Below are 72,089 nucleotides of genomic sequence, written 5' to 3'. Positions count from 1 at the left end.
TTACTTTAAATACAATTTGGAAATTTATTTAGCATGGTAAGGCTCAAAACAGGGTTCGCACAAAGGTACTCCACATGCTTGGCATTTAAATCTAGTTTCGTCTCGCTTACGGGTGTTGTCATTAGCTCGCTTTGGGCAGCGCCTACAAACTCTATATTTAGCTTGTTTACCTTTTCCTGGACTATTTAGCACTAATCGATGAGCGGAAGAAGTTGAAGCGCGGGGAACAGTGTTTTTGCGGCAAGATCCAGTGTATTCAAATATTTGTTCAATTAATTTCTGTCGAAACTCTAAGTCAGTTATTTTACAACCGCTACGGATTCTATAAACAATGGCTGCATTGTACACACAAATATCTAATAAATGGAAAAACAGTTTTTTGTACCATTTCATGGTTTTACGCGCAGCATTATAATAATGCAAATTTTGATCAGATTTGTCAACTCCTCCCATGTATCGGTTGTAATCCAAAATAGCAGCTGGTTTGCAAACTTTATCCCCTTTATAGTTTACTTTGCCTGTATCTACGACATCCAAGTTTTTATGCATAGTTGAAATTACAGAAATATATTTCTTATCTCTCCAACAGCCAATCATACTTTCTCCATTAGAAAAGCTTGTTGTTTCACCTTTTTTAATAGCTTTTCCATTGCAAACTTTCAAATCTTTAGGAACACCTTTTCTGTTTGCACGCAGAGTTCCGCAAACATGAGTGTTATTTTTAATAAGTTCAGCTGCTAACTCTGGCGAATTATAATAATTATCCATATATAAACAACGACCCGAATTAAGCAAACCATTCATTAATTTCATCACTATGTTGTGAGTGATTCTTCTACCAGTTCCTTCGGCTTGTTCTCGCTCATCACCAATGTACACAGACAGCTTGTGCACATAGCCAGAGACAGCATCGCAGAGAGCAAATAGCTTTATTCCAAATCTAGATTTTTTAGATGGAATATACTGCCTGAAGCTGAGCCGTCCTTTCCAAGCCAGCAAGCTTTCATCTATAGATATAAATTTACCAGGCAGCAAAACAGAAGATAACCGGTCAGATATCATGGTTAAAACATTTCCTAGCTTGAATAACTTATTGCCATCAGGGTTTTCCGAATTGTCAGTGAAATGCAAACTGTTCAAAACCATTAAAAACTTATTCCTCGAAATCATTTTACTAAACATTGGCGTTGATAATAACGGATTGGTAGACCAATACAACAACAAAGTAGGCTTCTTGACAATACCCATGAGCAAAACTAAACCAAAAACTCGCCAAATATCTTTGCCATCGACAGACTCCCATGCATCGCCATGTTTTTGAAGGCCATACCTATTTGTCTCGTTAACTATAACATTCATGATGGCCGATGTAATAAAAAGCTGTAAATAATTGAAAATACTTATCTGTCCAGTAATTCGACTTTGTACACCTGCCAAGCTCTCATCAAAATGCAGTTCTTTCGGTTTTAGATCAGCTCCTCTTTGAAATCCGAAATTACTCCCTGGTTCAACGTCGGTCGTTTCACTCTCACTTTCGTCATCAGATTCACTCTGTCGATCTTCTTTTTCACTCTCATCATCTTCCCCACATTCTTCTGACCTGAAATCCTCTTCCTCACTTTCGAACCAGTCGATATCATCCTCTAAACAAATTTTTTTAGCCGAGCTCAAATTATCACGTCCGTCCATATTGATCAGTTTTCGATAAAGAAAGATCTAATCTTTACAACGTGTTCTTTTTGCACATGCGCATAAAATTTATTATTTATAGTGTCAAAACAGTAGTAAAAAATTTACTGAAACTGCTCAAATTTTTAATTTTAATTTTTAACGTTAATTTTAAAATAAATAAAACGTTTTAAAAAAGGTCTATCGAAAACGGCAAAAATGTCGGGTTTGTCGGTTTTGGTACGCTGAGACATTGCTCGTAAACCGACAAAAGTCGGTCTTGGTACGCATAGGGTTAAGCGCAAACACCAAGCATGAACATGAATGCTCTTATTGGTTGCTTAAAAAGCAGTATCCTTGCATCTCCTGATGCCAATTTGAATGAACAAACTTTCCCACATATGGCATCACACTGAAGCAGATACTTGACTAGTAGTTTGTAATATTACACCAGTAAAACTTTTAAATAAATTGGATTTCACTGGCAGAAAGTGATGAGACTGGAAAAATCTTTACTATAATAAGAGTCACTCAGTTTTCTGTTCAAAACCAATTTTTGAATGTTAGAAAGTGCTTTGCACAAAGCTAGCTCAGATATTCATTCGGCTTCGTGGAAAAGCTCACTACCAACTTTGCCACTGAACCACCTTGTAGTACAATGGAATAATTGTACACATAATAATTACACATAATGATCTCTCTTATGACACAGCAAACTTACTCTTACTGCCTGAAAACTAGTTAACAATGAAAAATTGAAAAAATAAAGTTGTATATATGCTGGGTTAGTTTAATTTTCACCTAGTCTATGTCACAGTAAGTCATGACATGTGTGTCTCTATCAAGGCCTGTACTTCTTTGCCTTTACTCGCTATGTTTCATTACAAAATATTGTTCAGCTGAGTCTGGGCATATCAATTTAATTTTTCAAACATCATTTAGTTTCTAAATTTCTGAGTCCAAGTCCCAGTCTAAGCCCTTATTTGCGTCGGAGTCATATGAGCGGCATATGCCTACTGCGTTTCATTCCTTGATAATGTATTGTTTATTTTTTTCTACAGCGTTTAATAAGATTTATGAAAGCTAGCTTTTCGCAACATAATTATAAAATCAAATTTTAAAATTCAACCGATTTTGCATATGAATTTGCCACATTTGTTCAATAACATAAAGATGAGAACTTGTGTTGTCATTTATAAGCTGACACTAACAATATACATTATTTGCAGGTGAATTACCTCTTCATTTGCCACAAAAACTTGACCAGTGCAAAAATGTCTAAAGGTGTTGAGAATCAAACATATTGGTAACCAAAATGATGACATGGTATGTTACTAAAATAATAAAAATAGATTTAAGGAATAGATTTAGGAAGAAATGAATTTCTAACGGACAAGCAAATATTTGTTACCTTTTATAAAAGTGGTAATAGCATTAAGATGTTGTGGCAACCAAGTCGCCCAGAGTAACTTTGCCTTTAAAAGAAATATACTAGACACTCTTATAACGTATACTTCTTGTTACATAAATTCTATATAACGTAAAATTTTATGTTGGATGATTTCTCAAAATCGATTTAAATGTTTGTTTATCTTGCAGCACTTGAGTAAACAAAAATGCAGTGCGCTTAGCGTTGTATATATTATATACAACTTTTGCATCACTCTAGTTCGTCGTAATTGATTGTTGAATGATAGATACTATATTTAGATCAATAAATTGCCAGATATTTCAGCAAAAATGATAATAGGATAGCTGCACAATTGTTTATAAATACAAAGGTTATTGATTGGTGCAGGTGTTACAGCATCGGTCTACAGTAACTGATCTGAATACCTCTAGTTGAAGTATCGTTGAAAGTTATCTTCTATCCTAAAATTGATCCTTGTAAACAGATAGAAGTCAAACAGGTAGAACTGCTTATTATACTAAAGAAGATATTGTGGTTTTGTTTTATTTTAGACCTACAAATGCATGTAGTTTTTATAAATTTTACTTTGCAGAATTGACTTTGCTGTTTAGTAAAATTACGCAAATTGTTGTAAATGTAAACAACCGCCGAAAATTTGCAGTCTCAATCAACTTGTTATGAAATTACCGCCACCATTTTCTATGAAACCAGTAAGATTATTAATAAAAAGCAGAAACCTTGTCAGTTCAAACCAATATTACTGCAGTTACTGTAGAGCCTACAAGTTAAAAGAGTTAAATCAATTATTTTTGCGTGGCCAAAGGAGTGAGTTTGGAAAGATCTTGGAATGTATTAGGGCATTTAAATGTATTTTACTTTTCTTATAACTTAAACTCCTTACAACATAAAAGCTCCTGGAACGAATTATTTACATGTCAGGAATTTTCAATGTACTTGTGTGTGATTGTGAGTAGGTCTTTCAACACACTTTTAAAAACCATTTACTAAAGCAAGCAATTTGATGCTCCAGTTTAAAACTAACAGGTGTACAGCATTTGGTGGTATAACGCTTATGAAGGATTTCATGAAATATGTCTATGAGGGATATCAAATTGAAGGTACAATAATAAGCTTCATAAGAACAGGATCAGTAGTGAATGTGATTTTTACTAGTGATATTGGCACACTGCCAAGCGCAAGGCTTCAATATTGGAGGTTGTAATCTAGAATGTATGTAAAACCGGTCCGCTAGTTGCCGGTATTTGCCGGTACTTGCCGGTATTTGCCATTTGCGAGTTGCCAATGGCAGGAGAGATAATGAGGAATAGAAGAGAATATTTTATCTTGGAAAAGCGCATTTCCTATCACAACGTTTCTTAGTTGACTCGCTGGTCATCCTAGTTGTTATAGAGACCTGTAAGCGCTATCACCACAAAAACTCTGAATGGAAATTCACTGTTACTAATATCGCCACTGTTACTAATAACTTCTAATTTTAGAAAGGGGTCTTTGATAATTAAACCAAAATTGTGCGCCTGGCTCTATGTACTGAGCTTAACAATAAGTTTAACAGGTTTCTGAAAGTAAAGGAGTTCTCTTTATTTTATAACACAAAACTACTATGTATGTTGTACTTACTGCGGTAGTCGGTAAATTATTACTAAACAGTAGTAAATGTAAAGCAATCCAAAGTATGTGGAAAGGTGATGATATATACTCGAGAGTTATACATCTCCTGTGATATCACTTGTCACAAGTACTGCACTGAACCATAAATATGCTATTCTATGATAGTCATTATCAAGCTGATGATTGTTGTATAGCCAGTGATACACAGTAAACCTACAACAAACCAGGCATAAAATATATGAACCACAATCAATAATCTTTCCATCTAGGTGTTTTCAAATGGATGTCATTGTGAGGTCATTGCATGCAATGAAAAAAAAATAAGCAAAGGCAAACTTGTCACCAGAAATTTAGCCTCTTACAGTAAAGAAATAGTAAGGAAAAATATTGAAAAATAGACAGTCATCTCAGTCTCCAGTTGTGTTCTATGAAATGAGCCATTTTGACCGAGTGCTGTGCTTATGTCCTCAAAAGCGTGCTGTAATTCTCTACTATAATTTATGCAATGACGTCTTACCTTGTCACTGATAGTGTAGGCTCTAATCCGTCTGATTTTTGGCCTATGAACCCCTGAAAGCAAATTCAAAACGAATAACTATAAATTATATCCTCAATAGAAAAATGCATTCCCTTTCACCTCACAACAAACTACTCCATCAAACTATTTGAGAATGCCTCTGAACATTTACAAATGAGCTCAACTAGTATAGGAGAAAATTGTAAGATAACACTGGTTGTCTACATGTTTACTGCCCACTTTCTTTAGGAGATAAGATAATAATTATAGTTCTCACATAAGTCAAACATTTCTTTAAACACTAACACTATCAGCTGATTGACTGTTATATTAGGTTTACCATATCAAACTATATTTTAGACTTTACTGGGTTTATGAAAAATACTGTTCAGGAATTAAATGCCACCCCTTTTGACCTTAAAAGACGCTTCCTATTTAGCTAAGGTAACTGCTTATTTGGCATTTGCTTGCCTATAATGAATATGCGTTAAAGATAAGGCAGCCTGATCTAAAATACTTGATTAACTAGATTATTTGAGAAAAGGTATCACGCGGCTTTTATATCAACATATATAGCTTTAGCAGACTTAATTATATTTCCTTTGAAATTTAAAGTAGCAACTGGTATCCTCTTGAACACAGATAAGGCTGAAAGAAATGCACACCCTCAGTAAAATCCAATCTCAAGATCCTAAAGTTACTATTCATTGGCTCACACAAACCAACTCTCAATATTTTACTAGACGCAACAAAATATGGCATACTATAAATACTAGCACAGTAGACAATTTATCTTAAATCGAAGCAATGAAGTTTCACAATTTATAAAACATTTTTTCTCTGTTTTTCTAAAATTGAACCATTTTATCTACACAAGCTAACCCAGGTCACTGGAGATACCCTTTAGAGTTAGACAAACTTCTATTATCCACAACAGTATTTGCTCACCATCCATTCTTATTGCTTTCTCCTTTGCCTGCCAGGCTTTCTCTATCATCACTCATTCTGATGAAAGATTATACCGGATTCCTATTGTATAGTTTCCAGATACTCCGACAGTAACTTACATGTAGGTTCACTACTCAGGCAAATATCCTATATTGTGTGGCAATCAGCGAGTCAACTAAGGAACCGTTGTAATAAAAAAAGCTTTTTCCAATACAAACTATACTCTTTTATTCCTCATTACCTGCCCTGCAAATGGCAAATCGCAAATGGCAAATACCGGCAAAAGGTGTAACGGTCTTCAACAAAAATGAAAAGTTTTATTGTTGGAGCCTCTCAAGTCATTGTTCTTTAGTATCAGGATTTCTAGATCTGACTTGTTGAGGGAGCCAAAATATTCAAAAGCTCTTATCAACAATAAATTTTATAGTCATTATAGAAATATGTTTTATTCTTATAAATAATTTGACTACACCTGAGAAAACTGAAATGAATATGAGTCAGGCTTCATTCACTTTCTTCTAGTAAATTTAGAACACAACAAGAAGCTAAGTCTCACCTGAATTTTCAAGAGGTACACAGCTGTATAATGTGACAATGTAAGTCAAGATAATATACACTGATGAATAGCTTTTAACTAATGTGTTGATGTTGTAGTCACGTCAAAAAGGTCGATTTGATGAAACTAATACCATTCAAAGGGTAAAACATCAGCCACAATTTGATGTTGTTTTTGCTCTGTAGACTAACCCTGTCCAGACATATATGCGTTTGAATGAGGCCATCTTTTAAAAAGCTCAGATTCCAGCGGGTGCTTCATTCGTGACGTAGCGAGTTATACATGTGAAAAGAGTCCACGAGCGATAAATATAAGATCTCTTCTTTAGCCAATCATCAGGACGAAATTTTTATATAGGTCATATTAAATGTTATCGCTCACAAAACGAGTTGAATGTGATGTCGAAGATTCTTGCTGTTAGGGAATTTACCGTATTACTAGTTAGTTACGCTGATCGACTACTATAGTAGATTCTAGTAGATACATGTACATGAATCGACAGATTTATTTTACATTAATGATCAGACATGCAGACAGGTTATGGTTAGAGCTCACAGGTGTCGGCAGCGTTATGCTGCAGAGGAAAATAGGAGAATGGAGGTCAATTTATCTTCAACTTTGAGTATCCAATACATATATTCTAAGCTAACGGTAGTAATTTTAGTACTCATGAATACATCTACTAGCGAGTAAAATTATAACTTTTTGCTGTCACAAAACATTGTTGCATAACTTTTTTTATTGTTTCACAACTTTTTATCATTTCACCTAGCTACAGAAGTTTCTTTGGCATATTTAGCTAGTAAATTAGATTTATGATTAGAATTTATGTTCAGTGTATTAAAAGTGAGACAAATCGATTGATCAATGCTCATTTTCAACTTTCAGAAACAAAGCTTTAAACTGTTGGCTTGGCATATTTATGCTTTTTTTTAAACATGTATTCGTCTTGAAAGTTACACTCACAATCTATCTAACTCTCAAATTGAAAGCTTTCAGTAGATACACGTTGGAACCAAATATATATAGTAATGACTTTTATTACATTTTTTATATTTTGCAGCTAGCTTATGTTTACAGGTTAACTAGCAGATCAGTTGTGTTGGTCTGGAAACTGCAATAGATGAGAAAGAGAGATACAAATGTGTGTTGCACACACATTCGTATGTTTTCTTTTATTTTGCTGAAGTAGATTAATTTGTCATATTATTTTAACTGAAACTAAATGAATGGCGATGACTTGAGTGGATGCTTTTAATAAAAACTTTGTGCTGTGATCAAAACTTTTTAGCTTGTAAAAATTATATAATAAAATGTTATTGATGAAGACAATGCAAACCATGACTTGCAGAACACATTGAATACATAATAGTTCTGTTATCACCTGTGCTGAAATCTTCTCTGATAGATGGATTTATGAATTGTAATCAGAGCTGTATTGATAGGTACTTTTGAATAGCTCCACTAAATTGCAGCAGACTAAATATTGAGTTCAAAAAGTTTTATGCTCCAACCTACTAAGTGGAAACAGCTGAGTCTACAAACTGCCAACCAGGTTCAAAAAGGGTTTTATCAACCGTGGGTTAATAGATTCAAACGAACTTAATATTGTTTTGCGTTCACTATTTTGGTCAAATCATAAAATCACTTGTTTTGTAATTGAATTAACTAATCGAATTGAACCAGTAAATTTTTCTACAAATTGATACTAATAATGACTAGATATCGTAGATCATACATAGATTTTTGGGATGCAGTTAGTATTGCCATATATTCAAACCATTTACAATGATGGCGGCGTTCCTATTTTATTTAGTAGCTGGTTTCCAGTGTTTGTTTAGCAATCGAGAACTTAGCTGATATGAAGACCATGATAAAATAAGCTAACTCAAAGACCTAATTACCGTAGACCGGTAGAATTGGAAGTCAGTACTCAAATGTTTACACAGCATTTAGAGGAAGTTAATATAAGTTTTTAATTTCCCTTATTTGAGGAGTTTGAAACATTTATGATAATGTATCTGTAGCTGGATTTAAAACTTTATTCTAGCCAACATGAGAAAATGCAAAATAAAATATATGCCAATAGAGTCGTGAAGGACTGGACTGTTATCGCATTAGCAGATTTGAATACAAAATATAGAGACAGGTTGTGTCTTGCGTTACATCATTTTATGCAAGTCTAGCCAGGTTTTTACCGTGATCAAATTTTTTTGATTTTAATCTTCAAATAACTTGACAATGAAATCGTCTAACACAACAAAGAACATATCAACTGATAGACAAAGAAAAAACTTTATTTTAAAATCAACTCAAATTTGACGCAACCACGTCTTCAAGCATTTAAAAATAAAAAGTTAAGAGTTTTTCCATCTTTCTCATTTACTCTAATGCAGCAGACCCTTTCTATATGATTTTACTTTGTTCCAGTGTTGGCATTGTAAGGTGACCATGCCATATAGAGAAGTATAAAAACCCATAATAATTATCTATTTCAAATCCTTCTAGTAATAAACATTAAAATTTTATTTATGATTTTACATATTAAAAAACTTTGTTTTTAGTAAATTTAGTACAAATGAAACAGACCAAAAATTGTGTTCCACTCTGTAAAGCAAAAAAATTACACAACCAGAACATTATAAACCAAGTGCACATTGTATTAAGTTCAATCTTTCAACCAGTAATAAGGATCTAGATTTATTATATATAGAAATGAGGAAATTACATCTTCAATTTTTAAAGTATGAAAATGGCAAGCTTAGAAAAACAAAAAACATGAAGAGATTTTCAATTTTTTAATTGAAATACAGCATATTTTATGACTTGAAATACCAATATCAATAGTATATCAGCTTATTTTAAAGCCTCCAAACCTGACTGATATTTAGTCCATCAACAGGAAACATTATCTTGTAATAATTCTACTGTTAATAATGTTTGATAATTGTTCTTATAGGACAAACAATTAATGAGGATTGATAAGAATGTCAAAACTGTTTACTTTAGCGATTCATAAAAACAAAATCCTATAAAGTTTATTCATGAATCAACTAATCGGAATCACAAACAGCAAGGTTAAAGAGAGAGAGAGACAGCCTTTGATGACAAACCCTTTAATCCTCATTGTGTAGCAATTTACAGACTTTCTATCAAACAGTGGACAACTACATGTTCATTCAAACCATCCTTACAAAACTGATTCATCTCTCTTAGCTTTTATGGAGTAGCTTATAGTTCATAATAAGAATGAGAAGGAAGGAACTCAGACTGATGAAGCAGCAGCTATGGTTGTAGCTGGAAGACTGCTATGTTCTTGCTTTTGAAGTTAGCTACAACTAGTCTTTTTCCAGAGATGTCCATGTCACACACCCGATCACTCTCAATAGCGCTGTCTGTCAGCTCTGAGACTATCTCACCTAAAACATAATAAGTATAATTGACAGTCACAGCAGATTCTTGATTTCAACTCTCGTTAAATGATTTAATTCAATTCGTCTAAAGGCTTTTTCTGTATTCTTCAGTCAATCAGACAAGTAGGTAATGTTACAAGTATTCTCCCCTCACATAGATTCATCCATCACTGAACTGGCATAGAGCTACACAATCACTAGTTAGTAGGATGCGTCTAGGAAGGCTTTGTCTGTATTCTTCAGTCAATCAGACAAGTAGGTAATGTTACAAGTATTCTCCCCTCACATAGATTCATCCATCACTGAACTGGCATAGAGCTACACAATCACTAATTAGTTGGATGCGTCTAGGAAGGCTGCGTAAAACTGTTTGTGATTAAAATATAATTTAAATACTCAGGCTACTACATTATTCCATACTTCAGAAAAAAACTTTGACAAGCTTTTTAATTATTGTTGTGTTGCTTTTTGTGAGAAAGTAATATTAAGTGTTTATTCATATCAAATTTTGTACTTTAACCTTATCACTCTCCCAGCTATGCTTTACCTTATTGAGTGACTAGCTTTATTATCTGCCTACGGGAACAAGTTCACATGCAGCATAAGGTTTATTGAAAGTTGTCTCTCATACTGTAAAATAACTCAAAATATGCAGTCTACTGAAAGTGAGCCCTGATCAGAATATACGTACACATATTAATACATGTCAATAATGTTGGGGAGAACAATGGAAATCTGCAATGTGTTTTACAGATAGATGCATGTAAATTCTAGTAAAGATTCTAGATTCATGTGTCTAGATTCATGCAACCGGTCATACCTGTCTATATTTGCAGTTGACAATCGGGCACTTTTGCCGCCGCGCCCTCACCTCAGCCAACCAGTCTTTACCCCCTCGCAGTTGACAATCGCGCTTTTGCACTCGTCTCACAATCAGTCGCTTTGCACTCGCAATCAAACGCCTCGCAATCAATTGGCCCGCACTCACCTCTCAATCAATCGCCTCGTAACTAATCGCCTCGCACTCGCCTTGCAATCACCTTGCCTCGCAATCACTTCGCAATCAATCGCCTCGCACTCAATCGCCTTGCACTCGCCTCGCAATCAATTGCCTCGCAATCAATCACCTCGCAATCAATCGCCTCGCACTCGCAACCAATTACCTTGCAATCAACCGCCTAGCACTAGATCGCTTCGCAATACATCGCTTTGCACTCGCCAACTCATTCATCCGCAGCGCCGCGCCTGGAAACTCCCACCACACTCGGAGCAAAAAAGTCTCACACACCTTCACTGAGTGACGCCACAGCCCAAACCCGAACCACTAGCAGCATTACCCGTTCATGGAAACATATTCATGTACAGCAGAACGTTTATTGAGAGCTGTCTTTCATACTGTAAAACCACTCCAAATATGCAGCCTACTGAATTGTTTTGCCCTGATCAGACTATGCATACACATATGCAGTCATGCATGTCAATAATGTAGGGGAGAACAATGGAAATATGTAATATGTTTTACAGCTAGTCTACAATGCATCAGTCTCAAACCTCTCACATCGGATTGGCCCTATTTGTGTACAAAACACTGATAATGAATTTGACATTGCTAGGCACACTGAAGTTCTTCAAACTTGCATTGTTAAAAAATTTTGCAACTTTAAAAAAATTATACAAAGTATTTTGCTATCAACAACATTTATTGATTGGATACTTCTACGTGCTTAAAACACTAATCATGGCTCACCAGTTCTGTAGCTTGTGTTTTGATATGGTATAGACAAACAGTAATGAGGTTGTGTTGATAAAATTTATATGTATAACAGCACAACCAGAATGGTGTCAAAGCTGATACTGCATTAGCACCTTACAATAGTAAAACAAAATGCCAACATGTTAGCCTTTTTATGAGATACAATAAGGAAAAATAATACGTGAAAATATATATATACTGAAAAATATGTTAGAAAATGCTGCATGTGGTATAGCAGAACATGAAGAACACAGCATGACGTAACAATAACACAATGTTAACTCATCGCAACACTTGTGGATAGACAACATTTTGAGTTTTTCTGTTGGGTGTATGAACAAACAGTTTTCGGCTTCTGCCTACTTTTGAGCAGGTGACGTACAGCTGGTCATGGCTAAAGCAGGGTGACAGTCGATATCAGCTGCTCTCTTTCTTTTCACAATCGCCTATCGCAACTCTCGGAGTACTCGTGCAAGTAATGTAGAAGTAAGTAATAGTAGGCCTACTCGTAGCTGGAAAAAATTAGTAACTCAGGTGCTGAAAGAAATGAACATGTTTACTATTGCAAACAGTAACAAATCCAATGTTATTAAATAGTAGAGGTGTGGCAATTCATAGACAATATAACATTGAATGAGAAGTAATTACCTTGTTGAAGTCGAAGTTTAGTAGGTAAAACGCAGTAGCAGCACTACTGCAAGTTCTGTAGTTCTGTAGTACTCACATTTGGATAAAAGTAAAAGTGACTGGGCTGCGGAAGGGAATGACATGTGTACTTTTGCAAACAGTGGCAAATCCACTGTTTTAACCCTTTCACTGAAGTAGACTCATTTATGCATTTTCTATAGTCACCCGCCGTACACACATTTTTGCAAATTTTTCAGCAATTGCTAGTGACTGAATTTTATTATTCGTTAATAACATAACCAACAATCTTTAGGACTTTTATGGTAGTGACAGTGTTGTCCTAAGATTTCTCTATACAATTAGCCAAAAGTTTAATTTTAAATCTTTGTTTGGGAATTTCGAACTTAAAAACGAACATTTTTTTGGAAGTTCTGTAAATGGCTCCGAGTTAGAAAACAAATGACTATTTATGTTAATGACATTATAGCTGATTCAGATTTTTGTGATTACACAGATAATTAAAATAGTAATAGCAGCACCGACTATAATGGTGGTGAAAGTAATGATTTTGGAAGAATAAGGAACATCGTAGAAGATCGTTTTAGCTTTGTAGCTTGACATCGCTTTATCAATGCACAAAGTATGGATACAATGAACTTTTTGCATAGTGGTGTTTGTTAACATGTTGGCAAAATAAAATGAATAACTAACACAAATGTTGTAGATGGTGTTTAAAAGTGAAAAAATATTGTATACATATCAAGAAGCAATATCGGCAAAATGGCTGGCAGATAGCTACAGTAAATTTGTAGGTGAATGCAAGTAAAAGTGTTATGAAGTGGAGGTGTAGCAATTCATAGACAATACAACAATGAATAAAAATTACTTACCTTTTTGATGTAGAAATTTAGTATGTGAGAACAGGGTTTATTCCATTGGCCACAAGAAACAAACGTTCACGTGACCTTCTCGGTACACGTTGGCAGTAAGTATTAATTGCATGTAAATTGCTACTCATTAATTTATTTTATTTTATGAGTAGGACATTTGTATAGCTGTATAGGCACCTTTGTATAGGCCGCAGAACTCAGGACTGTGCTTATTAACACAGCAAAAACTTTGCTGTTTAAAACCGAACAGTGCCATTGGGCACTGTGAGAAAGCGCGCTAACCGAATATTTCAGTTAATTTGTCCTAGTGGTGAAAAAAAACCACGGAATTGCCACACCTTTATATAAGCTGCTTGGTTCAAATCATCAGAAAAAAAGTAGCGGCTAAGATTCCGAAAGTCTGGTATTTACTACTCATATTACTTTAGTTGGCCTCGTGCTACCGAATATAAAAAGGAAAGAGTGCTCTATAATTTACTTACTACTCATATTAATTCAGTTCGCTTTGTACGACGGAAATTTATACGACGGAAATAGGAAAGACCGCTCTATAAAGTGGACAAACATCTACACGCAGATTGCTGTTTATATAATAGCTGTTTTCACTAAGCTGAGAGTACAGCACGAGCCTAGTTACTACCAGAGCAAGTCTCTCCTTACTTGACAGGCTGCCCTTCAAAGGACCCCCCTCCCTGTCATGCGTACTAAAATAGACTAACTACCAGCAGACCAGGTTATAAACATCATGCAGACCACCAGTACCTAGTATTATGTTATCTTTCAAGGTACACATAACAAATATTTCGTCCATTTTGACTGAAATCATGAAATATTATGTTATCTCTCACAGTCATAGAAATGTTGGCAAGATGCCAAATACCAACTATAAAAAAGAGTCAAAAGCAGATTAAAGATGACATCCAGATAGAAATTATCTGTGTGGCCTGCAGTTCAAAGTTCACCGTCAAAGGCTAATTAGCGATTATATGAGGTTTGTTCAGAATTAATGTGAAATGGTTTATAAAAAGTATGTATCTTATAAGTAGAAGCTTACACTAATTTTATTTTGACTTCCACTAACTGACGGGCAAAGCGTGTCTCTAAATAGCTGCTCAAATTTTACTAAGACTAAAAGAAACAAGTGGATAAGAATATTTTTAATTTTATTTATATTGTCTATCGAAACATTTGATGACCAGCATCTTCTTTTCTATCATAATATAAATGATAGTAAAATGATCAGAGAATATTTTGCTGAATTCTTTAATTTCATATAAATTTTGTTCACCTCCTTTTTAGTTAATTGTCATCAATAATTATATTAAATTTATCACCCTCAATAGGTCTAGACTATAATGATTGTGCATCTAATTTTCTATCCAATAGCAACAGTGTCTATAGCTGTGTGTACAACTTTGGGATATGGTGCTAACACAGGAAATTATAACAAAAAAATGTATGATATTTGGTTGATCGGTGATAGTCTACTGAGTTTAAAGGCAAATCTAAATTAATTGGCCAGTAAATCTGGAATAGTGAAAATCATACAGCTGCTCTGAAACATAATCTAATACCAAGTCTATAGCAAGTAGACTATCAGAGCTCTCTATTAATATGTAGTGTTTAATTTTACTATGAGAAGTAGTCAGGGTAGCATCACATGTGTTTACATCAACACTATGTATCTACTAGTACATCTATCAATTACTAGATTGTACAGCATATTTGTCACCACAACTGCTCACATATATTCTGTATATCATAAGTAAACCAACCTGTTGAGCTATCCAGGATTCTCACAGTGCTGCTGGCGGATGCTGCCACTAGGACATATTTTTCTCCATAGCATGATACTCCTAGTGGCTCAGGCACATCTTTACATGTTCATAGCAGCTGACCTTGAGAGATGTCTATCAAGCAAACTTGAGATGAACGGTAGTCAGACACAACAACCTTGTCTGATCCTGAAACACAGAGTGAGACCCATCCTTGGCTGAGCTGAGGACAAGAAATGTCTTTGAGTTTGTTCCCTGTCAGTGAGTAGATGATGAGAAGCTTGTTCTTTCTGTCTGGAGCAGCTACTTTATCACAAGTTACTGCTAGCCCTGTGCAGTGGCTGCAAGTATCACTGTGACTCCAGAAAGTGACTTGATTTCCCTGCTGGTCGTGTACATAGATGGTCCGAGGAATATCATACACTATTGTATATAGTCCGTCCTTGTAGACCTCCATTGCTTTAGGCTCGTTGTTGAATGTGATGAATGAACCTCTTAATTGGTGGTTGTTGTCAATAGTAGCTACTGATTTATTATAAATTCCAGTTAATATTTGAGAGTTCCAGACTCTTGCTGAATAAGGATGTGATGGTAAAGAGACTGTATGAAGGAGTTTGAGGGACTTTGGAAGAGGTTTAGAAGGTTGAAGCTTCAGCTGTTTATCAATTATAAACCCACCAGTGGAGACAACTTTCAGCATTATCTCACTACCTCCATCTATGATTAAGTACAAATATATGCACATACAACTTATTCCATTATGTTATGGTATGATATATGCAAGACAATAATGCTCTGGTGAAAAGTAACAGCAGATGTGAAGATAAGAGTTAAGTGAACGCTCTCATTTCACAGTCATTGAGTTTTATAAAAAAAAACGTAGTTCATAGGATTTCAATGAGTAAACAATAAACAGGAAGAATCTAAGGAATGCACAGAAATGCAAAGAAAATATTTTGTTTCAAATATGCTTGAAAAGAAATTGTTCCCTAAAAGGTCTTTTTCGTTTTATGTTTAAATAGATAAAAACATTTGTTAGTTTTTTGCTTTTTATTCATGCACAGTTTAATGCAACAAAAAATTTATTGAGAGGTTTTTGAGTATTGCAATATGTTATAATTAAAATCTCTAGTTTTCATTTCCCATTTACTTTCTCTTCCAAAGTTATTGATACATTTATTAACAAATTTATGCATCAGAGTCTGTCACCACTCGATATGCTAATGATATAATTAACACTCATCGGGAAAGATTTACACTCACCAGGGGGGAATTATCACTTACGGGGAGAGGGGTAGCAATGCTACTATTGTTTCAACCAGTTGCTACATAAAAAACTTATTAAAACGGGAGAAATAAGTTTATCTTATTTTATATTTTTATAATATTATTATGCTGCATGTCCAGATGAAACAATTTTTACCTCAGTCAGCTGTGTGCTTCATGTGAAAGACTATGCATAACTCAGGCACAACAATAATACTCTATATAAAAAATCTAAAATAATAGCTTACAATTTGAATAGATTAAATACAAAACACAGCAATAAAAGCAGGGGCAAGTGTATTCACACGGATGCTTGAGAAAAAATCTCACTAAAAATCTCATATTTTACCTCTTTAAAGATCTAACTCAGATTAGTTTAACTTTCAAATTTCATTTCTCATAACGTAACTTTAACATAGCTCCTTGAAATATGTATATAAAATAATTCTTGAAATAGTTAGTGTAAATGTTAACAATAACATGTGACACTAATAACAAGAATAACTTGACACTTCTAACAGAGTTTGACTAATACAACTAAACAGTAGAAATATAATTCAGCAGCCATATTTTATCTGCAAAAAAGCATGTGTTCTTAAACAATTATTTTAAAAACAATAGCTGAATTTGAACTGACGATAAAAGAATTTTTCTCCAAATGAAAAAATGTTTTTGGGTTTAATTAAAACAACCACCACAGCTGGAGCAAATATTATTTATATTTTCGTCAAAATTTACTTTGACTCATGATAAGGCTGGTGAAAAAAGATAAAGCAATCGTAATTAAACTTATAAATTATTTGTAATATCTAAAGTATTAGGCCGAAAAACTAATTTTATAGGTTTTCGCATAATAGAATGCGACTTTTGATATCAAATTCCAAAAAAATATCTATGGACCCACAAATAGTTTCCAAATCTGATGTGAATAGCATATCACCATTTGATGAATCTATTATCAGAATATAATTTATGTTTTACATAAGGCTCTTGGAATAACTAGGTACCCTTTCTAAAGGTTAAGCTTCCACAAGAAATGACTGAAACCTGTCGTTTTGTTAAAAATTCATTAAAACTATTAGTATATGATTACATGTGGTTTGGAATAAAACTTATTAGTATTAGCATTTTTGGACATGAAAGTCTATTAAATTGGGATTTAAGTAAAGTATTAAAGTATGGTATACTGTGAAAGATTACTTTTGGCGGAGCCTGTCACAACAATCTGTACACTTTACACAGTTGTCTAAATGTGCTGCTGATTGGTGTTTTAACCACTATGATTTTTTTAAATTTTTACAGACATTTAATGGCATTTATTCGCTATGCACTTTTAGGTTGATGTATGAAAGTCATTTTTGTGCACGTTTTCAGCCGCAGGGACAGCAAAATTGTAGTTTAAGGCCTAGTAGTCATATCCAAGCATATCATTTCAATGTTTCTTGAAATACTGAAAGCTTTTGATTTGATTCAAATGATCAAAGTAAACCGCATTGTTTTGAAGTTTTCACTAAGCTTTTTGTAGACAAAATCTAATAAATGCCCTTAGTCGCGCAACTGCGACCATTTTCAATAAATCCAATTCAGACCGTTATTGCCTACCTCTCAGTTTTTCATGTGTAAACTCATAGTAGTCGTTAGTTTCTGTTATTATAAATTATCACAAATTACTATCAGTTTGCGCAGTAGGATGTAGGTGGAGGTTTGCGCAGTAGGATAGTAACTCCATGAATGCAGGACCAGCAGGTGGAGTGAAGTTTGGGGGCAGTGAAAGGAAAAATGTGGAGCGATTGAAGATTAGCACCGTTTAGGTCATTTCATCAACTATTAAAGGCTTAGGTGTTTTAGTTTCCCAGCCACTGTTCCACTAGCAGCTGTGAAAAGTATATTAAAGCTTGTAGCACCGGTATTCTGTCTAAGGAACTTCTACATAGTTGCAGTTGTCTCGCATGCACATCAACAGAACTTATAAATACAACTTTATCAACATCAGAGCTTTTCCTCAGATGATCTTTTCATATCAATAATCATAGATGAATCGATCGATAAATATATTGAGGACTTGACAAAAGTGATATCTGTCTTTTTTACTAGGCTACAGTCTTATCAAAATCTACAAAAAAACTATATAAAATATGTTAGCTGACGAAACCGCGAAAATATATTTATGTCATTTTATAACAGCGGAATAGTTCACAAGGTAGTTATACGCTAAGGAAAATGTTAAAAAAAAAACATTTTCAAAGAATTGTTATAATTGATTATGTAACAATTAAAATATAAGATGTAAAAGATATATAAATTTCTAACATGGTGTTGTGGAAAAAACACGGTGCTAAAATTGTTTTTTTTATTATTAACACGTTCACAGTCAAATCAATTTGTTCACCAGGGCACAATTACGTATTCAGTAAAACTTAACATTTGACAAAGACACGTATAGATCGCCATGACTTTAAACTCCATAGTCTGTAGACCTACTTAGTACTAAAATAGTTGATAGAAGATTTAACATCAGCTTATGCTTTGAAAAATACTATGTCTTGCAGGTTGACTTGAGACACTTTTTTGGCCACTGCAGAAAATACTGACGATGTCCGATTCGGATGGATTTTTCTTATTATTACGGCTTACAACATTATTATTACCGATAAATGTACATGTAGATATAAAATAATCACTTCCAGTTGTACCATTGTTCAATAAGATTCAAATACTCTCTAGTATTCAAGTGAGTATATTGTAAATTGACATGCTTTGAAAAATACTATGTGTTGCAGATTGAATTAAGAAACCTTTTCGGCCATTTTTGAAAAAACTGATAACGCCTGAGTCGGGTGAATTATCATAATTGTTATGGTTTACGACATTATTATTACTGATAGATATGAAATAATTACTTTCAGTTGTACTATTGTTCAATAAAATTCAAATAGTCTGTAGTACTCAGATGAGTATGTTGTAAATTAACATTTTAGTGCATTCCAATTATCTTCCTACTGTCACTATTCCTACTCCCATAAAAGCTTGTCTTGACCACATTATCATAAACTTTGAAGAATTTTTCATACACAGTGGTTTCATTCATAATGACATAATCGACCATTTGCCAACTTTTATTGCTCTGCACCGTACCAACTTCAGACCACATTCCTCAGACAATCATTCGTACCATCGCTCTTTCAAAATCTATGACAAATAAGCTTATACTTCTGATCTTTTTAACACCAACTGGCACTCAATATATGAAACAAACTCTAATGAAACAAATAATAACACATTCTTAGACATTTTTGAAACAATTTGCAACAAGCATGCTCCTTTCATTAATACCCCTTCATCACCCGATCACACAACTAACAAAATATCCAAAATATCAGCTCACTATATATAAGCTTATTTTAAAGTGAGACTACTTCTTCTCTCAAAAACTCAACTCACCACTTAACTTGATGGTAAAATTCATTGTCAAGTTTTAGGAGTCAAATAATCATGAAGCTGCGCAATGCCAAATCAAACTATTTTGAATCACTAATAGAAGTTGCTTATGAGTCTAAACACCTCTGGCAAATCTTAAATAATGGGATTGGTAAAACTGAATCATCATCATCATCAGTCCAAAAATCTATAATAAACAATAGAAAAGAACTGACTACAGAGATTGATATAGCCAAGACCTTTAATAACTATTTCTTTCTATTGATCTGTGCCTGGCACAAGATTTTGAAAATATTAATCAAAATCCAGAAGAGCTAACACAAATGATGTCATCGAAAAGTTAAATTTTCAAATTTTCGCAAGTCGGTGGTAAGGATGTAACCAAGTTTTTGAAAAAAAACCAACCTAACCAGAGCAACCGAATTTGACAACATTCCAACCAAATTTGTTAATGATGTGGCAGAAGCTATTGCTCCAGTAATAACTGAAACTTTTAATTATAGCTTAATAACTTCTTAAGTACCAAGTAAAATGAAAATAGCTAAAGTAAAATTTTGTGTAAAAAAGGCTGAAATAAAATTTTCTTTAATTTTAGACCCATTAGTTTGCTGCCAGTTCTAAGTAAGATAATTGAAAAAGCTGTAAATAAACATATATGGAATACCTTGCGAGTAATTTACTACTTAATGATGGGCAATATGGTTTTAGGAGAAAGCACAGCACCAAAGATGCACTAATTAAATTGACGATGTTTTAAAATAATGGAAAATGTGTTCTTGGCATCTTTCGACATTTTAGTAAAGCCTTTGACACAATAGATTATTACATATTGTAGACAAAATTCCAAATCCTAATATTGACATCACAGCCATTAGCTGAATCAAAAGCTATCTATCCAAACGTAAACAACACACTATTATTGGTAACATTTTATCTTCCATAGTAGATCTAACATTTGTTGTACGTCAAAGTTTCGTCATTGGTCCGACTCTCTTTTTAATTCTCCTAAATGATTTAACGCAAGTCAACAACCTTTTCACACCTTTGCTCTATGCTGACGACACCAATCTCTTTTTCAAATCCTCTAACATCAACGAGCACATATATTGTTCTAATAACAAACTTCTTGATATTCAACTTGTGCACCTCTAACAAACTCACCTTAAATGTTTCTGAAAAATTCAAAATAAATTTAATCTAGCTAAATAAACACTCATCCCCTTTTTAATTTTCAACAAAACAATTTGTCAGGCAGATCATAATGGTTCCTTAGGTATTTTCATTGATTCTAATATCACTTAGAAAAAACACATCAAATATTTACTAAAACAACTGAGACACTTATCAGGCTTATTCTAATGCAAATTTGAATATTTGTCCTATAAACCTCTGCTTTTATTATACAATTCTATAGTTACATGTAATTGCAAACTTTCATATTGCATTGAGGCAAGGGGCAATGCCTCAATGCAATATGGCATTTTACCCATCTTACGAATTTAATAACACTTCAAGAGCGCATGATAAGGACCATTCACAAACAAACCTCTTTTCAAATCATCATTCATACTACCTATCAGTTCGCTATATTCATACTGCATTATACTTTTAACCCATCGTGAATTTTTATTGTAATTACATCCCTCGCGCAATATATCAAACTCGATTCTTAAACTTCTGTCTAAATCTCACACAATATTTTTCCCATGCAGGCAATCGCAATGTGGATTACCGACAGGCCATTTTTTTAACCAACTCTCTAATACTATAAAAACATAAAGAAGGTGGCCAGTTTCAAGGAAAAGTTTAAATAAAACCTTTGAACAAGTGAATAAAATCTAATTACTAGTGCTAAGTGCTAGAAAAGGATTAAGATTTGAGTTACAGGAGTAAAACCTTGTCTACTCTGGTGGATCTTAAACTTTTGGGTTCTGAACCAGGGTGAATTCTTCCCTAGTTAAGAATCACTTGTCTAATCTTACATAAGATTTTAAGAAGTGTCATTAAGTTCAAAGTACAATCATGGACGTTATTAGTAAAGACCTTCAAAGGTGTTTCTATTAACCTTCAGACTTCCAAGAGTTAGAAAGCCTCTAAAATCACTAATATAAACAAATATGAATTATAATTGAAAACCACCTATATCAGAATTTAGTGTAAAGTCTACTCAGCAACAACATGACCAAGACTCATAATGAGCGTACAAAGGAGTATCAACTTGAAATAAAAGCTGACGACAAAACTAAGAGTATTTTTATCAGCACAAGCAACTGCTTCAAAGATATATCGCTGAAAGCAAAAAGAAAACATGTCAGACAAGGATATAGAAAAAAAACTCGAATAGGAGAGAGCCTAACCGTAAGCAAAAAGAAAATAGAAAAAGTGCTAACTAAGAAGTTAGCCAATTGCAAGTACCTTATACAATAGATTTATTTATTAAATCACCATTATACATCAATTTGAAATTTATTTTTTGTATAGAATGTAGATTTTACATTATTTGCAGACATTTTTCTACAATTTATGTATCTGTGATTTATATATTATATGCACAATTTGATACTTGGCAGCTTTTGTTTGCAACTATAAAATGTGAACAAAATGTATTTATCATTATCAGGGTGAAAGTTTAATGTAGCTGGTGCCTTCAGAAACAGACAGCCAGAAGGTAAAGTTGTAAAGAGACTGCATAAAGCTCTACATAACAGTCCTCGTAAATCTAGACAAGCTGTACGCAAGCTGACCCTTCATGTCGGAGTACAGTTAGCTGAAAAGGTAAACACTGATGAGAGTTGTGGCAGGCAACCAATTGCTGATGGTACTGTTTAGAAGGTTCAAATCTTATATTTAAGAAATGATATATTCCAACAAGCTACAGATATAAAAGATTGTAGATGTGTCAATGGAGAAATGGGTTAGAAGCGCCATATCTTCACCATAACACTAGTGAGACTCATAAGCTCTACAAGGCTTAGTACAATGACACAAACCCTATAAGTAGAACCAAGTTTGCTGAGCTTAGACCTGCTCAAATATGTCTTCTACATGTAGATGAGATGCCTCAAAATGTTTGTGCATCTCCAATACATGAGAATATGTTGATGTGTGTTTCTGTGCTAGCTAAAACCCGTAGTTTATCATCTATTGGTCATGAGATAGTCAATACCATTGTTTGTGACTATACTAACAAAAATTGTATGCAATTCTTAATAAATAAAAATTGTATGCAGTTCTCGATACTCAGTGTAGTGAGTGCAAGCCATTAAAGGTTTTCTATCTGGTTATCATAGACAATGTGGACACACAAGTAGTTTGGTTTCAGTAAGAAACAGTTAACAAAAAGGTTCAAAAGGTAAGGCTTGAAGGTTCAGTTAATGAGCCCCTCGATTGTTGGGTGAAACAATTGGGAACTTTTCTGACTCACTGTTCCATTGAAGACACTCAAGCCTCATATGATAAACAATTGAAAAACATTCGGATCAAGTTGTGTAAGTTAAGTTTAGTGAAAACCACCAAAACTTTCATCAGGATGAGACCCAAGCTGCTCACTGGGCATACAACCAGGCGACATTGTTTACTTGTTCCACATTGGCTGTAAATAGAATAAATAGCATTTTTTGTCAGTGACTACCTAAATCATGATAAGTATTCAGTTTATGTGTACAATGAAAAGCTGATATCAATAATAAAATCTGAAAATGAAGGCATAACTTCATTCTGCATGTTTTCAGATGGCTCGGCATAACAGTTCAAAAACCTTTTCATGTTTGCTAACCTTCACTGGTTGAAGGTGGCCCATAAATTTCTGCATTTTGAATGCAACTTTTTTGCTACCTTCCATAGAAAAGGCCGAGTCGTTGGTTTGGGAAATAGTTTGAAAAAAAGGAAAAAAGTTGGTATGTCGCCCTGCGTTGGGGCGTAAAGCTATTGTGACCAATGCAGAGAGCTTTGTCTAATCATGTAAAAACTCGACTGCTACAGTTGTTTCAGTTGAATGTGATAGAATTTTAGAGAAAAAAATCTGAACCAGCCAAGAGAAAATATAACAGCTTTAAAAGGCACACAGCTTATTCACTAACTTGTTTCAACAGAACCTATAAAGTTGCACATGATTGGGTTAGCCGGGATGTAAAATGGGTCATAGCTTTTTAAGATCTGTGTAAGTCTACATAAACGGGAACAGTATATTTTTAAAGAAAAATTGAAGCGTTTTAAATAGTTTTACTGACATTTTTTGCCCAGCAAAGCACCTTGCTTCGTAAATACAAGCCGCATACTTTCCTTTACTAGATAGTTTTAGTAAAACATGTATTTTATTATTTTACCACAAATTGTCACTACAATGTATTACACAATCAATTAAAATAGTTTTATGCTCTTTTTTGTATAATTAAGTGTTTTTTATAGTTACAATAAAAAACAAGGACATATTTATTTAAGTACTTTGATATTTGTGAATCATTTTTAGACATTTTCCATCATTTGGTGTTGTAGTGTCCCATCATTCACATCTTCCAGGTTAGCTGCTTAAGACATTTAATTAGATAAAGCCAAAGTTATTCAAGCCATCTGCATTTGTGGTCAATGGTTTTTGAAAGTCTTATGCTTTAAAACTCAGCCAACTCACAGATATTTTACAAAGTTGAATACAAAGCACAAAAAACAATTTTTTGGTGATGTCCCAACAATTATACAAGTTGCACTTCATAGCTCTGGAACTACTATTTTGAAAGCAGTATACTTTATATTATCTAAAAGCCAATGATATACTGCAACAATTAGTTTAAACAATTGTATAATTGGAGCAAATGTGTATGTGTAGTTGACATCAAGTAACTCTAAAATTTCCATCCTTATTTCTGAACACGCCCATATAAAATAATCCAAGGGGCATTTTTAAGGTACTGATGTATTTACAGATGCGAATAACACTTTTTCAGTGGAAATATTGCTGATGTCTCAAAGCAGTGGCAAACTTTCAATGATGTAAATTGTAATGAACATATAAGTCAGCTGTTCGCGTAGATTTTTGATAAATTTGTGAATAGATATTGTTTTGGAATGGATCTCAGCAAACTTTCTGCAGGTAAAATTATTCGATAAAATTTTTTATCAGGGTGTAAAAATCTAATTTGTAGAAGGTCAGCTATTGGTGTATGATATTTTACTAATTAGAAATTAAACTTATTCTAGTGAATGGTCTAAATTAAGAAAATAATTTTATCTGATCTTAATTGTGGCCCATCTACAAAGCATCCTGACAATTATGGTATTTCTCAGTAGACTTACTTTTCTCTCTCACTTTGCTGAGTGAAGGTACTTCAACAGATGGCATGATTTCATCAATCAACCTTTGTATCTCATTCTTTGTGTTGCTGTAGCTGGAGACTATATCACACTGCAATGACAGTATGAAACAGTTGAAACAGTTTTACTTCAAGTAAAAGGGACTGTGAGGCAACCAAAGTTACTAATTAGATAAAAATTGAATTTAAATTTTCTGCACAGCTTTTATGAATTTTATTAACTGCATCTGAAATGACACGCTTTATCTCTGCATGTGCTGGTGTGCATGCACGCAAGTGTGGGCGTGTGTATGTACGTGTGCGCATGCATGATCAAGTGTGCGTGTGCGAGTGTCTGTGGGTTGACGTGTGTGCATGTGTGCGTGCGCGTGCGCGAGCGCTTGCGCATGCGTGTGCGTGTGTGTGTGTGTGTGTGTGGTTGTGCATGCAATGTATGTGGGTGTGGTTGTGGATGGGTGTGTGGGAGGATAAGTGTGCGTGGGAGTGTGTGTTGCTAAAACTACCAGTATACTGACAGCTCACATTCCACAAGCAACAAAGCACCATGAATCTATCTGGGAAACAGTTGACTGATTCACATTTTAGGTTCATAAATTGTGAAGGTCAGCATTGCACTATTAAATAGACGCTTTCAAAAATTAATAGTTGTAAAGATTACTACATTAAGCCAAGACTAATTGTTGATTAGCTGTGAAAGTTAACCATACTGTGAGATTGATTCAATAGACAAATACACTAATGGCTAGTAAAATGCTGTATAGACTAAAGACTAGTGCTTTGAACACCAATTAACTACAGAACTCGGCTATCACTGAAAGCAAATACCTAACAACACTTAAGAACTACCCTGCTTTCTGTAGTTAAATGTCAAAGTTTGCAACCCTCCATAGAGTTGCACATTGAAAGAGCAGAAAGCTGTGATAATAGTTTCAATGCTGATAGGAGTAGAGCTGAAATAAATTACAGACAGTCTAAAATGTATGGAAGTAAGTGTAATAACAAAAAAATGTATAGAAATGCCAAAACGCTGTGATCCAAATTAGAAACTTTTGTCAAAAGCCTGTTGATTTTCAATGGAAGATCTAAAAGGCCTGTTGGGGCCTAAAAGTTTAAAATGACCATATCTGGGGAAAAAAGGTCATGTCGAAAGTACTTTGAGTTATGAAGTATTCTAAGCTTGCTTCCTTTCAATCTGTTTCTGTCAATAACAGTACATGCTGTGATGCGCAAAACCAGTTTCATTAAAGTCAGGCTCACATAAAGAAAAATGTTGTCAACTGGCACTATTCTTCAAACAATTCAAACCACACACAGCCAAATTTCTTAAACAGTTTTCCAGTATCAACTGGGAGTATCGCAAACATATAGCTCTAAATAAAGCTCTCAGTTGCTATTATCTGTTTTGTCACATAAAGGACGCTCTACGCGAAGATCACTTTTCTACTATGAAAGACACATAGGAAAGCATACACTAGACAACTTCTAACATAATCACATCAGAAAGCAAATAAAGCATTAAAACAAATGTAATAAGATGCAGGAAGCCGGTGTAGAAAATTGAGAAACTGTACAATATTATATGATTCAAATAGAAAATTCTAGATTAAAAAGTGTCTTTACTTATCGAATCATCCTTGTACCTGATGAGCATGCTTGACTCTAGACTCTGTTTTGCGCATAATATTTCTTATTTGGCTCCATTTCTTGAGTATCTCATCTTCGAGAAAGTCAGTCATGAGCGTTTTAGTTGTTAGTCGATGCTCTGTATATTTATCTTCTAGCTGTTTGTACTTAGATTTCAAAGCTTTGATCTTCAACAAGTTAATCAATCATATGACTATGTTGGTCTTAAAAGCACTAGTACTGCTACATGCAAGAACGTTCTACTTACTTTGACAAGGTACTAATTACTATACAATAGCTGGTGATCACCGCCTGCAATTGTGGAAATCGTCTACTGTAAATTACATTGTCAAATACATCGCAATAATTGCGTAACTACACAAATGAAAATTTATTATTATATCACATCATATACGCCACATATGAAAACATTACGTTTATCGTGTATAACCTCACAAGGTAACTATTGTACAGTTTAGTTTTGCGTTGCGAATTATTATGAAAATACTTTGACAACAGCTAATAGAAAAGACTATTTGCGAAAAGGTATAGTATACATCTTAGAAATAAACTTTTGAATGTTTAAACAACAAAAATCAAATAGATATTATGCTGACGCAGAAGCACTTTTGTACAGTTTTTTGGATTTATTTCACTTTAAAAAATATAGTCAAAATACATTTTTATGAATAGAAGTTTATCGTGATCCATCTGACCTCCCATTCAGTCATACATAACATGTTTATAAAAAATTATGCCTTTGCAAAAAATTAACAGAAATAGATTCACAACAAGAGCATTACCATAATTTTAGAGGCTTTTAAAACATGTATTGGTATTCAAGTTGATAATCATTCATGTTAACCTTTGTATATTATAGTATTATTAACATTTTTGTTTATAATATTATTATCTAGCTCTATAGGAATTAGAATGACAAGATATTAAGAATCGCTCAAAATTTTTAGCATTTTAACTAAAACGATCTTGTTAACTAATAACATCTAGAATTAATAAATGCTTTGTTAAACACTTGGCAATGTCATTACAACCTGTGCGTCCCTTTTATCATGAATCTTTTGCACAGTCTCATCTGTTTCCTTGTCATACTCAGCAAGTGTTTGAGAGGTGAACTTGAATATTCGTTCCAAACCTTCTTCCTTCTCAATCATCCCTTTTTTTAACTTGTTAATCTCATCATTAAGTTGATCAACAAGGTCCTCTAAAGACATCAGCTGATGAAACTCTCCTGAAAAAAAATAAAAGTTCCCAATCAAACTTGTACAACTTTTCTAATTACGAGAACATTTAGCTGATTGTCACTCAATAATTTTTATTTAAAATTACAGGTTTTAAAAGAGATAGAGCGGTAAAAAAAGCTAAGCAACATTTAATAAAATTAATTATTTATAAGGTTAACTTTTTCGCTGCCAAAGACACATTTATGCGTATTCTAGGGTTGAGTGCCACAGATGCATAATTTTGACTTTTTCAGCAATTGCGTAGTAACTTCATTTTTGTTGACAACCTAACCCACGGTCTTTGGGATTTTCAGGATATTGACAACGTTGTCCGAAAATATCTTTATAAAACTAGCCTAAAATAATGAACCAATTTTAAACTTTTTTTGAGAGCTACTAATCAAAACTGAAAGGTTTTTGTGTGAGTTCATAAAATGCCGGGCATGAGTCAGAAAACAGGTAATTTATTATGTTGATGACGTTATAGCCAATTCAGATACAGATTTTTGTGATTATACAAATAATTAAAGTAGCAGCAGTGACTCTGATAGTGGTGAAAGTAATAGTTTTTTAAGAGTGAGGAACATTGTGGAGGATTGTCTTAGCTTTGTAGCGATCGCTTCACATAGTTTTATCATTGCACAAAGTATAGATACATTGAATTTTTTGCATAGTAGCGTTAGTTAAATGATGACAAAATAAAATGTGATACAAAATATGTTCTAGATAGAGTTTGAAAATGAAAAAAATGTTGTATGCAAATCATCAAGCAATATCAACAATTTTCGGTAAAATAGCTGGCACTAGGCCAACAGCTAAATTTGTACAGTGATGGCAGTAAAATGGTTGGTGAGTGCTTGCTGCAGTTATTTTGATATATTTAATGTCTAGGTAACAAGGTATATAAAATGGGTGTGTGATATTAAAACAAGAGTTAGTTTTAACAAATTTATTATATATACTAAAAAAGAATATCAAACATTTGAACAAATTTTATCGATGATCCATCACTAAACTACTTATCAAATAGGTATAATAACAGTAGCAAGTCAAGGTTGTCTTGGTAAAACTCCTCATATATATGAAAGTTCTCTGCATTGTATCACCTACAAAAGTTACTTTCAGTATTTTAGTAATCTAACTAGGACAGTTAGTTTATGAGGTGAAATATTTAATTCAAACCAGTAAAAATTATAAAATTTTAATGAAATATTTTGAAGTTACTTTGTAATACAATTAGCCAAGTTTTCCTTATAGTCTAAGTACAATGCTGCTATCAAAGTTACTTCTTACCGTCATTGCAAAATTTGGCTTTGCGAAGGCATTCAATGCAGATCATCTTCAGACATTTATCACATCCCATGCTGACTGGCTTGTCAGTATGATCAGCACAGACTCTGCTTTGCTGTCTTTTCAGTAGTCCGTACTGCTCCATGTTTATGGTTGGATGATGTTTTCCAATCTCTTCATGGTACTCTCAATGGAACTAAAATGCAAATTGGGTCAGAACAAATTTTAAAGTGACTCAAATCTATATGGATGGGGTGTTCAAAAATGATTTGAAGGTGCGATGAGAAATGTATTTAAAAAGTTTGCTAGTTATTTCAGGTGACCAACAACACTTTTCACACAATAAATTTGTCTATAATCAACCCAATTCTAGATATAGCAGACAGCAATTCACAAGGTATTTCAATGTGGTTGCACTATTTTAATTCTCATTACGAAGTTTCAAAAATAGACTGCTGTTGCCAAAAGTACAATTTGTCAGCCAAAATGATATATTTGACCAAATAAGTTCATTTAATAACTTCTTCTAACCTCTTCTTATTTACTGATGTCTACTGAGGTATAGAAATGGAGGAATAATAAAACTTGCTTATCAATAGATAATTGATAACAGATATTAGCAATACCTACATTAAAAAACATCAGCAAAACCTTATTAAAAATTAATAAAACAGTTGCTTACCAATAGAAAATTGATATAATATATCACAGTGTGCACAGTTAGTAACAGTGGTTGTTCATAAATAATCACAAAAAGGTCATTATCCTATAAACAACTTTTTTTCACCAATACATGTCTATTCCAAATATGACAGAAAACATATTACTTCAAAACTACAATTTAAAAGAATATCACAACTTAATAAGCTGGTGCCGGAAATTATTAAAACTGTGATGATAATGAAGTACGTCTTTGTGGTTAGTTGTAGCCAATGTAGCAGCAGTTCTTGTAGCATAAATGAGGAAATTTTGTAAAAGCACTATGTTGCTCAAAACTTGACATTAATAAATGAATGGAAACTGTTAAGCGAATTATTTTCTTGTTTTTCATCACTTGTGAGATGCAGAGAAAATCTGAACTGAAACTTTTACAGATAATTAGCAACCATATTCTCTCAGTTTATACTATAATACACTGGCTTGATCAGAACCTCTGAACAAATGAAATGTAACCAGCAAAATTTTCTAAAGAGCTGCAAAATGAGATTCATTACAAATAACCATATTCAGCAGAAAACTGTTATATAGTGATGCAATTTTGATAACTTTGAAGTTTAACTATTCCTTAATATCTAATGCTAAAATGTCGAATAAAAAATAAGATATCAACTCCTTCATACCTCATGATGTTTTACGCAGTAAATTGTATCACACAGTTGACAATAAGAAAATGCTTGTTAGTTATCCTTTCCTTTTTTTGCGCAGAGATCACATGACTTTGGCTTATTCCTGGTTATATCATACGCTGGCAGGTGGTTGAGTGGTACTTCACATACTCCACTATAACATAATAAACATGAACTATTCATGTTCTCGTGAAAAACAATTCCATACAATAAGTTTGGTACACATATTTTCATTTGGTTTCATTTTCACCATATGGATTCAATTAAATCTTTGGTTGAGTTTACACCAGGCAGTTGTTGTGCTCATTATGTACATGTACATGAAAATTACAAGGATTTCGTTGTTCTGTTCATCCAAAACTTTCTCAAAACATCTGAAATAGATACGTTTTCTTTTAGTTTGCCATTCCTCTAGTAAAAATTGATCGGTAATATTTCCCTTCTAAACTAAATAGAAAGTTGGAGTTGCGATCTCTTTGAAAAAATCAGGGATCAGACAGTTTCTCTCAACTCTTGAAGCCTAACGGCCGGTATTACGGCATTGCGTAGGGTGTGTCACAATCTGTTTACCAAAGCTGCTGCGAAATAACAGAGCAAACCAATAAAGTTAGTTCTTGCACATAATTTTAGGCAAGAAACTTTACTTCTATTTGCAGTAGTTTTCAAATATATTTATATGGTTCCTTTGTTATATTAACCAGTTTGATTGGAATGATATTGCAGAAAAATTGATCTGAGTCATTCTTTTGTAGGTCGTAAATGATTATGATATGTACAAATAATTTTATGTTACTAATTATAACTTTTAAGTAGATTTTGAGTCATGAAACTTTGATGAACATGTGCTTGATAGATTTGATACTACTGTAATTTTTTTAAGTGTTTAAAATTGGAAGAACTTTTATAATTTCACTCGGAATAATGGTGAACTGCTGTTTTTTTCTGTTTGATGACATTTGCTCTGAGTTGCCCTACTAGTTTACCAGTGTTTACCAAATATTATTGTATTATGAGTGCATTTAGATATATTTAGATATATTTATTAAAAGTTCTAAAACTTCAGCTCATTTTAAAATTTCCCAGAGTTACTGACACTTTTCTTGTAAGGAACAGTCAATGTTCTAAACGTTAATCTGCTCACAAAAAAATCGTTTTATTATGAAAACAACATCGTTTGGGTTTTTGGCCAAATTAAGTTGAAAAAGGTTTTAGTGATGTTGCCTACAATTTATAGTGAAAATGAGCCAGTAACGGAGTAATCAAGTTTTAGCAATGATCAATTTTTAGCAATAATAAGATTGAAGTTGAGTAAAATAGTCAAAAACATTTACATACAGCCAATAAAACTCAGTTTGACATGTGGGTTTAAAAGGCTAAATAATATGAGTTAGAACAAAAATGATCTTATATGTCTGTATCGACGGTAATAACTCCCTGTAGTATGAACCGAAAATAGGACATTGCAATGTTACATTGCATTGCAGATCATAACCACTAAATAAACTACAATTATATAAGTAGCTATATTTTCAAATGTTAACATTTTGTTATGCTAATTTTGATATACGCAGTACATGTATTGACCTTGAATTTTATTTACCACCAGGCAGGGGCTTGGGCTAACAGAAGAGCTAGAGAGCAAAGAATTTTAGTTTGTTGTGGCTGTAATTTTACACTAGGTGACAATACGAACTGTGCCTATAAATAATGCTTTTACCCTGATTACTCTAGGTGCTTGACTTCTTGGCATAGCAAATATTTATTTGCTAGACCTTATTTTAGTTTAATCGCTATATCAGCAGTCCTCTCAACAGTTTTAATTTGATGGTCTCCACTTCCATCTGACTGGGTTTGCTGGGATCGCCTTTATTGACAGTTTTCTAACACCTTACAAGTGGAAGCAGCTCATATTTATTTAGGATGATCGGAATTAGTGTGGAGCCCTGCAAGAAGGTTTCTTCTTGCTGGAGGTATTTTGGTAGAGGTGATCTGTTTATTTCTTTTTTGACCTGCAATTATTGTTGGCTTCTGCGTAAACATCGGTTGTGTACCATAAGAGGGTAGACAGAGCCATCTTTAAATCTACGAGACTCCAGAAAACTTGGAGAAAACCATTACGTTGTAGATAGCTCATATGGTACACCCTGTTATTGTATTAGTTGTATTCACAAACCAGGGCATATGCCATATGCTGCAACTTCAAAGAGCACACAAATCAGCAAAGTGTTTAAAGACACTGTGCCACCCCTTAGCAAATTGATGAACCCACATTGATCTTCCCTTTTCTAAGACCATTTGGCAACATGCAACAAGTTTCAAAATTTAGGTAGTTAAAGCTTTAATATAATGGCTCGACATTTTATAGTCCTTGGCTAGTGCTCTATAACAACAAAGTCAGCAGTTGGCATTGTGGTTCCTAAAGTAATGGGAGAGACATCAAAGGCTATGTCTACTCTGCTGACCAGTTACTGTTAAAGCACTTCCAAGTTCATGACAAGCAATGACAACTTGGTCGCTGGAAGTGAGCCAGCTTGATTCATCCCCTGCTCAGTAGGCCAGTGTTGTATGTAGAACATAACAAAAATCAGTCTAGTTTGATAAGAACCCAAAGCCTGGATGTCATCCGACTGTGACTTCTTGACCGAATCACTTGCTTTGTGCATCGCAATAGTGTTGATAATCGTTGAGCCAAACTAGTTGAGCATCTTCTTTTGGTGTTTTCAATTAGGGTCTTGATCGGTCTCTCGATGTTGGACTGGTTCCCTGATAAGTACCCTCTGTATGAATTGCACAAAGTTTTTCAAGTAAGCCTAGGAAGTGATAGTACCTATCTGCACAGGTGATTATGGTCCTAGCTGGCCTAACATGTATATAAAACGGTTTTTTAACTTATATTAAGTTCGATTCATTCTAGCTTAGTCAGTTAATATGTAAATGTGTTTGTTGAAGAGTGTCATGCTGCCAAGTTTCAAAGTGGTTTGTCATGAAAAAGAGTTTCTCCAAATTTGTCATTGGTCAGGCCCTCCCTCTGACATCATAACATAGATCGATCAGTTTGTTAAATAATTAGCTCGCATAATTTTAGGTGTGTCCAATCTCCAAAGCAGTCTGGCTTGCTGGTTGCTTTTGCTGGCTGGAAAAATGTTGTAACAACTCTGAAACTGATTCCTCAATAGTTACTGATTAAGCTGAATTGTCTGGATATTCAATATGTTTTCTTCTTGTTCTGCTGTGGTCAAAATAGCTTTAAAGTTCTCTGTCGTCCACGTGATTGCTTGAGGGAATGTTGCATGGCTGTAAAAGCTGCATTTCCCGGCTCTTCTCCAGGCTTCATAAATTTTTGTTTGTAGTGGCTGGGCTCTTTTCTTATTTAGTCTTCTGTTGACTCAAGTGTAGCTAAGGCCAAGGTTTGATTCTTTCATCCTTTTTGTTCGGTTTGAACTGGTTTTTGTTCTGGAATAATGACTGACCCAAATCCTATCACTGTGGTTAGTAAACGTAGTTTGGTCAAGTGTTGAATAATTTTTATGGCTGCACGTACTCGGCTTGCAGTTTTTTATAGTCTCTCCATCTCCTTCAATTGTCCGTTATCCAAATTCAGTCACCGAGTGGGAATTTGGGTGGGTCTTCTTCATTGTCTTGCCTCATTTTTAGTTGTACTTACCCGACGATCGTTGAAAATTTTTCACATCTATTTGAGGTTTATTTTAATAATGTTCTCTTAGTATGTCAGCAATATTTCATCACTTTCACTTTATAGTTAATCAATGCGATTTTCAGAAAATTGAACTTTTGGGTCGATGTACATATATTGTATAATTTAGTAGCAATGTACTGCATCGCAATGCCTATGAATCAAACTGGTTGAGCTTTAGTGGACATCGATATAACTTTTAGCCTAGTTTTGATCATTTATCATTGTGTAATTGAACAGTGTTGACTGCCCTTTGAGTTAGAACAGATAGTGCACTCTTACACTGATGATCAGGAAAAAGTAGATAGCTTTTGGAGAGCTAATAAATTTTTTTTTTCACAATTGAAACGTGAAACATCGACTTCATTATCAAATTAATAATTATTTAAATAGCTGCCCTGTTGAAACCTGTTAGTTGTTGCCAGTCAATTTGTTTAAAAAGTAAATAGGAGAAGCAGTTTAATAAGATTTTAGTTAATTCAAAAACTGACTTTAAATATAACTGCCCTAAACAGAATAATAAGAGTTTTGCATACAAACACATTTATTTTCTGTCATGAGCGAAAAAACAAGGAATATCTAAGCAGTAAAAAGAAAAAACCTTGTTGGCATCTTCAACTCCAATGTGCGTTGTGTAAAGATTGTAGGGTGACTGTAGCTCTGTAACTTGCATCACATTCCTGATGTTTTATGATATCATATCATTATCATAGGTGGGTGCTACATTATAAGTGTTGTATTATAGTATTATAACATGTAGGTGCACTTTTAGTAAATGATTCACCTAGGTTTGGTTTAAATGGTTTGTATCATGCTTTTTTATTACTTTCATTAGATTTATAGTGCATATTAACATATTAAATGTAAAACCACATTAAACTATTGAACCCTGTCTGGCCTTGTCAATGCCTTGTTGGTAATCCAAGGAAACTTGTCCAAAAGTTTTTAAATTTTTTTAATAAATGTATCTAAAAGTGCTAATAATACAGTTATGGTGGGTAAGCCAGTAGTAATAAACTCAGGCAGCATTTGTCACCAAACCAAACAATAATTAGCACTTGTCAGCCATTTGGGCTGAAACTAATCATTTTTTTCCATATTTAAAAGCTCATAAAATACTTACGTCAGCAACATATTCATTGAGGACAGGTTCATCATTTTTTCATAGCACAAGTAAACTGGCAAACTGTAGTCAGTAACATAGAACTCTCTATTTGTTTTACAATTATCCACCACTTACTAATGAACTAGTCGCATCCATTTTTATGTGATATCGTTTCTATAAAAATTTGGTATGGTAAAGAAGAAAAGAGGTGAAAATATTTTAAAACTTATGAAATTGTAGTAAAATTACCAGTTTAATGCTGCGTTCAAGAATTAGTTTGATTCGCTTAAGCTGTTGTTTAGAGAGAGCAAAACCAAATTATACCTTTCCATCACTAATTTGGTGTTTGTCTGTCTTTCTATCCATCATCATGGTTTGAGACTATTTTAAAAGTTACTTTTAGATGAGACTATAACTTATGAAATTTAGTTTGATTCACATTCTAACACATATATCAATCAATAACTTCGAGTAATTCTGAATACATCGAGTATGTGACTATTTCTTCTCTATGCTCAATCAACAAGTCGGAGATTGTGATTGTGAGCAATGATGAACAAAGTACTATATATATTAATTTATTCTGTGTGGTACTTTCTCTCCCAAATGCTGCACGAGAAAAAGCATTATTTGGAAAACTAACTACAAGATCATTGTTATGCATCTTGATACCGAGAACGTTCACAACTTGCCATTTTACGGTATTTGCAACTCTGAGTTAGATAGATTCAAAAGCTTCACATTTAATATTTATGTTATCCAAAATTTAAATCATATAATTAGGTGCATCTACTGTACTTCAGTCAGTAATTTTGTAATTATGAAGGGCGTTAAGGCTATCCAATTTTCTTAGACTGTAAAAAGTATATTTACATGAAGAAACATATGATGGCAGCATGGCCTCACCACAAGTTACTCTGATTAGGTATTTTTTCAAATGAAAAAATCTATTTTTGTAGATCAAATGGATTATTATTACTAATGATCGATATGTAAGTGTACCCAGTTACTGAAGGGAAGAAAATTAAAAAAATACACAGTATTCACAAATCTACTTGCATAGATAAAATGTGATGAATACCACTGAGCCGCTAGTATTCAAAATGTAGGTTGAATTTTACTGAATGAAAGAAATAGAAAGAATCTTCAGTATTTTCAAAAGGTTTAGAACTTACCACACCATGTGTACACTTTAGTTGAAAACAAGTATGTGACATACTGCAGTGACTAATTAACTCTATTTATTTCCATTCTGCATTTTGTTAGATAATTTACACAATTATTGTTTTATGTATAGATATTGATAACATGAGATTTAGCAAAATAGTGAGACTTTAAAATCTTGGTCCGTCCACTTGCCGCTTGGATTGGTCAATGTAAATCAAGGGAAAGTGATAATCATCAGCAGCTTTCTTTTTATACCTGAAATGCTTATTTTGCCCAGCCGTTGTGTGAAAGCTTTAGTGCTTGCCAATATTAAAAAAACAATGATGCTTGGTTCTCTCCATTTCGAACCAAAAAGTGATTGTATCCTCACTAGGTACTACTAACTATCTATTAATATACAAGTGCTTCAGCCAATCACGAAGTCTCTGTATAAGATTGATTACAGTGACAATATTGAATGTTTTTTAAAGAAAACACACAAAAACTTTTATTTGATCCCATTACTAAAAATGCTGTTTCCTTATTATTTGTAATTGTCTCTGTTTTAAGTATTCTGACTCACGGTTTTTCAAATATCGGTTGGCTGAACATGATCGTGGATAAAGCAACCAGAAGAATAATACTTAAAAATGACAACACTAATTGTTACCATAGCTACAGTTGATATATGTTAGTGTGTTGAAGCTCTTTGGTACTATATACACCATAATTGAATTTCTGCTTGATCTGAGCATTTTAACCGCAGTGAATGGTGTCGGTTTTAATATCAACACATGCTAGCAAACACATCACTTCAAACCTCCATAGTTCAGAACATATGATAAAAATATCAACAGTTTTTCAATCTCTTTTTCCCTATTATTTTTAATTGTCTCTGTTCTAAGTATTCTGACCCAGTATTTTTCAAAAACCAGTTGGCTAAACATAATCATCTAGAAAAACCTCAGAAAAATAATACGTAAAAATGATGACACTAATTGTTATCATTGCTACAGTGTATATATGCTAGTGTGTTGAAGCTCTTTGGTACTATATACACCATAATTGCATTTCTGCTTGATCTGAGCATTTCAACCGCAGTGAATGATGTCAATTTTAATATTGACACATGCTGGCAGTCACATAACCTCAAACATCCATAGTTCAACAAATAGATAACAAATATCAATAGTTTTTATGTTAAATCTACTAATATCATTTACACAAAGCATAGTTTACGCACATCATTAAGCCAACAATGTCAAGCATGGTACAACGACTCTTATTAATCTGTTGACTTAGCAGCTTGCAGCTCTTATCGAACCTGTACAGGAGTTGTATTCAATTGACATCAGACTCAGACATTTCAAGATGGAGTCCAACAGCTTGCGCTGTCAGTTTTTGCGATCAGGATGAATCCCGATCGTGCAACATTTAACTTCACATTTTTACCACACTTTAGCGATTCATAAATTTGTATTGTGACAACGATTGTTTAATGTGAGCCAGCGGAATATCATAAATATTACTATTGGAAATATGTTATCACGCGATATCTTCTAAAGTTTTATTAAAAAATGAGTTACTTGTGCATAAAATGCATGCGCAAGTATTACCCTGTTCCTCTTTCTTTCTGTAAAATCTATTCAAAACGTTCACACATAAAATTTCCAGGTCTGCTAAAAAATGTTGTGATCCATATGCTGGCAATAAGCTGGCCAAGCAAAATATGCATATTCAGGTATGAAGAAGCAATTATAGTGGTTATAGTAATACACTAGTTAGATAATAATAATAAAACATGTGACAAAATACTAATATTTGTGATAAAGCAACATGACACTCAAGTTTTTCTCCGCTTCCTCAACATCTACAATTAATTCATCAAAAGCAAGGGGAGATAACAATTATCAGTTAATTCTGACGACCTGTATATTAATGTTCACTTTTCGGTGCTAAATACTCTATTTCTTGCAAATTTTCATAAAAGTGGAACTTGGTTCCATTTACTTCAGAAAAGAGTGTCACTATACCCCTAATATTACCAAAATGTTTATCAAAACAGGCTGTTTCAGTATTTGATTGACTAAAATAATGATTATGAGGCATTTACTGTAGTTTATTCAAAGGCCCTAAAAATTGCACACAGGCTTCTAGCATGGTGTTTTTAAATAACTTGCAGCTCTTAACTATAAACAATAGGCTTGTATTTAGCTGGTATCAGCTCGACAACTTACATGAAAAATTATCAATAGTTAATTAAAATATTATGAAAATCACTACTGTCTTTCCTCAAATTGTTTTTCATACCACTAGTGCTATATAATAGAAATATGAAATTTGTATACTGTGTTTTAAACAAATAATTAAACTCAGAGTAGTTGTTAACAACTTATGGCAAGCTAAATTGAAAATTGAATGCTTTGGTATTTACAATCGCTGCTTTGACTAATTTGGCTAAACAAAGGTCGGTGGGTTTGAAAAAATAAAACACAAAAAACCTTCTCAAGTTTATGTATTACTGATTTGCTTTTCAAACAGCAAAGATTACCATACGCTGTTCACTAACAATTCATCAATTTTTTTCAAAATTGAGTATAGATTAGTAGTATGTAGAGAGCAGATCTACACAAAAAAGTGACGGATCCAGTGGGGGGATAGAAAAAGGGGGTTGCGAATTAAATTGGCTAGGGGTGTAGATTGAATTGGGTGGAGTTGAATGAGATGTTGGGGTTTGGGGGGAAATTGTGGTGTAGAGTAGGGGGTTGAATTCGAGGGGGTATGGATCCGCTCCCGGCGTAATCGGCGGATTATCTGTGGATGAGTCATCCGATTAGTGGGGGATGAGTCATCCGATTAAACGTGGATTATCGCGGGATTAGTCAGGGGAATCGTTGCGGATTAGTCGGCCGAATCGTCGCGGATTATCGGTGGATTAGGAGGGGTGAATATCTGGGACATCGAGGGCTGGTTGGTTTTCCGGAGTGGATCTCGCGGATTATCGAGGAGAGCGAGAGATTACCGGATGAGTGAGGGGGTTAATATCTGGGACACCGAGGGGTTGATTTTCCGGAGATTGTTATATATTTGAAACATTGAATATATATGAGAAAGTGTTTATGTACAAAGTTATTTTTTGAAGATTTGATGTTTTTTGTAATGTTGAAGCTCTTGAATGGTTAAGAATTTTAAGGAATTTATTTTCGGTTTTTTTTTGTATATATGTAAGATTGAAATTTGTTGGAGAAATTAATATGTTGAATGAAAGATCAGTTTTATTACAAAATTATTCACTTTAAAAGATATATTTATATGTATTATTCATTATTTCCATCTTCATTTTGTTTCAATAAAAATAAAATAGTTTATGTTTAACTTGAAATATATGAAAATGTTCAAGTAGATAGGTCACAATAAAGATAATATAGTATAAATGAAACATTGAATATATATATAAGAAAATGTTCATGTACAATCTTTAAAACGAAGTTTGTATCGAGATGTTTATCAATCACTCATCGTCATCGGAAATATCTATGATAGCAGAATCCTTTTTGCATTGTGCCGAACTCTCGTAAAATCTGCTTGCTTCTTCATGTCCCATGACTACTACATCGTAGTATTCGCGAGTATTGTGAGATGTTACTAGCCCCTTGTATATAATGATATCCGGATAATTTTCCTTCAACGAAAGGGCATATCTCGAAGGCATCATTATATGTATTATTCATTATTTCCATCTTCATTTTGTTTCAATAAAAATAAAATAGTTTATGTTTAACTTCAATTATATGAAGATGTTCAAGTAGATAGGTCGCAATAAAGATAATATAGTATAAATGAAACATTGAATATATATATAAGAAAATCTTCATGTACAATCTTTAAAACGAAGTTTGTATCGAGATGTTTATCAATCACTCATCGTCATCGGAAATATCTATGATAGCAGAATCCTTTTTGCATTGTGCCGAACTCTCATAAAATCTGCTTGCTTCTTCATGTCCCATGACTACTACATCGTAGTATTCGCGAGTATTGTGAGATGTTACTAGTCCCTTGTATATAATGATACCCGGATAATTTTCCTTCAACGAAAGGGCATATCTCGAAGGCATCGTTAAAGTTCCTTGAACTTCCTCTCCATCAACTTTGGTAGAAAATGCTACAGTTGGTACCACATTCACCTTGCCTTCAGCATCTTTGTATTCACTTGTTCCAACATTGTGATAGTAGAAAATAGATGGTGCTTTGAACTCCTTGAGATGACGAGTCTCGAAAAGTTGTATTTTCTGAAAGAATATCCCAATAGGACATACAGACAGACTATGACAAAATAGGACTTATAGTAAAACTAAAACATTCAGACAAATTAGTTCATTCAGTTGAACTAAGGAAATAAATACATGTAATACTTACTGAAGAAGCAAATTCTTCCATCCTTTTCTGACTATGTTTAGGGATATATCCATTTTGCTGGTGAGATATGGGAATCTACAATAGCATTGATTACAGTCAGACTACAATATACATTCAAACCATCTCATTCAATTAACTCAGAAGAACCAAATTCATCTGTTTTAATCTGAGTAGGGATATAACATACACTTTGCTAAGATATTGGAGTTTGCAATTACAATGAATACAATCAGCCTAGAACACATAGTTACTACTCAGAAGAGAAGATACATTGTAACATTCCTACATAACATCTAGATTGAATTTGTAGTACTTACTGTAAACCGTAATCTTTCGTTGAGATCTTGATAGAACTTTTCACGTAAGAGAAATCGACAAGCTTTTCGATTCCGGTCGCTTATTTCCATTCCATGAGAGCAGTAACCCCATCGCTTCACACAATTATCTGCACATTGTAATCGTTCTTGAAATATCCTTTTTCTGTTGTCTCTGGTTCTCATTGTGAAGTTATGAACTGAATTGAAAAGGCATATTCGATCGAAGGTTTTATAACAAGTAGAAGTGTTGACGTGGCTCATTAATTTTGTAACCTAATGATATATATAAACAGATTTCGCGAAATTCAATTTCGCGAAATTCACTTTCGCGAAATTCAATTTCGCGAAAGTTGACTATATAATATATATATAATGTGTAATTTTTGCGAAATTCAATTTCGCGAAAGTTGACTATATAATATATATAATGTGTAATTTCGCGAAATCCAATTTCGCGAAATTCACTTTCGCGAAATTCAATTTCGCGAAAGTTGACTATATAATATATATAATGTGTAATTTCGCTAAATCCAATTTCGCGAAATTCACTTTCGCAAAATTCACTTTCGCGAAAGTTGACTATATAATATATATAATGTGTAATTTCGCGAAATTCACATTCAGCTACAAGTACTCAGAATAAATAGTATATACATTCAGCTACAAGTACTCAGAATAAATAATATATGCATTCAGCTACAGGTATTCAGAATAAATAATGTATGCATTCAGCTACAAGTATTCAGAATAAATAATATATACATTCAGCTACAAGTACTCAGAATAAATAATATATGCATTCAGCTACAAGTATTCAGAATAAATAATATATACATTCAGCTACAAGTATTCAGAATAAATAATATATACATTCAGCTACAAGTATTCAGAATAAATAATATATACATTCAGCTACAAGTATTCGGAATAAATAATATATGCATTCAGCTACAAGTATTCAGAATATATAATACATACATTCAGCTACAAGTATTCAGAATAAATAATGTATGCATTCAGCTACAAGTATTCAGAATAAATAATATATACATTCAGCTACAAGTACTCAGAATAAATAATATATACATTCAGCTACAAGTATTCAGAATAAATAATATATGCATTCAGCTACAAGTACTCAGAATAAATAATACATTCATTCAGCTACAAGAATTCAGAATAAATAATACATACATTCAGCTACAAGTATTCAGAATAAATAATGTATGCATTCAGCTACAAGTATTCAGAATAAATAATACATACCTTCAGCTACAAGTATTCAGAATAAATAATATATACATTCAGCTACAAGTATTCAGAATAAATAATATATGCATTCAGCTACAACTATTCAGAATAAATAGTATATACATTCAGCTACAAGTATTCAGAATAAATAATACATACATTCAACTACAAGTATTCTGAATAAATAATACATACATTCAGCTACAAGTATTCAGAGTAAATAATATATACATTCAGCTACAAGTATTCAGAATAAATAATGTATGCATTCAGCTACAAGTATTCAGAAGAAATAATATATGCATTCAGCTACAAGTACTCAGAATAAATAGTATATACATTCAGCTACAAGTACTCAGAATAAATAATATACACATTCAGCCACAAGTATTCAGAACAAATAATGTATGCATTCAGCTACAAGTATTCAGAATAAATAATATATACATTCAGCTACAAGTATTCAGAGTAAATAATATATACATTCAGCTACAAGTATTCAGAATAAATAATATATGCATTCAGCTACAAGTATTCAGAATAAATAATACATACATTCAGCTACAAGTATTCAGAGTAAATAATATATACATTCAGCTACAAGTTTCAGAGTAAATAATATATACATTCAGCTACAAGTATTCAGAATAAATAATGTATGCATTCAGCTACAAGTATTCAGAAGAAATAATATATACATTCAGCTACAAGTACTCAGAATAAATAGTATATACATTCCGCTACAAGTACTCAGAGTAAATAATATATGCATTCAGCTACAAGTATTCAGAATAAATAATGTATGCATTCAGCAACAAGTACTCAGAATAAATAATATATGCATTCAGCTACAAGTATTCAGAATAAATAATATATACATTCAGCTACAAGTCCTCAGAATAAATAATGTATGCATTCAGCTACAAGTATTCAGAATAAATAATATATGCATTCAGCTACAAGTATTCAGAATAAATAATACATACATTCAACTACAAGTATTCAGAATAAATAATACATACATTCAGCTACAAGTATTCAGAGTAAATAATATATACATTCAGCTACAAGTATTCAGAATAAATAATGTATGCATTCAGCTACAAGTATTCAGAAGAAATAATATATACATTCAGCTACAAGTACTCAGAATAAATAGTATATACATTCCGCTACAAGTACTCAGAGTAAATAATATATGCATTCAGCTACAAGTATTCAGAATAAATAATGTATGCATTCAGCAACAAGTACTCAGAATAAATAATATATGCATTCAGCTACAAGTATTCAGAATAAATAATATATACATTCAGCTACAAGCACTCAGAATAAATAATGTATGCATTCAGCTACAAGTATTCAGAATAAATAATATATACATTCAGCTACAAGTACTCAGAATAAATAGTATACACATTCAGCTACAAGTATTCAGAATAAATAATATATACATTCAGCTACAAGTATTCGGAGTAAATAATATATACATTCAGCTACAAGTACTCAGAATAAATAATGTATGCATTCAGCTACAAGTACTCAGAATAAATAATATATACATTCAGCTACAAGTATTCAGAATAAATAATGTATGCATTCAGCTACAAGTATTCAGAAAAAATAATATATACATTCAGCTATTAGTACTCAGAATAAATAGTATATACATTCAGCTACAAGTACTCAGAATAAATAATATATACATTCAGCTACAAGTATTCAGAATAAATAATGTATGCATTCAGCTACAAGTATTCAGAATAAATATACTTGTAGCTGAATGCATACATTATTTATTCTGAATACTTGTAGCTGAATGTATATATTATTTATTCTGAGTACTTGTAGCTGAATGCATACATCATTTATTCTGAGTACTTGTAGCTGAATGTATATATTATTTACTCCGAATACTTGTAGCTGAATGTATATATTATTTCTTCTGAATACTTGTAGCGAAGAAATAATATATACATTCAGCTACAAGTACTCAGAATAAATAGTATATACATTCAGCTACAAGTACTCAAAACACAAGTATTCAGAATAAATAATGTATGCATTCAGCTACAAGTATTCAGAATAAATAATATATACATTCAGCTACTAAATTTCCGTCGTGAGTCCAGTCTGTCAGGAATGTCTTGCTTCTATGATATTCATCGATCATTAAAGATTCACGTTCGTCGATGGATAGATTTTCATTAACATACTTGAGATAATCTTTTGGAGATTTCTGTTCAAGCTCTTTTTGAATACTCAGTGATATAAGTGAATTGTAATTATCTGGGTACTGAGGAATCGTCATCCTAGAATGATGAAATCAAATTGTAAAATATCTTCTCTGAAGTATATATGCATAGTCAATTTACATTCTAACTACATCATTCAGTTTTTTATCTTACACTCAATAGAAAGTTCAGATTATTTAATGAATGTGTTTTCTGCTTCACTACTCCTCCTTGAGATTTCCATACACAGTGAGATACAAAACCTACACTTCAACAAATTCACTTCACTTCAAAATCAGTCAAAATTGAAAGGGGGATTGAAAACTTGTATAATATTCGATGCAACATCATGATATCGTTCCGAAGAATCCTTAGTTGATGTCGTAAACATTTTCTGAATTTTTATTCGTTTGGGGATGAATGTATTTTGACATATCTTTTGAGGATTGAACTCTTCTTAAATAAAGTTGAACAAACTAAGCAGATATATTTATCAGTTGAAGCGGATGATACAATTCTTTGTGAAAACTTGAACAGCTGTGAGGCAGAATTCCAGATGTAAAAGTTAAAAACTCATTTTACTATTCTCTCTACTATTATTCAATTATTAAAACTTTTCACCAATTAATTCTAAAACAACTTACCCCATCTGATTTGCTCGACTCTCCTTCTGAATGGGTAGTTTTCGGATAGATTTCCTCTCTATATTCAAAGTTCAGAGAGATATAATCCAAAGTTCTGAGAGAAGATTATATGTAGATATCCAAAATTTGAGATATATAATCCAGTCAGTCATAGAAATATTTCGAAGATCTGAGAATATCGATTCAATTAGATGAAGTGTTCCAAACTGTATCTTCTATATATGAAATAATTTTATAACTTCAACTTCTGTTTCATGTATATTAACTACAAGGAAAAAAAATTATCAACATTGATGAGTCCATCAAGCTTGGCTGTATTTATACTAGTCAAGTTCAAGGAGGTGGAATCTTCACAAAAGCTATAAATTACTTCTAATCCAACTTGTCTCACTCAATTTTCGCGAAATTGAATTTCGCGAAAGTGAATTTCGCGAAATTGGATTTCGCGAAATTACACATTATATATATTATATAGTCAACTTTCGCGAAATCGAATTTCGCGAAAGTGAATTTCGCGAAATTGGATTTCGCAAAATTACATATTATATATATTACATAGTCAACTTTCACGAACTTGAATTTCGCGAAAGTGAGTTTCGCGAAATTGGATTTCGCGAAAATACACATTATATACATGTATATATATTATATAGTCAACTTTCGCGAACTTGAAGTTCGCGAAAGTGAATTTCGCCAAATTGGATTTCGCGAAAATACACATTATATATATTATATAGTCAACTTTCGCGAAATTGAATTTCGCGAAAGTGAATTTCGTGAAATTGGATTTCGCGAAATTACACATTATATATATATTATATAGTCAACTTTCGCGAAATCGAATTTCGCGAAAGTGAGTTTCGCGAAATTGGATTTCGCGAAAATACACATTATATATATTATATAGTCAACTTTCGCGAAATTGGATTTCGCGAAATTACACATATATATTATATAGTCAACTTTCGCGAAATTGAATTTCGCGAAAGTGAATTGCGCGAAAACTGTTTAGCTGATTTTACAATTTCATGAACATAAATTACACAAATTTAATGAACCATAACATTGCTTCTACTTACTATATAAGCAACGAGAAAGAATAAGTTTTTCATCTCATTTTATTTATAATAGTTTACAATGTGTGCTCGAGACAAAAACGTGGATAGACTCCTAACTCAGACAAATTGCATCGACCCGTGTGTGGAGATATGGGGCTACTGCCCTTGGGGTAGAGAGGTAGATCCTGAAAAACAGAAGGCTTTTCGAAACAAGATCAAGCTTCAAAAGAAAGTAAGTATTACATTATAATATTTTACTAAATTATATTTTTGATTAAAGGAAACTTGAGAATATAAACTACATATTAAATATATTTCGAATTATAGGGTTTGCTTAAATGAAACAATTAAATTATACAAAGTAATTTGGAAATTATTGTAGAAATCATTGGTCATGCAGCGACAAAGAGAAGAATTATTTTGTAACTTCGATGTTACATTGACTTTAAAAGTAAGTATTACATTATATTTATTTCGTCTAATATCGTTGTATAATGATAAAACATGTAACTAAAAATCAAATACATTCAACAAAATTCACTCCAATTGGTATGTAGGAATGTTAAAATGAGTAACAGTCTGTGAAAACAGTAATTAATATTTGTATAACTTCACTTTAAAACAAAAGGTGTTGGAATTGAAATTCAAAGTAAGACCTGACTGTGTTTTAATTTGTCTGCGTATTCTACTCTGACTATAATCATTGCAATTGTAGGATCCTGGGTATCAGCGAACTAAATATAGACCTTTTCGGAGAAGGGTTTATAAATTTGAATCTTCAGTAAGTAGCACATTATATTTATTTCTTTGTTTTAACTGAATATCCTCCTCTGTCTGTGGGTCCTAGTCTGACTATGTGATGTAACATATTTGTTTTTTCTTATTGACTGTATGTCCTACTCTAGCTGATTGCATATCCTATTCTGTCTGCATTACATCTTGCATATCATTCTATGATTCGATGACTAATGCAATTGAAATTTACAATTTAAGTTGGAGTCCATTGTGAATGTAGAGTCTACTATCTCAACAAGGTTATAGTAAACCATCCTGACTGTAATCATTGCAATTGCAGGCTCCCGTATCTCAACAGGAAGATTCCATTCAGAAAAAGGATGGATCTTCTTCTTCTTCAGTAATTATTACATTATATTTCTTTTTAAGTTTGAATGAATGATCTAATCTGTCTGTATGTCTTACTTTTACTATATCTCTCTAAAAATAATGTATGTTTTGATTGTAGACAGTTCATTCTCATTCGACAATGAAAGAAGAAGAAGAAAATTGGGATTGAATGAAATTCAATATTCAATAGTCTTTTTTTATATTATGTTTTAGCATTTTTATATACAAAACTTTTATTCAATAATATATCCATTGATAGTAAGTTTAAATTCCTATGATATATCATCAAATAAACTATATAAAATTTAATCATAATAACATTTCCTTAACTAATTACTGTCTTGATATACAGAGTTTATAATCTTTGTTTAATTTCTCTCTGAATTCCTTCAGATTGCACGCTCCGTCAATCGTGAAAAGTTTTAATCCTGATGAAGACTTAGAGTTCATGTAAATCTCACTTCGATCCAATATCATGAGAGCTGGTGTCAACCATTGAAATGATGAGGGAATGTTATACTTTTGAGGTTCGATGATCGAACATAATGCCACACGCTCTCCCTTACGTTCAACGAAGAATTGCAACGCAATCTCACAATTGTCATTTTCTTCAGACTTATTTGCTTGTATTACTTCTAACGAAGCTGGAATATCCAAAACTTTTAGATCAATCCATTTTCATGGTTCTTGCATTTCCTCGGATTTAAAAACTGTTGCAATAGGTGACGTAATTTTCTCATCTCCTTCCATATAATTTTCCTTGGATTCGAATAACCGCTTTACTACCGAACTTTTTCTTGATGATCTTCGTAATGACGTAGTTCTGTTCAATCTAGACTTGGTTGGTCTTCTACACTGTCTTTGTTTCATATTCAATTGGGGAGTTCTTTCAGAAATATTGTCTATATTCATACTATTGGAAGTTGACTCCTCAGAAGCTTCAGTAACAATCAACACTAACTAATAATACTCCATCAATTTATACATTATCTTTAAAAAAGTAGTGGATCCATAACAGTGATGGATAATTTCAGAATTTATGAAGACGATGCCTTCGAGATATGCCCTTTCGTTGAAAGAGAATTATCCGGGTATCATTATATACAAGGGGCTAGTAACATCTCACAATACTCGCGAATACTACGATGTAGTATAAATATATCTTTTAAAGTGAATAATTTTGTAATAAAACTGATCTTTCATTCAACATATTAATTTCTCCAACAAATTTCAATCTTACATACAAAAAAATACAAAAAAATCCGAAAAATAAAATTCCTTAAAATTCTTAACCATTCAAGAGCTTCAACATTACAAAATCATCAAATCTTCAAAAAATAACTTTGTACATAAACACTTTCTCATATATATTCAATGTTTCAAATATATAACAATCTCCGGAAAATCAACCCCTCGGTGTCCCAGATATTAACCCCCTCACTCATCCGGTAATCTCTCGCTCTCCTCGATAATCCGCGAGATCCACTCCGGAAAACCAACCAGCCCTCGATGTCCCAGATATTCACCCCCCACTAATCCACCGATAATCCGCGACGATTCGGCCGACTAATCCGCAACGATTCCCCTGACTAATTCCGTGATAATCCACGTTTAATCGGATGACTCATCCCCCACTAATCGGATGACTCATCCACAGATAATCCGCCGATTACGCCGGGAGCGGATCCATACCCCCTCAAATTCAACCCCCTACTCTACACCACAATTTCCCCCCAAACCCCAACATCTCATTCAACTCCACCCAATTCAATCTACACCCCTAGCCAATTTAATTCGCAACCCCCTTTTTCTATCCCCCTGCTGGATCCGTCACTTTTTTGTGTAGATCTGCTCTCTACATACTACTTAGATTTATGAAAGCTTAACTTTTGTTTTTAAAATAAATTGTGTACTTGACTAAATTTTATAGTCTTTGTTCTGACATTCAACAAAACATAGAAATAAAGCTTATGTATGTTTTATAGAAACTGAAAAACACATCAATCGTTTTCAGACGCATCACTTTTTAATTGTAATTGTGCACATCAATACACTGGTGTGTGCGATTTATTTAAACAACAAGGCTCGGTCCCGTCTACTTCAGTGAAACATGATTTTATACAGGTGCCACTGTTCTCCATTTTCTAAGGTGACTAAAGCCATGTAATCTTCTTTAACTGTTTACGTTGCTCAAATTCGTAAATCATGCATGCCATAGAAGCATAGTGTGTTTACATTGACAGACATAAACCCTGCTTTCTAATCCATTTCTAATCATTGAATTATTAGCTCCACACAAGAGCTCCTACTAGTTTGTTTACATGCAGTTGTTATCAATACAGCAATATATTTTGATTAGCTGGTTCCAGCTGTAAGCCCTCTGTGAGCATTGACAAGATTTATTTAAAGTAGTTAATGGATTGTGAATGGTTATTTGCCAACCTTATGATGATAATTTTCTCCTAGCTAATCAAATAACAAAAAACAAAGCAAACAAAAACATTTTAGCTTATGTTTTAGAGGAACACTCATACACAGACTTTGTGTCAAACAATCGTACAAAGCAAACTTTGCCAACTTCAAAACATTAACAAATATTAAAACGCTGTCGCCTACCAACATTACCCACCGTTACACCGCAATAGGCTATATGATTTTTATGAGTATGTATAGAAAAATAAATTGTGTAGAAAAAACCTGCTGAAGTTTGTTGAAAAGTGAGTTGGCCTCTGGACAACAAAATATAACTTTGAAGGTTTACTTGCAACAAAATTTATATTTCAGTTATACGATATCAAAAGATTTACCATGTCTTACTCCACTGTGTTGTAGGCTTAAAATATGTAGAAATGTGGTTACAAGCTCTCAAAAGCCCAATTAAGAACAGTTAATCGCAGCCATAACAAAAACGCCGTAGATTGGAACCTTATTCCAAAATGGCTCAATTGAGACGCATTTGAACAAAATAGCTTCTGTTTACACGTTCATGCAACTTCATTCGTCAAAATGTTTTCACAAACATTCTTCAAGCATTCAATAAAACCAAGTCGATTGTCCTTACACGTCTATTTCATTATCATTGTAATGCTGTCACTTTGAGCACTGATATCTCAAAACCTACAGTAAATTTTTTTAAATATTTAACCTCACCTGGAAGGAGTGCATATCATTATCTGATAATCCTGACGAGCCTATTGGTCACCTGTGATAGTCAAAAGATTTTGCAGAATTCGTTCGCGCTATATGGCAGAAAGTATTGGTCACATTATCTGATTAGGACTCAATGGTTAGACCAAGCTGAAACCGAACTGTAACATGGCGAGCCTCCTTATATGGTATAGGCTTTTTGGTAGAACCCGAAGTGGTTGTCGTAAACTAGTGCTATGAGAAGTTTTTGCTTTTTTTAGAAGAACTTGTTATTGGCCTTTCACTTAAAGTGATCAAAAGCAGCAGTAACCACAATGTTTGACAACGTCATCAAAATAAATAGATTCCAATCTACGGCAGTTTTGTGATGGCTGTGATTAAGTGTTTGTTTTGAGCTTTTAAGAGCTTGTAATCACATTCTACATATTTTACACCTACAACACAGCAAAGTAAAACATGGTGAACTTTTTAATACCAAATAATTGTAAGGTTATTTTTGTTGAAAGTAAAAATTTACATAAAATTGCTCTAAAGTGCAGTACTGAATGCATATTTATAATTCCTAAACATTACTTGATTTATTCAATCCACTAAGTCTCAGTCTAGACTTGTTAGTTGCCAATGAGGGATATAATAACCATCAGCCACTTGTGAATTTTGACAAATTAGCTTCTACTAGCTATGACATGAGTAAATATTCTGAACCTTTTTCGCTTATCAAAAATCACACTCATCTTTCTATCACTGTGTTGCATAGGACTATAATACATATATCGTTAGCGCACAGACGTTGTATTGAATTATTGATTGATTAAAATAGTAACTGTGAAGTCTTCTCGTCTATCCATCAGTTCCTATCACTGAATTGATATTATATTACACAGGCTCTTAGCTTCGTGTTTGCTTTATAGCGGGCAGTCCTTATACAATACGTTATGTGCTTGTACTTAGCCGTCATGTGTGCAGGTATTCACCTAACTCCTAGCAGATAATCTATGAGCTTAGAATAGCGACTTGCCTGCCTCACTAAAACAATATATAGGCGTATAACAGGTATTATACACAGTATAATAACTGTTATATTCAAGTGAAATCTGTTTACTGATTTAATGCTAACTGAATATGACTGGTAAATTGGGACTACTTACAAGTACATTACAAGAATTGCATAGTTTTTATGCACACTTCCTGTAAGCACTGTGATTCACAGAAGCATCAATTATACTCTCAGCATGTTTCAGCCTTAGCAAATTTAGCGAAAGCTATCGATATCATTACAAGTTAACCTGTAAGTTTTAAAAATGTACTTCCTTTTTAAAACAAAAATATTATCACTGTTTTAAAACTTTAAGTTAAATTTTTATAAAGGCTTTAAATCTTGAGCAAATGCATCTGGAAATGAAAAATGACTGATTTTTTATTGCAAGAAATACGCAACCCACTTGGTGAGTAATTGTTGTTAAGTTAACATGTGCAAACATTGTAATCAGAAGTAAACATTGCAATCTGCCGAAAGCATATTAAGTAGTAACACAAATGTTATAGGGGTGTACCTACATAATTAGTTGGTAAGCAACAGAGAAGGTATAGAGTCTATACCTTCTTTGTTGCTTACCAAAAAAACTATGATACATCTATCTCAAAATTGCATTGACATTATAATTGAAATTTAATAACCACTTAACTTCACTTTTTAACACTAAATTTTTTGTAACGGTTGATCAGAAGTAATTGTACGCTCGGGTACAATTTACATTTTAAATGTGAAACAATGAGTTTAGTATTTATAGAATTTTTAAGCACAATTACAGAAAAATGAACAAGCAAAATGCATATCAACAACTGCAGGGCTTATTTAAAACATGACAATAACTATGCATGTTGATTTGATTTTTAAATGCTTAACTCGCAGGTAACAGCGCTTCTGCCCAATTTATTAAGCCCTTGAACCCTGGTCGTTTTGGTCAGTGGTGTCAGTAAGACCAAGCAATCTGTCCAACGATCCTAAGTTTTTAAACTTCAATTAAATGTAACTAAACATGCTCATAATACAACGATACTTGGTAAAGTATTAGTAAAAAGGTCAAGCAACTCACAGCAAATGTCGTCAAACAGAAAAAAACCGTGCGTCACCATTATTTGAGCCAAAAATATAAAACCTCATACGGTTTCAATAAAACTCGTAAAAACATTACCAGTAGCATCATATCAATTGAGCGCATGCTCATCAATATTTCATGACTCAAAATACAGTAGATAATTATATTTAGTACCATAAAGTTCTTGATTTGCATCACAATCATTTATGACCTACCAACAAACGAGTCGTACCAATCTTTTCGCGATACCGTTCTACTAAAACTTGTTTTTAAATCGAATGAAGTGAAGATATTGGAAAACTGTTACAAATGGAAGAGACATTTCTGGTCAAACATCCTGTGCAAGCATTCATCTGATTGGTTTAATTTATTACTTCACAACTGCTTTTGTGAACAAGTCGTGTGTATGCCAAAAATCCAGCTGTTAGACATGTTGACACTCCCTACGCAATTCTGTAAATCGGTCGTCAGGTTTCAAAGGGTTAATTTTTTAGGCGGGCCAGACATTATTGATTTTATGACAAAGGCTGCGGGCGAGATGAAAATTGACCCTGGGCCGCATTTGGCCCGCAGGCCGAACTTTTGACATGGCCGGTATAGACAGTACTTAATAGTTTAATAGTTTAATACATAAATGGTCAAATCCCAGAAAATTCTGTTATTTAAATTTTAACAATTTGATTGCATTAATATTCACAAAGACTGACAAAATTTCTTCAGTAGCTATTTCGTGGAAACTATAGAGAACATTATAATTAGTTTGTAAGTTTTAAAAGGAAATTTTCTTTTTCGCAACATATTATCACTGTTTTAAAACTTAAAGTTAAATGTTTGCAAAGGTTTTATATATTGAAAGAATGCATCCAAATCTGTGCAATGACGGATTCATTGTTGCAAGCGCAATAGGAGAACCTATTTTGTGAGTATTTTCAGTTAAGATAACACATGTTATATATGGTAATCAGAAGTTAACAATACAATAAACTGAAAACATATAACATTGCAAAACATATGGCATAATTAGCTGCTAAGCAACCGTGATGGCATAGATAATACTCGATTGTTTAAAATTTAGTACAGAAATGATCAGATCTCACATATTTCCCTGCTTACTTTCAGGCTAAACTCAGTCAATAATGATCAATTACTTATCACTACGCATGCATTGGTCTCTAATAGCTGTTACTTCAGTAATGATTTTTCTCGTCGCCGGTTGTTACAAAAGATCAATAGCTTACTTTTCATTAGAAAAGTAAGCGAGTGTATCCCTAGTTTAGGCGTATCGTCTACATAAAAAGGTGACGCCACTCTATTTGATTGTTCACAATAGCCAACACAAAGCATTCTCATTCGGGCATGAAACCCAATCATTAAATCAATATAATTGCACTCAGGCTCTCAAAGCTAGTATACGCTGTCTCAAAGTGTGTCATAGCAGCCCTTGTTCCCAAATTATTCCTTGATCACGGTCATCATAGACGAATGCCATTTCTGTAACGTTGTAGATATTCTGGGAAACAATGCAGCTGTCAACACTGCCTAGCATTTCGGTATTAATTCACGATAGTGTAGGTAATGTGAACCACTTCGGCAATACTGACAGGCTGTCACAAGTTGCAAAAATTTCATGGTAGTGTGGAAAAAAACTTATGACAGATGAACTCATGTGTAGCATGGAGCTCCTGCCACAGTAGTACAGCATCAACCAGACTGAAGTTTTATTTCTGCATTGCGACTTACAATCCTTAGTGATTATACCAAAGTGCCTGTGTTTAGCTGATACTGGCTTTAAACTTTCAGTTAGTGCGCTCATTCAACTTCCAGTTTATTTTGAAAGACCGACTTTATCTACTTGTTTGCCTTAGTGTGTTTTTGAAGTAATATATATAATTTAAGGAAATACAATATTTTACTCCCTTTAAAGGAAGTAGATGTGCACAGAGCAAATTCTAACTGAATAGGCAAATATGGCCAACCTTCAAACCTCAACCAAAATTAAAATGTTGAACACTAACAACTAACCTGCAATCTTCCCATGGACAAATTAGAATGTTATTCTCATCATAGAAGCCAGTCAGACATTCAAGGCAATGTACATGGTTGCAGGTAAGCTGGCAGGGATTGGGCAGAGCCACTCCTTGTCTCAAACAGAAACCGCATTCCACGACAGGTGCCACAATCTCTTCCATGTTAGCCATTATTAGAACTATAAATATGCTTTCATATGGTAGAACACAATATAAACTGGCATGGTCTCAAAGCTAGTAAAATCTCAAGTGGTATAAATTTATATTTGCAAAGTTTTTCGTGGCACCCCTTTGCACTTCTTAGTTGCCTAAAAATTATATTTGTATGGCAACCAAGTTTATCAAATCCTGCATCAATATTCCTTCGAGAAAAAAGGTAAAAACATCAATAATTTGAAGAAGAATATAATTTATAAATTTTGAAAAAAACTGATGAATGAATACAGTATTTAAAACAGATCATGAAACACAAACCAAAAATTTTGTAAGTCATTCAAACGTTGCTATGAACTCTTCTTGTCATATCAATTGTGGCGGTCAATGTGTTCCTTTCTGACTTATTATGGGTAATGGCTTCCTTTGAATCCAAGGTTAATAAAAATAACTATACAAATATTTTAAATAAAGTTTTTTGCACAAAGCTCAAAGTAAACACATAAAAATATCCTGTAATTAGTAAGCTGATTCAGCCTGATGTTGCAAGTTTTCAAATACTCGCCATTTCAATTTCTGAATATAAGCACAAGTTCTGAGACAAAATATTCTCAAAATCTTCATTTGATAACTAAACTGTGTTTGTTTGGATCGTTGGAGTTTTTAGTTTCTACCAAAAATCATTTTAGTCTTTTTGTGTAAGAGAAGTTTTAAAAAATCTTTACCAAAATTATTTCTTTTAAAAACGTTTCTGTTTGAAAGTCGATTTTGTTGAACCAATAGACGTTATCACTATATTTCCCTAGCCATCAAAATCTTCATCCGATGACGCTTGCGTGAGATTGATCTTCATATTAAAATACAGACTGTAATTTTGGATTAGTCAAATGACTCAAGATTAGTAGATCACTGCTTCAAATTACACAAGAATGTGTAACTTGGTAATTTGACTTTGTAATCTGTGACCCTACAAAATATTATATTCAGTTGCTCACAATTAACACTATTTCACCAGCAATCATATTATTGGTTGCGCTAAACCTCGATGGAAAAGGACAACGAAAAGAAGAACTCAGCATGTCCAGCACAGGACAATGTGAACAAGTTCTGATTGCTTATTATATGGTGTCATTCCAAGACGGTTCATGGAATCATATATATAATATAATTTTATACTGCAGGCAAGCATAAAAACCACAATTAACCAATCAATGAATCAAAGACCCAAAAACAACATGTAATATATCTATTAGTATTTGACTACCTAAACTAGCAGTAATGAGTAGCAGTTATTAGAGATTACCACAAGCAAAAATAGTACTAAAATGTAAACTGGTTTCAGTTATGAATTTTATCTGATATTACTTGTACTTGATCGACATTTTGCAAGACTTATTAGTTGATAGCAATCCATATAAAGACCATCTCCAACAATTTATATATATATAGCCTATATATTCTTTTTTTCCAAAGTTGGTGTGTGTATGTGTGTATGTCCAGCTAAAACTGCTAAACTATTTGATGAACGAACCCGTATTGCAGAAAATTTGCTCTCAAACTTTCCGGTTTGCCAGTTCGACGCCATGCCCATTCAGGCGCTATGTGGGATCACATACAGTAATCCCATATATCGCTTTCAGTCACAAAGCAAAGTGATGGCGTAATCTCACGGACAGAAGTTGCTTTTTATTGGTAAGATTACTCAAATTTTTCATTGGCCATGCGCCAGGCTAATTGCAAGTGGCAGGTAACTCACATTACCTCTCATTAGTTATAAGCTGATCCGATTTCTCCGATTTCTCAAAATTCACAGATTTGAAAAATACACATTGTAGTACTTGTAAAATGAAAAGGTAAAATAAAATGTTCAAAAAGTATGCTTATTTTATGAATATTTAGAAAAAGTTAGAGTAAAGTATGCCTCAAGTGACATTGCTATTTGTAACACCAACTTGATACCAATTTAAACCTATTTTTTAATCCTGTGGTTTTTTGATAATTTAAGAAGAAATACCTTTTTTCATTTATTAATTGCTTAAAAAGTTTGTCTCTCTGTATTATAGATATTTTAGAAATTACATTATTTTCTATAACGTATTTTTCTCAATGTGTGTAGAACTTGCTCGAAACACATCAATTATTACGCAAGGTTCTGTTATTAGGATGTTTATAATAACATATGTTAATCTTATGATCAGCTGTCAGTGAATAACATACATGTAAGAGATGAAATCATATGTGAAAGCTTTATAGTAGCGAGAGTGAGCTGTGAGCATTAAAAACCTTTGTGAAGACAAAGGTTTTTTGTCTTGCCCTCATTAACGCCGCTCACTTAAGCAAGTTACCAGCTATGATAAAGTTTACTCACAGATGGTTATTTCTGATTGTTGCCAACTGTGTGTACTTGGTTAGTATAAGGATCATTAAGTGCTTCATTAAAATTAAGGATAATGTTATGATTAGAGATAATACTTAGAATAAAAGTCATAAATCTCTTCACTCACCCTGTAAAGTGTAGTAGCGGCCGCTTCCTCTTAGTAATCACGGAACATACTTATGAAATGAAACTGCTTGCACAATGCATTCCATTTGATAATAGGCCTAGCCTTAGAAACTACAGATGAATAATAGGCCTAGTCTAAGAGACTACAGATGAATGGCATACTCAATTAAATTAGTAGAGCATAAAAGTTGATAAAAATACTTGTTTTACTCGACCAGCATTGCTGCGCTCAGTAATAGTCTAATAAAGAGCTGTGCACACTAGGCTACGATTAGTTAGCCTAGTGTACACAGCATGATTTTTAGCTTTTGCCCAATTCATTTCAGTGGGCAGCTTTGCTTGCATTGGCCTGTCTGTGCAATATTTGTGGGGGTCATTGATAGACCACTGCTCACCTAGGCTTCCGTGGGGTTTGATTAGTTTTTCTAATGTGCTGCAGATGTTACTTTTGTAAAGAAAAGGGTTTTTTAAATTATATTGATCGCCGCATAGAAAACTATGTATAAAAATTAAGGCAATAGCATGTTTGCGAGTGTAAGTAAATGGTATATACCATGTTAACTTGGCATTTCAACAGGTACGCGTAAACAGAATCACATTCGATAGTGCTAAACAAAATGGAGCGATTGTCGCGTCATGCTTATTTTAACAGCTTGAATATGAGTCCTTGAGTGTTTGAAGCATTCATATGGGTAGTCATATCAATTCTGCTGATTTAAATAGGTCAGATACAACACTCTCAAGACCTTGTAACAATAACACAGCTGTGTAGATACTAATAATTATGAGACAGTTTGTGTAACAGTCTTTGTCGCTAGTGTTATATTTGTAAACTGTATGTAAATAAAAAGGGCCAGTTATTTAGCCCACATCTAATTATGTCAGAGCAGAGCCCATATATTAAATGCTTTGACTTTTACAGATGCCTACCATTAGTGAGAGAACTAAAAAATGCATCCGATCCGACAATTTAAATTGAAAGGAAATCTGAGCTTAACATTTGGATAAAGTCAAACAATTCTAGGCTCACAAACACAGAGTTAGCTAAATTTTCATGTGTATTTGTTTTGCTAAATGCTTTGAACATTGCCTGAATATTTATCATAATGTAGAATAGAATTGCCTTCAAGAGGTACAAACTACTATTGTATCTGTTGTAATGATGGCAGCCAAACCCTCAATATTTTGTAAGGTAACATTTTTTATAGTAATGGATTTGTAAAATATGATTCCGGAAGCAATGTAAGAAGATATCTTTGCAACAGTTAAAGAGAGGAACTGACTTCAGTTGTAATATATTTTTATAATGATCATGCTTCTATTAAAAGCATAGCAATATTGTTCTTCTTAGTATTTAGATTGTCGGCAGTTGTTACAAGAGTAATGAAATAGTATGCAATCCTACACTAGATTTTATTGAAATACTATACTTATTTAGATAAAAAACAAAAAGTTGTATAAAAGAGTATACATGTGTTGGTGAACTAGTAACAAATAATATTTAACAATGAATAAGCCATTGAAGTTTGAAAGTGTTTTGAAATATAGGGCTATCTAGGGAAAATACATGTATGTTGGATTCACATTCATGTCTCACAAACAATATTAGAAAAGGATCCATACAATGCACAGCTAAGGTTGAACGTCATATAGGTTGTTTTTTCTTATGCTAGAAATGGTCATACAGATGTTCAACCTGTATAAGAGAATACCACCTACAGACTAGTTACTAGTTTACAATATTTTTATAATAAGCATGTGCTACTATATTCATAAGGGAACATGTGTCACAATAAAGAGTGAGTAGGGCCAATGATGTGTAAACTATTTATGCTAACTAACAACACAGATTGCTTATGCTGACTTTTATCACTGTTTTATTTAGTCATCATCTAGTTTTTCTACAAACTACCGTTACTTAAAACCTCATGATGTTCGCGACCGCGCCCGCGACAGCTCAATGATGTATGAGTAGATTGTATTGTGATGCTGACTGCTCTTATGTGAACCGTCAGTTCTTTCAACAGTAAAAAAAGAAGTTGGTTGATACTATTGAACAGACTGTACCAATAATTCAGATTTAGTGTATATGATTTGTGGCTTGATTGTGTAGGGGCATAAAAGCCTGGTCAAGCCAAAAAACTCTGAACCCTTCCAGTGCCATCCATGTACAAGTTTACTTATTGGCCTACTGCCAACCATTTTACCATAAATTGCTCATTTTGCTTCATGATGTGTCTACAATGTTTTTATCCTCAACCTCTATCTAGAACATTTTTATATATTCATTTTGCCAAAATGTTAACAAATAATACTATACTAAAAAAGGCAATGTATAAGCTCAGCTAATACATTTAATCCAGAAAAAATTGGGCTAATGGTTACATGTGTGTATATGACTGACATCATAAGCTGCAAGCTTCAATAAAAGATTGGACTTCAAGTGAGGTAAAGTATGATGTCTGATATCATAGTTTCAGGTATTTGAAGTCCAAAAAAGCTGTTTTAGCAATTCAATTATCTGCATGGATGTGGAATCTTTAAGTTCAAGCTAACTGGGTCGTCTCCAGTATATCTATCTACACTAACCAAGTATTCCATGTCTGCTAGCTTGAAAATTTTGATGCTTCAGCAGTCTCTTTGTATGTCTCGCAAGCATCAACTTAATCTGTATTATTGCCAACATTGCCCTGTCCAGTAAACTAAATTTTTAGCTATTTCAATGCGCTTACACGTTCTGAGGTAGCCTTTGTGTATATCATAAATAATGATTCATCTGAGAGATATTGGTATCACTTACTGATCACCTTTTATCACAATATCAATATGTACACTCAAGTCTTGTTCGATGTTCCAAAATGGTTTTACGAGTTCTGAACATGAGCCCATAGTTTCTGGCCAGCCATTTACTATCTGTGATTTGAGTGCGTCTAAAGTAAGATAGGTAGTAGTAGCTTTTGATAAAGCGTGTCCGCTGTGTTTGGTATAACAAAATCCTAGTGATTATAGCATGAATTTGCTGATGCTCCCTACTTACTAAGTTTTGCACTGTCTGGGCAATAGAAACAAGGTAAGCCCTACTCAAAGCATCAACAATAAACATCTTCCTGCTAAGTTTGTGAACTAGGTCATAATCATACAGTTGAGTTGGAAGTGTCATTGTTTGTAACCTAGGTGTGAAGTACTTCAACCCTTTATTTTTGATGCCAAGCATTGGTAAATGATCAGTTTTCACCACTGTGTTCTCACAATGACTGTATTGATGAATTATGTTTAGCCCATATCGTATAGCTAGGAATTCCTTCTCTACTTGTGCGTAAACTTTTTAGGCACTAGTTAAGCTAGAACTTGCAAACTCGACCGACTGACCATTTTTCAGAATAATTGCTCCTATACCATTTTGTGAGCTATTAACATTTAGTGTGATTGTTGATTAGAATCGAACATTTTGAATAATTGACCGCTACTAAGTAATGACTTCAACTGTTCAATTGAATTTCTTTGCTCAGTGCTACAAGGCCACTGAACAGCTTTTTTGTCAGAATCCAAAGGAGAGCTGTAACCTCAGTCAAGTTAGGACAAACCTGCTTAAGTATATGGCCATGCCTAGCAACTAACGCAAATCTTCTGGGCAATTTGGAGTGGACATATCAATAATAGCTTTGAATTTTGCTGGGCCAGGCCGTATTACTCAATGTTCTACTATGTGCCTCGGATATTTGAGTTCTGACTGCTCAAATATACATTTTGTTAGATTGAGCGGGGGATTCACTTCTCTACATTTTGTCAACACTTTTCAAAATATAGTATCATGCTCTCTTCTGTAGATACATGAACTAGCAATTCCTCCACATTTCTACCACATCAAAATTAGAAAATATTTTGGCTGACGGTTCTTAGGGAAAATTCCGGAGCTAAACTTATTTTCAATGGTAGCGTAGAAAATTGGCACCACCCAAAAGAAGCTGCAAACGCTGTGAGAAAACTGGTATCCCTGTCGAGTTTACGTTGCGAAAAGCTCTGAGCACATAATGAAGAAAAAACTTTGCGTAAGATAATTTTGAAAATACTTCAGTAGCAATTGGAAAATTACAGTGTTCTCATCTGATGCACCTGTTTAGCTCGGTGGAGTGTAAACAAACACATAGTTATCTTTCAGGCTTCATACATTCTTAATTGAATAAACCTACTCGATGAGTGTTCAAACCTTCATTATTGTACATTTAGATTCCATTAAAGGTTGACTTGCAAGAAAATTCACATTACAGTTATTTGATATGAAAATACGCCTTATTCCGTTGTGTTGTAAGTGCAAAATATGTGAAAATGTGATTACAAGCTCTTAACCCTTTCGTAAGCGCAGCGAAATTTATATCACCGGTGGTTTTTAGCATAGCGACAATTATATCATTTGGGAAATCCCAAAAGCCATTATTTGTCAGACGTTTTGTTATTGGCTATTTTTGTTTAGTTCATCGAATATTCTTTTAGCTTTATATAATTAAACATAATCTTATTGTGTTCGCTGTAATAGTCAGTCACACCTAACAAAAGAACCAAGTTTCTATGGTTACCACTATGGCGATCGACTACCGCCGAAACATCTTCTATCGCAAACTACTACTATGCCTAAAACTACTATCAAAACAAAAATATGCAAGTCAAACGAAAAGACTGCGTCTAAAAATTGCTACTAGAATCAACTACGAAGAAAATATTGCTGATTATTTGGTTTAAACTGATGAATCTGGTTCTAGTGTAAGCCATATTGATGCCAATGATTTCGATGTAGAATCAGAAACCGGTAGCAATAGTGGTGAATCTGAACGCAACAACGGTCATTATCTAACTACTAGTAGTGCTACAACGTGTGAGGGTGTAGTGTCTTCTATGTGTGTGAGTTACATGTATTTAAAATTTCATATAGTTATTCCTGTAACTAAAAAAGTTATGACGTTTTATGTATCCTATGTACAAATTGTTAGCCATTTTGCAAATATATTCACTTTGTACACAAAGGCTTAAACAATTAATACACTTGCGAAAGGGTTAAAAGCTCAAAAACGAACAGTTAATTGCAGCCATATAAGACCGCTGTATTTTGGATTCTTTTTCCAATACGGCTCAAATGGGACGTAGTTGTGGTAAATGGTTTGTGTTTACACTTTCACGCAACCTTTTTCGTCAAAATATTTTCACAAATACACTTCACACTTTCAATAAAACCATGTCTATTGTGCTTACGCATCTATTTTATTGTCAATGTAATGCTGTCACTTTTAGCAATGATACCTTATAACTTACTGTTAAAAATTGTTGAATTTTTTAGCCTTAGCTTGAAGGAGTACATGCCATTGTCTGATAATCGTGACGAGCCTGTCGGTCAATTTTGATAGTCAAAAAGTGTTGCGGAATTTATTTGGGAAGTATTGGATCACATGATCAGATTACGACTAGACGATTAGACCAAACCGAAACAAAACTGTCAAGTAGCAGCTAGCAAGTCTCTATATTGGACACGGGGTCTTCGGTAAAACCCTAAATGTTTTTCATAAACTAGTGCTACGAAAAGTTTTATATTGAGCTTTTTACTAGCCTTTCAATTCACATGGAAACATCATGCGACAAGACAATAACAAAATTTAATGACTACGTTGGAGAAATAAAGAGATTCCAATTTTCGGCTACTTTTCGTTTTTGAGCTTTTAAGAGTTTGTAATCACATCTCCACATATTTCGCACCTACAACACAACAGAGTAAGACGTGGTGAATCTTTTGATACCAATTAACTGTAATGTGAATTTTGTTGCAAGTTAACCTTTACGCAATTGTGCTTTTTAATGAATCTTTCAACCTAAATGAAACCCTCCTTTGGCTCTGTGCTATTGGCTTGCAACCTTCTTTGTGTGTCAAAGTATGCAACCGGGGTAATTTGCCCAATCCTCCAAAAACATCAGTTAAATCAGATGCAACATAATTATTGGCTACAGCACATGCAGCTTCTCATGTTGGTGTCGACTTGCGTATTTTGCTTAGTTCGCTGATGAGCCAAATGTCCTAAGCAGCTCCACATCTTTTACTCCAGGGATTGGGAGTAGAGTGGCCCCCTGAACACTCATTCCTTTGACATTTTTTCTGTTGCTGTCATCTAAAAGGGAAGTCTCCAACCACGCTGTCCAATTCCTGCTAGATTCACTGGGATTTTGAGCCAAGTACGCTGTTAGGAGATTTGGAGATGGCCAAAGAGAACCGCTACCAGCCATGTCAGTAAAGCTGCGTTCTCACTGTATGGCAGATGTAGTCTTAAAGTACTGGCATCATGTTAAATTGCTTGTAGTATGTGTTATATATATGAGACCAGTGAGAGTTCAGTATGTGTGTATGTCTTGACTGATTAAACAACAACTGAACACAAAAAAGTAACAGCCATGCAGTATAAATACAAGGATAATAGACTATCGCCATACAGAATAATACAGGATAAAAAACTAACTATACATCATAATGCACAATGATAGACTAGCTAACAAGGATAATGCAGGATAATATACTAGCTATACTGTGTAGCAGGATAATGACTTCAGCAGTATGGGTCACACAAATATGTATAATATAGTTCACAGGGAGTACAACATATGATGATTTTATGACAACATGCTGAGACAAGTCTCCAATCATGGCATTGCTGATTTCGGTACGGAAAGGGCATTAGAATTATAAAATGGCTTGAAGGTATAGCTCCAAAACCACAATTTATTAGAAGTTGGGCTTGGTGTTCAAAATTAATTGTGAAAATCACAAATATTTTAAACAATTTTACATTTTTTAAATAATTCGATTTTGAAACAGTTTACTTTTAAATTAGATTAATGAATCCACTTTTAAAGTTTTACACATTTTTTAAAATAGTTCGCTTGACTAAAGTTTCATTATATAACACACTAGCTGCATTTCCCATTTACTGGAGCAGATTCACGGGCAGCATAAGGTTTATAGAGAGTTGTCTTTCATACAGTAAAACAACTCCAAATATGCAGTCAACTGAAATTGTTGCCCTGAATATGCATACACTTATTATGATGTCAATAATGATTGAGGAAAACAATAAAAATCTACAATGTGTTTTACAGCTAGATGCGTGTAAACTCTAGTAAATATTCTAGATTCATGTGTCTACATTCATGCATCCGTTCATACCCCGTCTATGGCCTGGCCCGTCATACCTGTCCATGGCCCGTCTACCCGCCTTGGCTGACCAATCTATACCCGCCTCGCAGTTGACTATCACGCTTTTGCCTTTGCCTCGCCATCAATCGCCTCGCAATCATCCGGCCCGCATCCGCCTCACAATCAATAGCCTCGCATTCAATCGCTTTGCAGTCAATTGCTTTGCAATTAATCGCCTCGCACTCGCAACCAATCGCCTCGCAATAATCGCCTCGCACTCGCAATCAATTGCCTCACACTTGCAATCAATCGCCTCGCACTTGCAATCAATTGCCTCGCAATCAATCACCTCGCAATCAATCCCCTAGCACTCAATCGCTTCGCAATCAATCGCCTCGCACTCGCCAACTCATCCGGAAAGCCGCGCCTGGATACACTCGCTGCACTCGGGGCGAAAAAGGTCTTCCGCGCATCCCCGAGTGACGCCACAGCCCCAAACCGCTAACTGCATAACGCGTCCACAGGAACAGATTCATGTACAGCAAGAGGTTTATTGAGTTGTTTTTTATACTGTAAAACAACTCCAAATATGCAGTTTACTGAATTTTTTTGCCCTGATCACACTACGCATACACATATGCAGTCATATAGGTCAATAATGTAGGGGAGAACAATGTAAATCTGCCATACGTTTTACAGTTAGTCTACAATGCATCAGTCTCAAACCACTCAAATCGGAGTTGCCCTATTTGTCTACAGAGAACTGATAATGAAATTGACATTGCTAGGCAAACTGAAGTTCTTCAAACTGGCAGTATTGAAAAGTTTTGCATGTTATAAAAGATTATACAAAATATTTTGCTATCGCCGGCATTTATTGAATGGAGACTTCTACATTCTTAAAACACTAATCATAGCTCACCAGTTTTTTGTTTATAGCCTGTGTTTTGACATGGTATATACAAACAGTAATGAGGTTGTGTCAATAAAATTTACAAGTATAACAGCACAGACATTATGGTGTCAAGGCAGATACAGCATTAGCACTTTACAATAGTAGAACAAAGCGTCGACATGATAGCCTTTGTATGAGATACAATAAGGAAAAGAAATGCATGAAAAGATATATATACTGAAAAATATGTTAGAGAATGCTGCATGTGGTATAGCAGAACATGAAGGACATAAAACAATAACACAATGTTAGCTCAACGCAACACTTGCGGATAGACAACATTTTTGGTTTACTGTTGGGCGTATGAAGAAACAGTTGTCGGCGTGTGCCAACTTTTGAGCAGGCGACGTATAGCTGGTCATGACTGATGCAGGGTGGCAGTAAGTCGATAGCAGCTGCTCTCTTTCTTTTCACAATAGCGTATCACAACCCTCGGAGTACTCGTGAAAGTTCTCTAATATTAAGTTACAGTAGGCCTACTCGTAGCTGGAAAAAAATTAGTAACTCGGCTGCTGAAGGAAATGAACATGACCCACTATCACGAACAGCGGCAAATCCAACGTTATTAAGTAGTGGAGATGTGGCAATTCATAGACAATACAACATCGTATGAGAAACACTTACCTTTTTGATGTGGAAATTTAGTAGGTGAGAAATGCGTTTTTCCAGTGGCTCCAAGAAACAAACATTTACGTAACCTTCTCGGTACACGTTGGCAGTAAACATTAATTGCATGTAAATAACTACTCATTAATTTATTTTATTTAATGAATAGTACATTTGTATAGCTGTATAGACACCTTTGTTTAGGCCGCAGAACTCAGGAAGGTGCTTTTTAGCACGGCAGAAAATTTGCCGTTTAAAAAGCGTGCTAATCGGGGATTTCGGTTAATGCGCCCGAGCGGTGAAAGAAAAACAACAGAACTGCCACACCTTTATATAAGCCGCTTGGCTCAAATCGTCAGAGAACAGTAGCGGCTAATAGTCCATATTACGATATTTAGTATTCATATTAGTTCGGTTGGCTTCGTTCGACCGAATGAAAAAAGAAAGACCGCTCTATAATTTATTTACCGTTACTACACATATTAATTCAGTTTGCTTTGTACGACCGAAATTCGTACGACGATAAAAGAAAAGACCGCTCTATAAGATGGACAATCAATCAATCACACAGACAACGATTGCCGTTTATATAGTAGATTTTTTGCGGTACCTAGACGGAAATAAAAAAGATCCTAAATATTACCATGTTGTGTTTGAACTTATCTGACAATTGTTAGCCAATCACAACAGGTCAATAGGCGTAAACATCTAACCTGAACATGAAAGTTCTAACTGGTAGCATAAACACAGTACTCTTGCGTCTCCTGATGCAAATTTGACAGATCAAAATTATTCACATTAGACATCACACTGAAGCAGGCATTTAACTAGTAGTTTGTAATATTCAAACATTAACCTTTTAATATGAACTTGATTTTTCTGACAGAAGGTAATGAGACTGGAAAGAATATTTCCTGTAACAAGGGTTGTGTCTGTTCTTCTGATTGTTTGAAACCAAGCTTGCAGCTTTAGGAAAAAAAATGTTTTGCAGTGGGCGAGCTCAGATATCTGGTTTCGCAGACAATGTCACTACCCACTGTGCTACTGAGCCAACATGTAGAATCACAGAATAATCGTGAACATACTGATTACACATGAAAATCTCTGTCATGGCCAGGGTCTGCTAACATACTAGTTTACAACAAACAAGTAAAACAGGAAGTGGAATATGCTGGGTAAGTTTAACTTTCATCCAGTTTATGTTAGAGTAAGTTATGATACATGGGTCTCTATCAAGACCTTCACATCTTACTTAGCCTTTGGTCATCATCATGTTTCAACAGAAAAACTATGTTTTCTACTGAGTCGGGGTTTATTAATATGGTTTTGCAAACATCATTTTCTTTTTAAGTTTCCAGGTCTGATTCTGAATGTGAGTCTGAGTTTGAAGCTGAGTGTAAGTTACATTGAACATCAAATAATAAATTGAACATTAAATAAAATCAAATTTGCATTTGAGTTTCCAATGTCTCTTCAGGAGCATAAAGATGAGAACTTGTGTTGCCATTTACAAGTCAACACAAACATATATTTTTTGCAGGTGACTTGCCTCTACATTTAGATTACTCCTAAAACCTAAACAGAGCAATACTATGAAATGTGTTGGTAATCAATATGGTAACACGGTATGATGTAACATTACTCAAAGTGGATTTAGGAATTAATGAATTCCCAAAAGCCAAGTGAATATAAGTTATTTGTTATATAAAATGTAATAGCATTAAGACGTTGTGGCATCTAAATTGTCCAGAGTTACTTTGCCTTGCACAGAAATACAGTAGAAGCTCCTATAGTGTGTACCTGCCTAACGTAAATTACAGATAACGTAAAAAACTTATATAAATTTTTTGCTTCCTACTACGCAAAAAAATTCCATATAGCTTAACATTCTATGTCAGATGATTTTTCAAATTTCTTATGAATGTTAGTATGTTTTGCAGCACTTGCTAATCACCCAAGAGAACAAAGTCGTGCATTTAGCGCTATATTAGTTATTTACAACTTTCGCAACACTCTAGTTCATTGTAAAACATCGTTGAATGCGTTATTAAAAAGAAAATGAGATAGCTGTGCAATTGATATCGACAATAGATATTAGAATTGGCCAATTTAATTTTATTAACACTATGAAACACTATGCCCTCTTTGTGAACTTATATTATTTACTTCAAATGCTAAATTGCCGTTAAGGTCACTACTTTTTACGTGGACAATTGTATTATCTTGAGTAGGAATAACGTCTAGATTCTCTCAGACAAAGACACTACAACATTTTATTTTTACATATTGTATCGTCGCACCAGTATCGTCGTATTCAGAGTTTTGATGAATAGCTGTTGATGGGACATTAACTTTTTTAAATACCCTTTTATGCAATAATTTTTATTATTATTTCAACACAATCACAAATTCTATTTTGTTTTCTTAGTTCGTGTTAATTGTATATTATTACCGAATCATCTCATATTGTAATCGCAGCTAGTAACCTCTATAAGAACAGGCTCTGTAATGGATGGCTTTTCTTCTAGTGATATTGGCACACTGCCAAACACAAGGCTGCTATGTTGCAAGGTTATAGTCTAGACCAGGGGTTGGCAACCTTTTCCACTCAAAGAGCCATTTGGACCCATTTTCCGCAGGAAAAAATGAAGTGGTAACCGCAAACCTTTTATATTTTTATTTAAAAATAAAAAAAGTACTACGTGTAACTTTTTTGTTTAGCTTTTAATGCTTTCATACCATGTTTACACCATAAAACGAAATGATGTGGCACGTATAGCCTACTGATTTAACTGCTGAGAAAACAAAATTACACTTTTGCAAACGACAAAATAGTTTTGGCCGTTTTACTGGGGCATAAATTGTTATAAGGCGTACTACCGGTATTAGTGTTGTTTGTCAGAAATGTTGTTGACGATATTGCGGACCTAAGTGGCTGTCCAGCCTTACTAGATTTATAAAATTTTAACCTGTTTGCTGACATAATATTATAACGTATCTCGTAGCGTTCTGGCCTTCTGCGCAAATCCAGTAGTCCGTTTTTCTGTACTTTTATGTTAAAGTTAAAGCCATGTGACAATCATGTGAGAAAGTACTAATAATAATAGAACGTAAATAATAACGCATAGCAAGTGACAATTTTTTATTTATCACCATAATCAAATCTTTTTTAAATTATTTTAAAAAATTTAGTAATAAAACTTCTATAGTTTTATGAATTACTAGACATATGGTGAAAAAGGAAAGAAATCCAAAGTCTGAATGACCCGCATCGAGGAGATGAAAGAATCACAGGTTGCCGACCCCTGGCCTAAACTGAAGAGCGTTATTGTTGGGTATAATCAGTAAATGTGCTTCAGTAACAATGTTTTCTTGATCTGATTTTTGAGAGAGCACATTTATTAACAAGCTCTTACCTACATGAGGTTTTTAGTGTGGTACATGGATGTTTTAATTTTATAAATAATTTGAGTACACTCGTAGAAAACTGAAGTGAAAGTGAGTCGAACTTTGTCCACTTTCTTCTAGCAAACTTGGCACGCAGTCAGCAGCAAAGCTTCACCTATAATGTCCAGCGCTACTTTATAATGGGATCATTTGACATTAATCCTTCTGGTGCAGCTGTAGAAAATTTAAACATATTTCAAGAATTTAAACATTTTGATGTAAACCAGCAGTACATATGAGTCAAGCTAATATACACAGATGAGTAGCTACTGACTGATGTGCTAAACATTTATAACTGGAAATTTTAGAGCTTTTACATATTCATTTTTATTTCCTCTATATAATTATTTATTTGTTCTATTTTTGGTATCCTCAGATGAAAATGTCATATAGAGGGGAGTCTGTAGCAATTATTGAATGGAAACATACCCTGATAAACAACTTCAAAAATAAATAATTATGTATGCACATGTTAAAATGTGTGTATTTAGTATATTTAGTACGAATAAAACTAAAAGACATTGTGTTCCATATCATAAGCAGGAAAAATGTATAACAAAAACCTATAGACTACCCAAGTGCATGTTGTATTAAGTTCTTTGTTGGAACCAGTAATATGGAAATTTATTTATTATATAAAGCAATAAGGTAATTACATCTTCAATTTCTTAAGCATAAAAAATTATGAATTTTGAAAGACTAACAAATATGAATGAAGAATGAAAACCTGTTACTGATGACAAAGGTACAGAAATATCAATCAGAATAAAATATATTTTATAAAATTGTGTAGGCCTACCAATATCGATACTATATCTGCGTTTCTTAAAGCCCTCAAACCAATTCAGTTCTTCAACAAAAATATTATTTTATAAGTTATCTACTGTTAATAATATTTCATCATTGTTCTTATAGAAAAAAATACATGAGTTTTGATTAGAATGTCCAACCTATTTAAGTTTTTCTAATTCATAAAAGCGAAAATCATATGAAATGCTAATTTTCTCCATGAACACACCATTCAGAATCACTAGCAGCAAAGTTAGTAGAGACAGCTTTTCAAGACAAGCATTTTAATCATTGTTGTGTAGCAAATTACAGAGCAAAAAGTGGCTAACTGCTTCTACATGTACATTGAAACCACTCAAGCAACATTGATTCATCTCTCTTAATTTTTATATGAAGTTTATAATTTATATTAAAAAAGAGAAGGCAGCAACTCAAACTGAGAAAGCAGCAGCTATTGTTGAAGCTGATATATTGCTATGTTCTTGCTGTTGTGATTAGCTACTATTAATCTGTCTTCAGAGATGTCCATGTCAAACACTCGATCATTCTCAATACCTCTGTCTGTCAGCTCTGAGACTACCTCACCTACAATATAATAAGTATAATCAACAGTCACAGCCTGTTCATGAATCTAACTCTTTTTAAAATAATTTAATCTGATTTGTCTAAAATTTTACACTGTATTCTTCAGTTTCTCAGAAAAATAGGTAATGTTGGATTTATCCTTCCCTAGCATAAGTTCATCTATCACTGAACTGACATAGCACTACGCAACAGCTAATTAGTTGGATGTGACTTGGAAGGCTGTGAAATTTCTGTCATAAAAATACAATTAAAGTTTTAAGACTACACCATTCTTCCATAATGCAGAAAAACTTTGACAAGTTTTTGTTTGTTACTGTATTGCTTTTTGTGAAAGAGCATTGTTAAGTTTTTATTCATAGCAAGCTTCATACTTCTACCTTTTCAATATTCTAGGTATGCTCCACCTTATTGAGTTATGTTTACACTAAGCTGAGAGTGCAGCGCTAGCCTATTTACTACTAGGGCAAGCTTCTCTTCCTTGCTTGACAGGCTGCCTTTCCAGAGCCCGGCATGCTTAATACAAATAGACTAACTACCAGCTGATTGGGTTATGAACATGTTGCAGACCACTAATTACAAATATTATGTTGTCTCTTACAGTCATAGAAATGTTGGCAAGATGCCAAATACAAGCTACGAGAAAGTGTCAGTAGCAGATTAATGATGTCATCTAGATAGTAATTATCTGTGTGGCCTGCAGTTCAAGGCACACATTCAAAGGCTTATAGGCAATTATATGAGATTTGTTCAGAATGAATGTGAATTGGTTTATAAAAAGTATGTATCTTGTAATTAGAAGCTCACGCTAGTTTTATTTTACTTTAGCTAGCTGACAGGCAAAACGGGTCTTTTCATATAAGTTCAAATTTTACTAAGACTAGAAAAAACAAGTGAATATTTTAAATTTTATTTATATTGTG

General features: G+C 33.6%; 1 long non-coding RNA gene across 1 annotated transcript; it reads left to right on the top strand.

The window, feature by feature from the left end:
- The first annotated feature begins 46,702 nt into the window (after positions 1–46,702).
- LOC137397019 (uncharacterized) lies at positions 46,703–47,670 on the top strand. The gene is made up of 4 exons (XR_010978701.1): positions 46,703–46,797; positions 46,948–47,016; positions 47,281–47,346; positions 47,641–47,670. It is a non-coding gene; the product is annotated as an uncharacterized lncRNA (long non-coding RNA).
- Positions 47,671–72,089: the final 24,419 nt, after the last annotated feature.

This window comes from Watersipora subatra, chromosome 5 (assembly GCF_963576615.1).
Source record: "Watersipora subatra chromosome 5, tzWatSuba1.1, whole genome shotgun sequence".
NCBI classification, from domain to species: Eukaryota; Metazoa; Bryozoa; class Gymnolaemata; order Cheilostomatida; family Watersiporidae; genus Watersipora; species Watersipora subatra.
The sequence above is the reverse complement of the archived record's forward strand: the minus strand, read 5'-3'. Positions and strand labels throughout refer to the sequence as shown.